General features: G+C 46.0%; 3 protein-coding genes and 1 pseudogene across 4 annotated transcripts; 1 reads left to right on the top strand and 3 right to left on the bottom strand.

The window, feature by feature from the left end:
• Positions 1 to 18764: 18764 nt before the first annotated feature.
• Positions 18765 to 22986, bottom strand: LOC123166447 (probable protein phosphatase 2C 54). 2 transcript variants are annotated; one of them, XM_044584250.1, is made up of 4 exons: positions 22617 to 22986; positions 20893 to 21093; positions 20175 to 20386; positions 18765 to 19624 (listed from the first exon to the last, which is right to left on the bottom strand). In XM_044584250.1, exons 1-4 carry the CDS (start codon positions 22692 to 22694, stop codon positions 19054 to 19056), a joined length of 1062 nt encoding a protein of 353 aa, XP_044440185.1. In that variant the 5' UTR covers positions 22695 to 22986; the 3' UTR covers positions 18765 to 19053. The 2 variants fall into 2 exon arrangements, with proteins under 2 accessions (XP_044440185.1, XP_044440186.1); XM_044584251.1 differs by having other exon boundaries at positions 22613 to 22986.
• A 2295-nt stretch (positions 22987 to 25281) lies between these two features.
• On the bottom strand, positions 25282 to 38653 carry LOC123170883 (uncharacterized). The gene is made up of 8 exons (XM_044588607.1): positions 38340 to 38653; positions 34361 to 34535; positions 34208 to 34274; positions 30235 to 30303; positions 29699 to 29841; positions 29559 to 29609; positions 28810 to 28834; positions 25282 to 25502 (listed from the first exon to the last, which is right to left on the bottom strand). Exons 1-8 carry the CDS (start codon positions 38429 to 38431, stop codon positions 25282 to 25284), a joined length of 843 nt encoding a protein of 280 aa, XP_044444542.1. The 5' UTR covers positions 38432 to 38653.
• A 13466-nt stretch (positions 38654 to 52119) lies between these two features.
• Positions 52120 to 54937, bottom strand: LOC123168299 (uncharacterized). The gene is made up of 7 exons (XM_044586170.1): positions 54755 to 54937; positions 54119 to 54478; positions 53470 to 53644; positions 53149 to 53377; positions 52720 to 52862; positions 52562 to 52630; positions 52120 to 52466 (listed from the first exon to the last, which is right to left on the bottom strand). The coding sequence occupies exons 1-7, from the start codon at positions 54811 to 54813 to the stop codon at positions 52350 to 52352; spliced, it is 1152 nt and encodes a 383-aa protein (XP_044442105.1). The 5' UTR covers positions 54814 to 54937; the 3' UTR covers positions 52120 to 52349.
• Positions 54938 to 54945: 8 nt separating this feature from the next.
• Positions 54946 to 56383, top strand: LOC123168298 (uncharacterized; annotated as a pseudogene).
• Positions 56384 to 71809: the final 15426 nt, after the last annotated feature.

The following is a 71809-nucleotide window of genomic DNA, read 5'->3' on the forward strand; positions in this document are numbered from 1 at the left end:
GACAACTTCACCGCCGAAGCGTAGGATCGTCGTCGATCATCCATATCCATTCCGCATGTAGCTGCTTTCTGAATTTTGATCATTCAGCGACTGTGGGCGGTTGCAGGTACATCAACATCGTGAAGAAGCACGGGCTGGAGATCTCGCAGCCGGGGCTGGACGCCACCAAGGGGCACAAGGCGTACGACGTCTCCGTCAAGAGAAACTCCGGCGACATGCACAAGTAAGCAAGCAGTTGCTGATTATGCAGGCATGCAGGAATGACCATGCAGACAATTAATCTTTTAGGTGCAAGTTTTGATGCACTATATATGATGATTAGCTGATCAGGCATGCTTGAATGACACAGGACTGCAGGGGGGAAGCAGTGCCCCGATGTGCACCAGCGGCCGTGCAGCGGGTAATTGATCATCATCAACACAAGTTCTTCGCCCTGTGTCATGTGTAAGGAATTTTAAGCTAAGATGAAGAAGCATGTATGCATGGGCAGGTTCATGGAGGTGATGGCGCCAGTCTTCTCCAGGGATGCTTGGAGGTGCGTGTGGCATATGATCCAGGTTAATTTTGAGAACAGAGCGTAGCTTAGTGGGCTGGCGCCCACCAAGATTCGAGTCTCGGCTCAAGGGCTTGATGCTCATGGAGTTTTCTTCTATAAAAAAATTACCAACAGGTCTAGCCCAGGTATTATTATTATAGTTATTTTTATTTTATTTTGTAGAATGATCTGGTTCATGGATGGGGTCTTGACTTCAACTTCTGGAGATGTGTCGATGTACGTAGTTACTTGATCATAGATGCACACAGCATTTTCATGGATTCACTGAAGAACGCTTAAATTATCAAGAAAATCGCTTTGAAAAACTGTGCACACCTGACATGGCTCACTATTTGTTGTTTGTTTTCGGTTTTGAACTGGCAGGACCCTGAAGAGCAATTCGGCATCGTTGACGCACAATATGTTGTCCATCATGGAGTGCCCACACTCAGAGATCAGGTAACATAACTTCATCAAGTGATTGCCCACATGATTCAAACTCGTGTCAGCCGAGAGACATGATCGCGCTCTTGCCATTAGGCCAGGAACCCATCCACGTGTTTTGATTCGGGGTCCCCATTAGTTGCATCCCCATTTTCCGCAAGAAAGACAATTTTTTCGACAAAGGGTGAATTTGTTTGGCTCAAAATGGAGAATAAAGAGAATACAAACGCAATGAGCATCAAGAGGCCGCAAGAAACATATTATGTATGGTTGAAGCTTAAAGCATGTATATTGGAAAGATTTAGCAAAATATATTGAATTTTTACTGCATAGGAAGGATTGTACTGTCGTGTCATCTTGATTGAGCACCGATAATTAAAAGGTGCTAACATAATATTTATCAAGCACAAAGTCATACATCATAAATTGTTTAAGCAACTTACTACACCACAACCACTTAAAGCATGAACATGTTACATATGAAGCATATCTTGCGTGCGTGGCATGCTCTCAGATACTCTCTTTTAATTTTTCTGTGTTACTCCCTCGATTGGCATGCAGGGTAATGGAGAAAAGCAAGGAAGCAGGGCTAAGGTATGCAAATATGTACATTTCATCTTTTTATACAAATATTGACATTGCATAGTACTAATTGATTAAGGTAACACAATATATTTCATGAGAATATTAATTGCTGTTATTCTTGATGCGTCTAGGTGAAAGACCGGCAATACGAGGAGATGCACGCCTTTGACTCAAGAATGGACAATGCCGACAAGGAGCTGGCCAACTCTACCGCTAGATCATCATCCCAACCCTAAATTAGTTTCCGTATTTAGTTAGTTACACAATGAGTACTGCACAATCAGATAATATAATTGACCAGACACTAAGGAAATACTTCTGGTTTTGTTAATGATCGACTTTATTGTCCAACGGACCGAGGGGGTGGGTGAGATGACATGATTTTATTTACTTTTTTCATTTTTCATTATTGTATTCGTTGTTGTGTATTTGCTTTTTATTTGACTTTGTATTATTGGACACTGATGAGTGATTTATTTTATTTTTGACAGCATACAGTTTCTAGTGGTTATAACATATGACAGGTAGAATTTTCTTCGCGCATTGGCATCCTTGTGCTGCCTTAACACTTGTCGTGGTGATTTCCTGAATCTAGTATGGGCCAGTTCTTTTGGTGGCTTAAAAAATAAGACGCCTCCTCCCTAGCTTTTGTCATAAGCCGCCTTCCTTATTCATTGGAGCTTCTAAACTAGTTATGGGATTACTAATCTAGAAGCCTCCATAAATTTTGGGAGCGGCTTATTTTTTAAGTTGGGAAGAGGCAGCTTATTTTTTAAGCCGCCCAAAAGAACTGGCTCTATATCTAAGTAGCTAGCCCCACTACAAGGAATTCTCTGGCTCCTCCTTGAGCCACATCACCCAAATTATTTTAGCCTTTAGATATACTAGATTAATCAACAATATCCATCTGATCTACACACTGAGAGCTGCTGTACCCACCATATGTAGTAATTGCTGGCATGCAGTAACTGCTGCTTATGAGAGTTTTAATCAAGGAAAAAACTTGACGCATGCATGCATCTCATAGCTTCATACTCGAGTCCTCTATATGAAAGAAAAGTGAGTCGTGCATACATATTTTATTTTGTTTTCATCCAACTTTAAAAATATAGATAGAGATATGTATTTATTTATAAAATACATATAAACAATTTATCTTACTATAGGAGAAATTGTAAAGACAGTAGATATATGATTACTTCAGTGTGATTTTTATTTCATACAAAATCCCTCCGCAATGCGCGGGGCATCGTCTAGTTAATCTAATTTGAGAGTGCTTATTAACTTGAGCGGACTTCGGATGCCTCGACTCCATAGAACTTGCCTAAGGTAATAGCGTTCAAACACCAACTGAGCTAGACTCTAAAATTCGCAATTAACTCGTTATAGAAGTGAGCAGCAGCACATGGATCTAAATAGGTACCAACTTGTCCAGTAAGCATCTCAAAGATCTAAATAGCATTAGGAGATGTGTACGTACACAGATACAAGCCATCGCCTCCTGTCCCAAGCTTAGGGTTTCTCTGCCTTCTGTCTGCGTGCCGCCGGTCCGCCTCGTCTTCGGTGGCCCTTAGGGCATGGGAACAAGGCCATGGGGATGCGATGGATCCCGTCCTTGTCGGTGGAAGGGCTCCTTTTTAGATGTTACTTTGAGTTTTGTGAAGGTTTGCGTCTTACTCAAGAAGGCGAGACGGCGGCGACTTCTTGAAAATGGAATAAGGTTCTCCTCATCTAGCACCTGTTTCGATGGTGCGTCTAGTATCGTCGGTGGGCGTGTGGAGGTGTGTCTCTGGAAGATCTGTCTTTGGTGAATCTGCTCGGATCTGTTTGTTGTTCTTCTATGTTCGTGTGCCTTTAGGTTAAATCCTTCCGATCTACTTTTTATCGGCGGCGGTTGTTATTCTGGTGCACTGGTCTACTACAACAAGTTTTGCTCGGCTCCGATGTGAGTGGGACGATGACAGCGACACGTCTTCGGCTTGCTTCAGTGCTTGTAGTCGTTGCTAGGTGGTCTATAAATCTGGATGTAAATTTTATTATTTCCGGTGTTCGTTGTACTGTCATGATTGAAGATGAATATGTAATGGACAATAACCCATAACCAGGGCCATGTAGAAGAAATGCGCGAAGCGGGAGGGTGGAGGGTAAGCACTCCATGGTGGCGCACATCTTGGTTGCTCTCTAGAGCTTATTTCGTCAACTTGTTCGCTTGCAAGGTTGACGAGTAAGTGTGATGACCTACATAAGAAAGACACAAGCGAAAGAATATGTGTGTGCATGGTAAATGTACACATCATCCATCATGATGTGTATGTGCACGTGAGAGTTATCACAAGATAAACAGTGCTCAAAGAAATTTGAGGCACGATAGAGAAATGTGTCATAAATCATGAAATAATAGTTGTTGTGTATAACACAATGAGGAGACATATTGAGCATGCAAGTATATGCCACATCACTAGCATTTTTATTCATGGGATGCATATAGTGCACACAATCATGGGAAACATGCAATGATTGCATAGGATGTATCAAAATCTCCAAATATGTATGAGAAAACTATGGGGGTCTCCTCAAATGCAATAACAAAACCATACATAGAGAAGATGGACAACATCCAAAATAATGCATGTCCGAAGCATGTTGGTCATGGCATGGCATATGTGAACAATTGCGCAAATTATGTAAAGGAAGCATGGTAATATCATCACAAGACAAGCAAATGACAATAATGACAAACTTTTCATCCATGCCGAATTCACAAGTTAGATTTAATGGTCATGGCATAGTCACTACAAAATGAGCTCAGAGATTTGACATGGGCAATCTCCTTCATAGCATATAACAAAGATTTAGGAGATGCAAACATGATATGACCTATGAAATTCTCACAAGATGTCATATGCAATATGGCATCACAACTAATAGGCTCCACGTGACTCATCAAACTCATCGTTGGTCAAATCAAAGCATGTAGAAGGCATAATAGCATGTGACATGGCAACAGGAGTATCAATATTATGCAAGCAATCCATGTCCGCTAGTGGGACAAGCTCATCACCTTCACCCATGTTACCTTTCCCCTTCCACTCATGTGGTGCAAGTGAGGTGGCAAAGACCAACTCGTGGTCAACATCATCATCTTGATGCAACCATGTGGGGGTGCATCATATTTCATCATGGCCATCGTCTTATCCAAAGGAGGGATGAAGTCGTCGAGAATCGGGCGTCATTATATATAGGACCTTGCACCAAATGAGTAGAAAAAATAGGGGTAGAGGTTAAGTTGTTAGAAATCAAAATGGCCTCATAAGACCTATCAACTTCATCTCTAAACTCTTGTGGTGGCGCACTCACTCCCTCAAAGTAGATGCACTCAAAATCACATACGGTTGAGTCACTCATCTCACTCAAGGCTTATTATGCTTTCCCTTTTATTTTGAGAAATAAAAAGAACAATGTAATCACAATCCCCTTGCTATGCATGGCTAGATAGTTATATAAATTTTCAAGAAATAATGATTGGGGAAAATATAGCAAGTGGGAAACCAAACAATTGTGCACAAACTAAACAAACCAGAGATCCTCATGAAAGCAACCAAAGAGATATACAAATATCAAGAATATATCTAGTGACCACTCTCGAGATGATACGGAATATTAAAATGTCGTGCAAATAGTCCTGAAACATCTCGGAACAAATTACAATATATATAAGTTAAACTAACATGTCATAACTTCCGCACACACACAAAAACTAGCATGTCATCAGATTTCAAACAAAATTTACTTTACACCTGAGAAATACTAAGAAAGACAAAATCTACTGAAAAAAATCTGAAATAAAACGAAAAGGAGAAGTCATGTTTTCATGCTAGGCCGTATATGCATTTTGTTTTGTAGTCAGTGACATATGGGCCTTAAAAATTGATGGGCCAGTGACACCAGATTGCTCTGATCGGGTCTCGTCCCTGCCACTCTGGTCGCCGAGAGCAACTAGTTAACAAGCACTCCTTCGGGAGCCCTCGCAACGATCAGCGCCAGCCATTCGCCATGTGTCGCGCTCTGGACGTTTCCTTCAGATTTTGTTTTTTATTTTATTTTTCCGCACACATTTTTAGCTTTTTAAACGGTTTTTTTGGGGGTTTTCGACGTTTTGGTTTTCCCCGGGACTTCCTTAGCTTTTCGACAAAAAAAATTTATATGAAAAAACGCGTTTTCTTTTTTTCCTTTCGTGAAAAGTCACGATTTTTCTTCCGCGAGAGGCACGATTGTGCTTTAGCGAGAGTCACGACCGTGCCTTTCGTACACAAAAAAACGTGTTTTCTGTTTTTTTTTTCTTTCACGAGAGTCACGGTTTTACTTCCGCAAGAGGCACGGTTGTGCTTTCGCGAGAGTCATGGCCGTGCCTCTCGGAAAGGGAAAAACAAAACACGTTTTCTGTTTTTTTTTCTTTCGCGAGAGTCACGGTTTTGCTTCCGCGAGAGTCACGGCCGTGCCTCTCGAAAAGGGAAAAAATACGCGTTTTCTGTTTTTTTTCTTTCGCCAGAGTCACGGTTTTGCTTTCGCCAGAGGCACGGTTGTGCTTTCGCGAGAGTTACGGGCGTGCCTCTTTTAGAAAGGAAAAAAAACGCGTTTTCTGTTTTTTTTTCCTTCCACAAGAGTCACGGTTTTGCTTCCACAAGAGGCACGGTTGTGATTTCGCGAGAGGCACGGGTGTGCCTCTTTCAGAAAGGAAAAAAACTTCGTCAAAACCTATCAACATGGGATCTAGTTTTGAAGATCTCGACGCGAGGAATTCAATGATGAAAATGGTTTGAGATTTGGACGCATGGTTTAGCAGATAAAACGTTTTGAATAAACGGATCTACGAAAAAAGGAAAAACTTCTATGTTACGACAAGTGGCGCGCTATATGTGCGTCATTTGTAATGACCTGGGAAGGAGGAGTGTTTTTGCAACGAGTACTCCTGATTTCGCTGGTCGCCCCCCTCCTCCTCGATCCCATCGTTCTCGCTCCTCTAGACCTCTCACCGAATTCCCACTCCGCGAGAATCCCTCACTCACCAAACAAAATCGACAATGCATATTGGTTGTTTCCGAGATGGGTCCAGAAACTAGTAGGCGGAGGTGTTATCGTTGATCTGAGCAGCGCGAGCTTGAGGCCGGCGGGAAGGGGAGGCGAAGGCGGCGGCGGTTCTTGCTCCAGCGGGCAGGGGAGGGGGCGGCGGCGGTTCAATCACGCGGCGGCGCCAGATCTGGCTGATTCCAACCCGGCGGCCTCCCAATCCACAATCGTTTCCTGCAAGCACGGACCATCAGGCCATTGACGCTGCCGCATGTGCCGGGGCTGTGGGAGAGGGAAGAACTCGTGGAGATCCTGATTCGCATTCCGCCGGACGAGCCGGCGGACCTCATCCGCGTCTCCCTCGTCTGCAAGGCTTGGTGCCGCCTCCTCTCCGGCCACGTCTTCCGCGGCCGCTACCGCACCTTGCACAAAACACCTCCAGTCCTGGGCTTCCTACAAAGCTGGGACGACAACGTCGAGCGCTTCGTCCCGACCACAAAATTCCGCCCCCGCAATCCCAATCGTCGGGACAGCTTCGTGCTCGACTGCCGCCATGGCCGCGTTCTTCTTGGGTGTGAGTGGGACAGGGAAGATGAGGAGGAGGAGGAAGAGAAGGAGGTGGAGGATGTCACCTCGAAGATGATCGTTTGGGAACCTGTGTCTGGGAGTCGAACGGAGCTGCACAACATCTTCGGCCCTGATATGGACTGCACAAACTACTCGGCCACGGTGCTCTGTGCAGCGAATGGGTGCAACCACACTGCCTGCAACTTGGGCCCATTTTTCGTCGTCGTAGCTTTTGTCAGCCTTCGTGATAAGAGGCTCGTGTTGGCGTCTGTATGTGTATACTCATCGAAGACCCGGGAGTGGACCTCGCCGGCCTCTATTCATATCGGCGGAGTTGGAACACTTGGAGCCTACATCGTCGCAAGGCCTGCTGTTATCGTTGGACAAGCGCTCCACTTCCTCCTTCGTCGAGATGAGGGCATTTGCATTCTCAAGTATGACTTGGTTAGGCATCGCCTATCAGTCATTGATCCACCAGGGTTGTGTGAAAAAAAATAGCGCGCTATAGCGCCGCTAATAGCATGCTATAGCATATAGGAAATTGTCTCGCTAAATAAATCAATGTACAATGCCTCGCTAATAGCACGCTATAGCGCGCTATAGCATGCTAATAGCATATTTTCAGAGGGCATGCTATTTTCTATAGCGCGCTATTTTTTTCATTGGTACGTTGACGTGGAACCCTCTCGTCATTTTGCCGGACGACGGTGGGCTGGGTGTCGTCCACCTAGACCAGCATGGGCTATGCCTCATTTGGTCGATGGAGGTGAGTCGTGATGGAGTAGTGTCATGGATTCAGGTCAGAGAAATGGACCTCAAGACACTTGTCCCCATTGGCAGTCCCAGGACCTCATATTCATTAAAGTTGGTTGGTTGTGTGGAGGGCACCGATATCATCCTTGCGATCACATATCTTGGTGCATTCCGAATTGATCTCAAGTCCCTGAGGTTGAGAAAGTTGTCGAGTAAGCCAAATAGGGGCACAATTGAGCGGGAAATATTTGAGAACCTCTTTCTCTACATGAGCTTCAACAATCCACCAGGTATATAGTGTTTAATTTAACCATTTATATTATGGTTTCGATGATGTGTTCAATTCACCAACATATGTTAAGTTTCCCTTAAGAAAATCGTAAAGTTGCGCAATGAAATTCTCATCCCAGTGACTCATTCTTCAAAACTGTTTGCTTCGTTTAGCGGTGGCAAGTGCTGTGGCGGTGGCTGAAGCAAGTGAAGCAGGGCGCCATGTGTCTTGAAGAGGGGCGACGCAGCTGTTTTCTTTAACAACGCGTCATTCAGTGAAGTGTTTTTGTTATTTGGTCATCACTAAAAAGTTTATAGTAATAAAGTGAGCCTATCATATTAAGTTTAGAGGATTCTCCTAACACTATGAGCCTATTATACCACGGCAGTTTGAATCACGTGCCAGCCATTGAAAAATGGAAGTTCAGTTTTAATATTTTGGTGTTGGTTTTCATTTTGAGTCTTATCCTATGTTTGACATGGGAGTCGTAGCTGTGGTATCTTTTTAAGCGTCAGTTTTAAGTTGGTTACCAGCAACCAGCATGGATGCTTGCTCTTCTATGTGTGACTTATTAGACTCTACTTTCAGTAACTAATGGAAGATATGCTCTTCCTTCAGCCATTTTGTTAGCATATCAGACTGGTCTCTGCAACTTCCTTTGCCAGGCAAAATGCTTCCAATGTTGCTATATCAAATAGCTACTGGAACCAGCAGGGTGTGCGTTGATGCTAGTTCGATTTTGCTGGAACATAAACTATGTTACAGTTATATACTACACCCTCTGTAAACAAAAGACGTTTTAGGCCACGTACTATAGTACTAGTAGACACAAAAATGTTAAGTACCGGTTTACATGGTACTCCCTCCGTAAAGAAATATAAGAGTGTTTAGATCACTAAAGTATTACTCTCTCTGTTCACTTTTATAAGACCGGGAAGACATTTCAGACAACGTACAAAACAACCCATTTTGAGTTGTCTGAAATGACTTACAAAAGTGAACGGAGGGAGTAGTGATCTAAAAACGCTCTTATAGTTCTTTACAGAAGGAGTACTATGTTGATGTCCCTACAAAAAGAAAAGAAAAAGGGTGCCGTTTTGGGGTAGAAGTTTCAATAATTTCGTAGCCCAGACACAAAGCAGAGTGCTTGGCCAGGAAAACTGCAGCATTTCCGGCCATGCTCCTCAGCCATACAAGAGCCTCTACACAAATCCATGTAATTTATATTTCTTTGATCGCAATGTCATCAATATGTTAGTACTACATCAGCTATGTCTCTTCCCCTCTTCATCAGGGCAAAAATGAGAAATGAAAACTAAACAAATCACATCTTGGGTCTTGGTCTTGCCATTGCAGCAGCAGCATCCTGCCTCATCATGATCGTCTAAAGAAGAAGGTGGAAGAAAAAGAATGGAGAATCCAGGAGGAAATCTTCTCAGTGGTGCCTGGCGTTATGGCCCCTGGGGCCATAGTAGTCCACATGGATCTCAGGCATCCTGTGCCCCCCTCCCCTGTCTTTCTCTTTAGAGATGGCCTCCTCCACTTCTTCCCCTGATAATGGCTCAACACCATCAGCCTTGATCACCACCCCTTTCTCTTCATCACCTGTTGATGGCTGAGCATCATCAGCCTTGATCACCACCCCTTTCTCCACATATTTCTGTAACCGATACAAGAAATTTAGGCGAGGTTAGAGAACCGATCATCGCACAAAAACACATCAAAACACCGGAGACGAAAATCACAATCACTTACATTGAGCACAGGGTTGCCGAGCGCCGCCTTGCTCCCTGCGTCCAGCCTGATGCCCTAGGCCGTCGCCACCATCAGGAGCAGAAGCACGGCGGCCGCAGCCATCGGCGGGCATCCCTTCGCCATCTTGCGCGTCCAGTATCTCTGTAAGGACCTTGAAAGAGTTGAGCTGGGAGACGAACGCTATTTCAAGTCTTCAAACTCAGCTCAGGTGGAATGGAACAGCAGTGGGTCAGTCTCAGTGAGGAGCTGTGGACTCTGTTGTCTGAAGAATCATTTGACCCTGAGAAGACCATATATACTAGACACTTACACAGCAGACACACAGCTTTGGTCAAGGGCACCGGCCCGGGCCCACCCGGTGATTGGTGTACTCATGTCTGCAGCCAAGGGTCTAACCTGATTACCTGAAGTACCAATGCAGGAATGTAGCCATTGTTTATGCAGTCCTCTGCTACACTTTGAACAAGTATGTCTGCCCCAACCATGGAGCCAAGAAGTGGGCTAAGTATTGTGATGCATACATGGCAGGTCCAGGGATCTGGCAAGTGACTAGTAGCTCTGAGAACACATATTGTGTTAACTTGAACAACCATACCTGTGACTGTAGGAGGTGGGACATGACAGATGTGCCTTGCAGTCATTACATTGCTGCAATGCAGAAAGTGAAGCTACATCCTGAAGACTTTGTCAATGCTTTCTTCAAAAAGCCCATGTACTGTGAAACATACAAGCATATAATTTTCCCAGTTCCAGGTCCTGCCCACTGGCCTCATACACCTGGAGATGACATATCTCCACCAGTGTTCAAAGAAAAGAAGGGCAAAAAGCAAACTGCCAGAAGGAAAGGTGTATTTGAGGTGCCAGCAAAAAAGGACACCTCAAGAATTGGTACTGTCACATGTAGCAATTGCAAGAAGCAGGGTCATAGGTTCAACAATTGTGGTGATCCTTTGAAGCCTAAGTTTCAGATGAGGATGAACAAGCACCAGGTCATTTGAGGCCATGTTTCATTTCAGATCATTGTCTCATTTCATTGTTAAATTTCTTACAATGTTTCTTAATTGTGTAGGAAAATAAGCAAATTACTCTCAAGCTGGTTCTTCTATGGCTACAAATGCTCAGAGGCCTCCAAGAGTACCTGCTGCTACTGCACCTGAACCAAGACCAGCTACAGCAAGAGCTACAACTTCTGCACCTTCACTAGCTCCAGTTGCTACTTCTAGGGGGGAAAAAGGGCTGCTTCAACTATTACAGCAGCAATTGCACAAGGAGCACCAGCTAAGAGGAGCAGGCCTAAAACTTCTTCTGCTGCTAACACTTCTTCTCCTGCTAAGAACACCAGATCATCTACAGCTTCTCTTGCTAAGAACACCAGATCTTCAAGTGCCCAGAGAAGAACTTTCATTGCACCAAGGCAATCAAATTCAACTGTTGTCCAGGAGGGGTCAAAGAGGATCAGGAAGCCAAGTGGGAGGCTGAAAGACTATTTTTATGCAAGTGGTAACTAGCTCTTGGATTTGAGTAACTTGAGTTCATTTGGTATGGTTCTGTTTGTGTCAGTGAACAAATATGGATGGATTTGGATCTACTATGGTCTGTAATGACTATACTTTATTTTGTTTCAGAGATATTCGGTCAGTTGACCTACCATGGTTTGTAATAACTACTATGTCGTGTGTTCATTCAGACAGTCATTCCTGTGTTGATTCAGTCAGTACATTTCAGTCAGTGTATCTTCTGTCAGTTAATTCAGTTAGTACATTTCATATCCACTACATAATTTCATTGAGAGTAGCATAAATACATAGATACATTGGTTCAGAGTAGCATCAAACACCAGTTATTACATAGAATAGAGTAGATCTTACATAGTACACCAGATCTTACATAGAACACCAACATAGAAAGATAGATAGGTAGGTATATAGATGGATGAGATGAGATTGACATATCAGTCATAGCACTCGAAGAAACGGACCCACTTGGCCCTAGTTGCTGGATGAGGAGCCATGACTGCCCTCATCCTTGCCCACCTAATGATCTCCATGAATGACCTTCCCCTGCCACCAGTGAAAACCAGCTCTAGTTCTTCATCATTGCACTTCTCCAGTACCTTATCGGAGAGTCGGCGGTTGAACTCCTCTTGCTGCTCATCCTGGGCTGCCTCTAGTGCCCTCTGCCTGCGCCTCCTCCTCCTCCTCTGTGCTGCTGCTGCTGTCCTAACCTCCACAGCCTCCCCCTCTTCCTCTGTGACATCTCCCATGTCAGGATCCATCTGTAGGGTTTCTTTTGGGTGGCGGCTGGTGGAGTCACTGGGAAAGGGTGGGGGTGGGGAGGGGTTTATATTGACAGATGGATGGGGTTGGGTTTAGTAGGCCTAGGGTTGCATTTGGTCAGAGACTAGTGGGCCACTAAGCCCAATTACCCACAGAAATAATATATGTAGGCTAACAAATAACATATAAAAGATATAAGATCAAGTTGAACACTTAATAGCATACAAGATCCATCTCCACAACTTAGTAGCATAAGAGATCCATTTCCACAACTTAATAGCATACGAGATCCATTACAACACTTAATAGCATAGGTGATCCATTACAAATTAACAACATAGGAAATAAGGTTCTTACACTAGGTTAAACTTCACATTCCCCCAAAATGTACATCCATAATCACTTGCAGTCATGCCAGGCCACATCCTTATATAAAGGCCTTTGGATGTACTTACTTCACCAACATATCACAGCAAGTTCAAGACTCAAGGATGGCCTTGATTTGCTCTAACTTCTCCTTGCTGCCATACCCTTCTTTCAGCAGCTCAGCAACAACAAGCTCAAGCTTTGCCTTCTCCTTCTTAAAAACATCTCTGTCAACTTCAACATCCTTCATAGCCTTCCTGGTGTTCTTGATGATATCAGCTTGGCTCTGCAAAATGCACCTCTGCTCTTTTGCAAGTTTGAGCTTTTCCATCTGCACCTCCAACATAGCTTTCTCCTCTAGCTCCTTCTTTTTCTTCTCAAGTTCTTCCTCCTCCACTTGTTTCTGGTACACCTGCTTGTCCATCCTACCATCCTGCCAATCAAACATCTTGGATACATCATCAACAAGCTTGGTGTACTCAATGCAAAGCTTGCCATTTTCAGTCCTAAGCTTGGCCAACTCCCTTTCATGTTCACTCTTAAGCCTGGCCAACTCCTTCTCAAACTTCTCCTTGTCCTGTACCCTTCCAAAGTTCTGCTCATGGAACATCTCCCATAGCTTGCACAAACATCTCTGAAGAACAGTTGGCCAAGGCCCATCAACCCACTCTACAACACCACAATTCACACCATTTTCCTGCATTTATAAATGTGATAAGTTATTACAAATGGACTAGGAGCTTATTTCAATTCCATGATTAACTTGTATAGACTTGATATTTTCTAACAATGCATAACATAAATGAGATATGATAAGTTATTACAATGCCATGATTAAGTTTCCAAAGTAACAAAAATACATATGTGACTGTCATATCAAACAAAGTGCTGCATCATATCAAACATCAGTGAACATACATAGCAGAAAAGTTTATTGGCATCTAACCTGGACTGGGCAGCCATAGAAACGCCTTCCTATTACAGGCCCTTCAAAAGCAACACGCTTAATAGGCCTCATTTGGTGCAGAATGCACTTGGGATGAGCAAGCTCACGTTGGTCACAGAAAAGGGGCTCCACAGTGGTGTTTGGTTCCTCCTGCAACCAAAATAACCAACAAGCACTAGTTTCAATCTCCACTCAACACCAGAATCAACTTGCACGGTTCATTAAACATGAACACTAAAAAAATCCCCAACTCAGCATGAACCCTAACACTGTACAGAGATGAACCCTAGCTTACATCAATCCTACAATCAAACCCCAGACTCACTTTTGAACAAGAATCCTACAACAGCAACACTACACTTAGCAAGATCCATGGCGGTAGCCTAGGCCTACTAGCACCTAACCCTAACCCTAGGTGGCAAAGAACTTACCATAAGTCCCATGTCCATGCTGACGACCTCGCACTCCTCCTCCGAGCTCGTTTCCTCGTCGTTCCAGGTAGGCATGGCGGCAAGGAGGTCGACGGCGACCGACCTCAAAGACGGCGAGTGGCGGCGAGCTCGTACTGGAGCAGGGGAGTGGGAGCAGGGGAGAGAGCGAGCAGGGGAGTGAGCGAGCAGCGAGTGGGAGCAGGGTGGGGTATTTACCCTGGTTCGGACCGGACCGGACCGCACGGGCTAACAACCGTCAACGGCCGCGCCGTGAGCGCGCGTGGCCAGGTGGCCTGACATGTGGGTCCAGACGGTCAGAAAAACGGTTAAATCGCTAGTCACGGGCGTTTTGGGTTTTTGAAACAGCGAACCACGCGGCTGGTAGGTTTATGAGAAAAATTAAAAGTTGATAGTTTTTTTGAAACCCTAGCCGGTAAACTGGTAGTTTTTTGCTATTTACTCCCCCTGGAGCCATAGTAATCCACATGAATATCAGGCATCCTATGACCTGCCCTCTCTTTCTCTTCAGAGATGGCCTCCTCCACCTCTTCCCCTGATGATTGCTCAGCATCATCAGCCTTGATCACCACCCCTTTGTCCACTGGCGGAGCTACGTGGTGTGCTGCAGGTGCCAGCATGGCCCCCCCAGCCCATGAATATTTTGTGAAGAAACACTATTTAGGATGACACAAATTAAGATAAATACAGTATTTGGTCTCTTCACACAATTATATTTGGCTATTTGCCCCCTCAGTAATATCTCGCTAGCTCCGCCACTGCCTTTGTCCACAGATTTCTGTAACCGATCCAAGAAAGCACGCAAGGTTAGAGAACCGATCCCCGCACAACTACACATCGAAACACCGGAGACGACAGTCGCAATCACTTACATTGAGCACTGCGTTGCCGAGCGCCGCCTTGCTCCCTGCGTCCAGCCTGATGCCCTGGGCCGTCGCCACCATCAGGAGCAGAACCATGGCAGCTGCAGCCATTGGCAGGCAGGTCTTGGCCATCTTGTACTCCAGTATATGTGTAAGGATTTTGAAAGGGTCGAGCTGAGGACAGTACCGCCTCAAGTCTTCAAACTCAGCTCGGATGGAACGGAACAGCTGTGGACTCCGTTGTTGTCTGAAGAACCATTTGACCCTGGACACAAAACTTTTCTTAACGACACAAGCCCGGGCCCACCCGTTGATTGGTGTACTCATGTCTAGCCAAGGGTCTATCCTGATTACCTGAAGTACCAATGCAGGAATGTAGCCATTGTTTATGCAGTCCTCTGCTACACTTTGAACAAGTATGTCTGCCCCAACCATGGAGCCGTGTTTATTAGGACGCTGGACCCCTGGATTAGGCGCGTAACGCCATGGGATGGGAAGGATGGAATTAAGAATTCTGTCAAGTGCACCTCAAAGCAAGTAATAGTGGACACATCTGCTCCTGAAAGTTGCCTGCATGTCCTGGAGATGCACCGGGGCGCGTATATTTGCTGGCGCGTCCCTTCAGAAAAGTGTGGGAGAAACCATTTGAAGTTGGGCTGTTTAATTTTTTTCACGAATACGCCAAGATTGCGTATCTTTTCATTGATAGAAGGAATTGGAACGAGTATAAACAAGGATACAACACATGGCACGAATGCAAGGAGTCGGGAACATAATGCCCGAAGCGGAGGGACAAGAGATGCTCGTCCCGATCAGAGGAAACTACATAGCTAGACCCACAAAGCCCCGAACAAGAGAGGCGGACCGACTAAGTACGACGTCCAACATCGCCAAAACCAACACCGGAGGCACCGCGAGCTTTTATCTGCTTTGAAGATGAAGACAAGTATGAGCATGAAGATGAGAGGTATGTGTGGGCGTCTGCATACTCGTCGGTGATCCAGGTTGGAGTATTTGAAACCCGCATCATGGGAAGGCCTAGCGTCCTCGTCGGACAAGCGCTCTACATCCTCTTTGATCACCGTGAACTAGTGCGTCGTATTAATACTAATTATAGTGTTTTCAAATACGACTTGGGTAGGCATTGCCTATCAGTTATTGATCTGCCAGTGTCGCGTGACTCCAACCCTCTCCTCATTTCGCCGGCCGATGGTGGGCTGGGGGCCATCCACCTAGACTCGCACGGGCTATGCCTCGTGTGGGGTCGATGGAGGTGAGTCCTGATGGAGCAGTGTCATGGATCCAACTCAGAGAAACGGGCCTCAAGATGCTTCCTCCTCCTGATCGCAATCCCAGCTGGAAATCAAAGTCACCAAAGTTGGTTGGATTTGTGGAGGAGTTGTCGACTGATCTTGGTGTGTTCACACTGATCTCAAGTCCCTGAGGTTGAAGGAGTTGTCGACTAAGAAGTACACACGCACTTACGAATGGCGATTGTTGGAGAACATCTTTTTCTACATGAGCTTCAACAATCCACCAGGTATGTCTAATTAATTTAACCCTTTATGACTGGTTTCTATGATGTGACGATTGATTCACCAACATATGTTAATTTTTCCGTAAGAAATTCCCTTACATTGCACCAAGAAATTCCCATCCTACTGAGTACTGACCCGTTCTCTTTGCTCCATTTAACGGTGGCTGGTGTTGTGGACGAGGACAACCCAAGGCCAAATAAAGTATGATGTGTTGATGCGGCAGTTTAAATCTCGAGCAAGCCGTTGAAGCATGGAAGTTCAGTTTAATCTGTAGGTGTTGGTTTTCATCCCAAGTCTTATCCTTGATGTTTGATATGGGAGTCTTAGCTATGGTAAATTCTTAAGCGTCAATTTTATGTTGGTTACCCAGCATGCATGCTTGCTCTTATTTGCGTGGCTTATCATACTGTACTTTCAGTAGTAACCGGTGGAAGATATGGTCACAAAATTGTCAAGCTTTCGTTCATTAAGTCATTTTTTTGGCTTGCCAGTCTGCTCCCTGCTACTTCCTTTCCCAGGCAAAATGCTTCGTGATTTTGGATATGAAATACCTACTGTGATCCAGGCTTGTGAGTGCTTACGCCAAGTTCAATTTTGCTGCAGCTAAGCTATTTTACATGCACGGTTTTCAACCCTTGAAATAAAAATGCAGTTGCATTGCGGTTATAATACCATTGCTAATTTGCTACTACTCATGGTACCATTTCGATGTCCCTGCAAACAGAAAAGAAAAAAGGGCGCCATTTTTGTGTAGTAGTTTCAATAATGTCGTAGCCCAGGCACAAAGCAGAGTACTTTGGCGAGAAGAACTGCAGCATTTCCGGCCATGCTCCACTAGTCAGTAATTTATACTCCACTAGTTTTTTCATCATATGTTGTCAACAAGTTAGTAGTACATCAGCTATGTCTCTTCCCCTCTTCATCAGGGCAAAAATGAGAAATAAAAATAAAGGAATCACATCTTGGGTCATGGTCTTGCCATAGCAGCAGCACCATCCTGCCTCATCATGATCATCTAAGGAAGAAGGTGGAAGAAAAAGAATGGAGAATCCAGGAAGAAATCTGCTCAGTGGTGCCTGGCGTTATGGCCCCTGGGGCCATAGTAGTCCACATGGATCTCAGGCATCCTGTGCCCCCCTGCCCTCTCTTTATCTTCAGAGATGGCCTCCTCCACTTCATCACCTGAAAATGGCTCAGCACCATCAGCCTTGATCATCACCCCTTTCGGCTCAGCACCATCAGCCTTGATCATCACCCCTTTCTCCATGGATTTCTGTAACCGATACAAGAAAGCGCACGAGATTAGAGAACCGTTCCGCACAAACAGAAGCGTCGATCATTGCGCAAAGACACATCGGATCACCGGAGACGACAGTCGCAATCACTTACATTGAGCACCGGGTTGCCGAGGGCCGCCTTGCTCCCGGCGTCCAGCCTGATGCCCTGGGCCGTCGCCACCATCAGGAGCAGAACCATGGCAGCTGCAGCCACTGGCAAGCAAACCTTCTCCATCTTGTACGTCCTGTGCTAGGATCTTCAGAAATAGTTGAGCTGGAGACACTACTGCTTCGACTCTTCAAACTCAGCTGAGATGGAATTGAACAGCAGTGGCTCAGTCTCAGTGGGGAGCTGTCAGCTGTGGACTCTGTTGTTGTCTGAAGAACCATTTGACCCTGGAGAACATATATACACAGACACAAAACTTTTCTCAACGACACCGGCCCGGGCCCGCCCAGTGATTGGTGTAGTCATGTCTGCGGCCAAGGGTCTAACCTGAAGTACCAATGCAGGAATGTAGCCATTGTTTATGCAGTCCTCTGCTACACTTTGGACAAGTATGTCTGCCCCAACCATGGAGCCATGTTTATTAGGACGCCGGACCCCTGGATTAGGCGCGTAACGCCATGGGGATGATGGGATTAAGAATGCTGCCAAGTGCACCTCAAGCAAGTGATAATGGACATCTGCCCCTGGAAAGTTGCCTGCATGTCTCCCAGGAAATGCGTAATATATTTGCTCGCGCGCGCGTCCCTCCAGAAAATTGTCCGGAAACCATTTGAATTGGGGTCGTTTAATTGCATTCAGAAAAGTGTCCGGAAACCATTTGAATTGGGGTTGTTTAATTGCATGCAGAGAAGTTGGACTGGTTTTTACGTACGTGCAGTTTGGCGTTGTTGCTCTGTTCTCCATGCCCTCACCACTTATCAGGCAATATTTTGCTCCTTTGTGTTCAGCCCCATACTCTTTTTATGTACTATGTTTTGACACCTGGTAATTGACGATTCATGAGACAAGAGATACAGAAAAGACCGTGGATTCGACGACAGGATTCACGGCGATGGAGTTGCATGACCGAATTTCAGTTGCCCCCACAATCTTATTTACAGATGAAAACACGGAAATGTATGATACAGGCAAGGCACACAGCCTCTTCTCCAGGACATGCCTAGTCTCCAGCAGCTAAGAAATGCTCACAACTGTGAGCCCACATGTTCGTTGGCTTAATTACCAACAAGAATAACAGCCACTCAACAACAATGGGGTAACATAACAACAGTGAGGCACCGACACGACTACATACAATTAGAGCTCAGCAAGCACCGGCACGGCGCCCAACCGCGGCGCGAGAAGAACGCTGTCATTGGCTTCCCAGGAGTATCCTGAGGCTGTTGAGCCCGTCGGCCGAAATGCTCCGCGCCACCCTGCGTGGCTGATTCACTCTGATCTGAGGCGGCGCCACCAGGTGGAATGAGACCAGCACTGCTGTTAAATTGTCTGTGGCTCCGCGCCTTATCGCCTCCTCGACAATCTCCCTGCAGCAGCGCCTCACGTCGTTGTGCTCCTGGAGGCGCCGCCGGGCGAAGTCCACGGCGTTCTGGTTCGAGAAGACGTCCCACAGCCCGTCGCTGCCGATCACCAGGAACTCGTCGTCCTTGGTCAGCGTGGTCAGCTTGATCTCCGGCTCCGCGCTCAGGGGGCCTCCCCCGGGCCTGCTGGCCTCCTTCATTCCCTCGAGGTGCCAGTCGCCGAGGGCTCTGGTGACTCCCAGCAGACCGTTCAGGTAGCCGTCGTCCACGTAGCCACCGAGTGACTCTACCCGCAGCTTTTCGCTCAGGCTGCAGGGCCTGTGATCCATCGACATCTCCATTGCGATGCCACACCGCGAAAGTACTGCTCTGCAATCACCCGCATTCGCGACCAGAAGGGACCTGCAGCAGACATAATAACGATTAGTATTGGTCAATAGGAATGTCGATCAGTGCAGTGAAATTTACAGGTATGGAAAACCAGCAAAAGCTTTGACATCGAAAGAAGGATGACCTTAATGTTGGAGAAATCTTTGCAATATTATGCCTTTAGAACTATTTCCAGGGATAAAGAAAGATGCATTTATATAAGTCATATGCTTGGGATGAAGACTCAAAGTATGCAGAATCTCTCTAATTTATCATAGTTGCAGTTTGCAGAACACTCAAGGCAAACCATGCAGCTAAAAAACAGTATAAAGTTCAAACTTCAAGAATATCATGAATGCCATTTTACGATGCATTATCACTGTATGTTCATATATATATGTCCCTTGTGTTCCATCCCATATCATACATGCTGAACAATGAGAGTTTCTAAGCAAAGGAAGTGTATTGTAACATATGGTTTTAATGACCAGCTCAATCAAACATGTTATATAGAAAGGAGAACCTCCCACAGTTGTATGTGCCAGAAAAGTGAGTTTCAAAAAAAAATGTGCCAGAAAAGTACCTTCCAAAAATCATTGCCGTAAGTGCCGTTGTGCCGGACGACAGAGTTCGCTGGTGAGAGCATTTATCCGCAAACTGACTATCAATCTGCACAAAGGATCTGCTCACTACTTTCTCAAGCTCCAGAGGAAAATCAGCATCTTCCACAATGACCCTTGGCAGATTATCGCGAACGAAATGGGCAGCATCTTTTCCACCATGCCCATCAAAGACCTAGAAAACGAGAAGTGCAAAAACTTATACAGGAACACAATGTCTCGTGATTCATATAAACAGAGAACAACTAAAATGATCACCACATGTCATTACACTTCTATACTGTTAAATAAAAACTGTACTTTAAGAACCACAGTACAACAATTACACTCAGAGAACCACAGTGTGTACTGCATTCTGTACAAGAACAATGAAGAGAACTTTATTGGATGATGGCATGACAGAATGTAGATCAAGGTTCAAGGATCAAGCATAGGATTGACTGTGGATAGTTCTTGAAGATACAGAGGATCCGTCCGTACATACTTTATACAAGTTTCCTGGTACGCAAATACAACTCGAGATTTTCTACTATTGGGTACATGGATCAAATCTGCAATAATTTTATCCTTTTCATGTGGGAAATTGCGGTCTAGCTATAATTGTAGTAGTTGTAAATTTGAATAGAGTTGATTTCTGTGTCAAAATGAGCAAAAAGCGAAAAAGGGAAAGCATGTACATACCCCATAAAAGGAAACAACTTCTTTATCCACTGTTGGATAACCAAAGTTTTTAGCTAGATCGGCAATACACACATGGGTATCTTCCATGTACTGGCGACTTCCAATATCTGACCAACCGCCTGATCTAACATTTGGAAGGAAATTTCCAAAGTTACTCTGCTTGAAATCAGCAGTTGTGGTGTTCTCACAAACGCTCTCCATCTGTATGTTCAAAAACGCATTAGTATAACTAAGAATGTAAGTAAAGTAGGCGCACTCTATAACTGAGAGCAGAAACAATAGGAAAGAATTCTGATGAAAAAGATGAAGCACCACTTTGCATAATGATGGCAAGCTATGGCAGTAGTAAGCAACACTGATATAGTGCAGGCACTCCAAAGTATGCAATCAACATGGATCATTGCAAGAACAACATGTCCTTCAGTTAGCACAGCATTAGGGCCATGTTTGTTTCGCTTCAGCATTAGGGTCATGTTTGTTTCACTTCAGCCTTAACTAAGAATTTTGTGAAAAATAATATTTAACAAAATTACTACATGTGATGATCAGGTATTTTGACCATAACTGCCATTAGCCAATTTGGGGAGACAGTCCTATTATTACTAGCATTGGCTATAACTTGTAAGTGTCATATTGCGTTGTCCCTACCATGTCTAGTTTAGTACCACTATTCTCTGAAGTTTGAATAGTGACTGGGAAATATGAATAAGCTGCATTGATTAGTAAAGCATCTAGTTCATATGCTAATGTTCAACTTAGTAACATATACAAATGTAACCTTCAACGAACTGTTTATTTCTACTAATCATTAGTGACCCAGAAATGTTAACACGAGACCATCAGACTGGATAATGACTACTCAAGAGAGTGTGATGCACAATGTAAAATCCATATAACTGTCTGCTGATTAAATAAACAAAGCCATATATACATAGATAAATAACCTGAAATTAGATGGTTCAGCACTACCATTACACAAACTAATGATGGCAACCCATGGCAGCAGTAAGCAACACTCACAACACAGCCAGGTCGATCGCTGACATAGCGCAGGCACTTCAAAGTAAGCAATCAATCAACATGGATCATTGTAAGAACAACATGTCCTTCACTTAGCACAGCATTAGGGCCATATCTGTTTCACTTCAGCCTTAGAGAGGAAAAAAATCTTGCAGGTACTACTAAGTACTCCAATGCACATGGAGTACTAATTACTCATGTTTGCTTGGTACTACTACAATGGTCTGAAATTAGTACCTCCCTGACTGACACCCTGTGGCAGTAAATCTCATCATCACGATGATCTAGCAAATGATTGGGCACAGCGTGGACACCCAGTACAGCTACAGTCTTACAGAGTAGTAGCAATAGTACTACCGACGGAGAAATGCGATGGACGGACAAACAACAACCTGTCACTTGTCACCGGAAATCTCCTACCCAACGCAGGGAGCTTGACACTCTGTCCTGTTGAACGATTCAAAGAGACTTTCTTCCAGATTTTAAGAAACGGAAGCACCAAACGCGTGCGCGCAAAGCCAACACACAGCCTGGTTCCGGCTGCTTCCAGCTCAATCCGTACCCTTGGAACACAGCTCAGGACAGAAACCATGGAATTTGCCGAACACCATGAGATTCATCTAGGCTAGCAAAGAAGCGCCCTCCCGAAATCGAATCTTACACTGCAGAGAGAGTCAGAGAGACAGAGAGAGGGCGGTACCCACATGAGGCGAGGTGAGCTCGGCGGGCTTCTGCGCTCCGGCGTCTGCAGAATCGGGCCTCTCGGCGTCGTCCACGCGCATGCCGGCCCCGGACAGGCGTTTTCTTGGCAGAACTGGCGCTCTGCTGGAGTGCTGGTGGGAAGATCGGGCACGAGGGAAAAGCAGAGAGAGAGGGGAAGAATAATACGGGCGGGTAGGAGCAGAGTAGGAGGGGGAGGGGGCAGGGGAAGAGGAATCCGAGGAGGAGAGCAACAGGGAAAGAAAGGAGATGCTTTGGGAATATCTGTGGCGAAAGAAATGGCTCCGGGTCGGGGCAGGAAGGGAAAGGTGGGGAAGAAGCTTGAGGTGGTGGTTGTTTGTTGGAGCTCGATTTTTTTATGCGGGCAGAGAGAGAGAGAGTGTGTGTGTGGAGAACAGAGCGGCGGGGAGAGAGAGTGTGGGGGAGGAGGAAGAGAGAGGCACGTGGTGCACCAGCGTCACAAGTGATGTTGATTGGGCTTCAGCCGAGTAAATAGCATAAAACTACTACTTTACAGGCTATGGTTCCAAAAAACTACCGAATATTTTTTTCGCTGATAACTACCAAGTCAGTGGACGGCTGTTTCAAAAAACTCTAATTGTCCAGTGCTTTATTATTGATCGTGATTATGACAGTTAGGGCCCGCATGTAAGAAAACTGATTGTTTGACCGTTTGTTTGACCGTTAAATGACATCTAGGGCCCATATGTCAGTGTCCCTGCAAACTTAAAAAAGCAATCAGGTCCTCCAAACAAATTGAAAAAAGCCATCGGGTCCCTCCCGTGCTCAAGATCCACAGGAGCGCACCCGCCGCTGTGCTCGACGGGGAAGCTCCCTCCCGTCGCGGCGGAGCTCCCTTCCAGCGCCGTCGCAGCCGTCGTGCGTCCTCTCCCTCTCCCTCTTTCCAGGGCACGGCGGCCATGGAGTCCGAAGGCGGCGGGCAGAGTCCCAGCCCCTGGGCGCGGCGGCCGGAGTCCCAGCCCCTGGCCATGGCGCGTGGTTGGCGGCGGCCCGTGCTCCTGGGTGCCGGCTGCTCCTCGCGCGGCGCTCCTTCCCTAGCTTGGCGTGTGGCGTGGCCGGCCTCCGCGCAGAGACGGTCGCCATGGCCGCGCGGAAGGGGGCAGCGTGGGCAGCAGCGAGGGCCGGCAGCCATGGCCGCGTGAAGGAGGTGGCCATGGCCGCGCGAAGGAGGTGGAGCCGCGGGGCTGCGGGGAGGGAGGAGAAGAAGGAAGGAGAAGAGCAGGAGGAAGAGACACTGACGTGTGGGGCCCACACGTCAGGTAACGGTCAAACTGACGGTGAGTTTAGGTGCGGGTCCGACCTGTCATAATCATGATCAATAGGCGACGATTTGGGTTTTTTGAAACAGCCGACCCCTCGTTTGGTAGTTATCTGAGAAAAATTAAAAACCAGTAGTTTTTTGGAACCATAGCCTGTAAAGTAGTAGTTTTATGCTATTTACTCGGCTTCAGCCATTTGTTTGATGCATTTGTTGATTTTCAATCAAACAAATAGTATCGTGCGAGGTGAGAACAAACTTGGCCGCACTTGGATCCAACTCGTCGACTTTGAGTACAACATCTTTTGCTCCTTGCATGCTTCCTTGATCTAAAACTTCCTTTCCTCAAGCTCAAACTTCTTCATTTGGACTTCCATGAGCAAGCCAAAACTCTTGGCCTTCTTTTCCTCCCTGAGCTCGTCGTGCTTGGCGCATGCCTCCTCCTTCTTCGCCATGATGTTGTCCGACATCTTGGCTGCCACCCTTTCTCGCTTCTCCTTGTCGGTCTCCCATTTCCTCCCCCTCGCTTCGATATTTGGATCAACATCATCGTCATTGGTTTTGGTGTTGGTGGTCTTGGTGATGGGCAATACTTGACCGCTTGCTTTGCCCATTCAATTTGAACCAAAAATTCTTCAACGTGAATGGCTTGCCCTCGGTCTTATGGTACAAGGTTGAAACATAAAGCAAATCAATATAATGACCAAGACGTAGAGCAACACAAAGCGAAACTTAAGAGATCAAGAAGTGACGTGCCACTTGGCCACCGGTTTTGCATATCTGTATACACGTCGCAATACTTATTGGCCTCATGTTGAATGATGTATCATAGAAGGCCTAGCGACTTTGGATTGTGGCCATGGATCACTCTTTGTTATAGGGGGCGTAGGGATTTTTCTCATGATAGAAATCATGCACACTTTGTCAAAAAGTCGGGCCCTTTTGCTCTGTGCCTTGAAACAAAATAACACTCGTGCCCAACCGTACCTCGCTCAACAATTCATCCTCTTCTGTTCGAGTACGGCGAACCTCTCTTCCTCTTTGTGTTCGCATAGGACACGTCTGGCTTCGATTGCCGGGTGTCCATTGGCATCTCTTGCTCTGACTGCGGCGAGTAGTCGTCCTCGTGGTCGGCGCCGTTGTGGATGTTCATCATAGCCTCGTTGGTGCCTGCCATCGAGCTTGGGAGAGGAATTCCTCCGAACAGTGGCCAAACACTATCGGACAAGGGCTCCTCGGACGAAAATCACGACCGGACAAGTGTCGGTGACTCCGTGAACACGAGTCAGTGTTGAGGACGACGACACATGGTGGATGGTGGCCGGAGGTAGCCGAGTGCTGCTGCAGCTGCTACATGTCGAACTGACCATTTAGATGGCAATCGTAGTAGTACGTACATTAGCTCGTACTGGCACCATGGCGGTCCACTTTGCAGGAGGAGCTCCAACTACTTTCAGCGCCTTCTTCTTTGCCCTCACCTTCACACGCTGCAATTGCCCTTCTGCGGATGCAGCCTTCCTCACGGTCTTTGTTGGGCCTGGAGAGAACTCAAAGCTCTCCATGGCCTCATGTTGATCTATCATGGCAGCAACTGAACGGCAGAACATGCCAGAAGAGGCGGAGACAGCGGCAGTCAGGCAAGAGCATGGGGGACGGGCATGGGAAAGAGTACCAGATTGTGCAATTGTGCGGGCTTCGGGTAGGGATTTGGGTGGGTCTGGGTGTCGGAGTCCGATGTAGCAGATGTGAGGACTCCCCCAGAGCTCATCAATCCTGGTCTTGGATTTTGAACATCTAGACCAGGCTGATCCAATTTGGTGATCAAAGTTGGATGCCTAAAAGTGTCCAGACAGTTCGGTTCGGACATTTGCTAGGATTTTGGCGATCCACGTTGGAAATGCCCTAACAAGATATGGCTAGTCACGCAACCCCTTGTTGAGGTGCTAACATGTTACCCTACCAATCAATGAACCTCAAGTACAAGAGGGGGAGATTTGATCAAGAAACAAGCAACACAAATGTGCGGAAGGGTTTCGTTAGATAACCATTTATCAAGATAATTTTACAACTCATACCTTGATTGTGTACTGAAACTAAAAACAATATATGTAACACCCAGTAATACATGAAAGTGGCATGTAGAATATTAGTTTGTTTGGTTAAACTCGGGATAATTGGTGCTACTAAACAATAGCGTTACCAAATTTTCTCAAGTTTAGCCCAAAAATATTCTCAAGTTGCATTAATTATGGCATATAAATTGTGTAATAAATAAAATATTATCTTAGATTTTAATGGATAAATTATCTAATAATATCTACAGTAGTTAACATCATATGTTGAAGATTGTATGAAAGGGTATATGGTACATCACACCATGAGTTTTAGAAATTAAAAATGTTTAATAAATAGGGCAATTTTAGAATATCTAATTCACCTTGCATTAATTATGGCATATAAATCATGTAATAAATAAAATATTATCTTAGATTTTTAATGGAATAAATTATCTAATAATATCTACAGTAGTTAACATCATATGTTGTAGATTGTATGAAAGGGTATATGGTACATCACACCATGAGTTTTAGAAATTAAAAATGTTTAATAAATAGGGCAATTTTAGAATATCTAATTCACCTTGCATTAATTATGGCATATAAATCATGTAATAAATAAAATATTATCTTAGATTTTTAATGGAATAAATTATCTAATAATATCTACAGTAGTTAACATCATATGTTGTAGATTGTATGAAAGGGTATATGGTACATCACACCATGAGTTTTAGAAATTAAAAATGTTTAATAAATAGGGCAATTTTAGAATATCTAATTCACCTTGCATTAATTATGGCATATAAATCATGTAATAAATAAAATATTATCTTAGATTTTAATGGAATAAATTATCTAATAATATCTACAGTAGTTAACATCATATGTTGTAGATTGTATGAAAGGGTATATGGTACATCACACCATGAGTTTTAGAAATTAAAAATGTTTAATAAATAGGGCAATTTTAGAATATCTAATTCACCTTGCATTAATTATGGCATATAAATCATGTAATAAATAAAATATTATCTTAGATTTTAATGGAATAAATTATCTAATAATATCTACAGTAGTTAACATCATATGTTGTAGATTGTATAAAAGGGTATATGGTACATCACACCATGAGTTTTAGAAATTAAAAATGTTTAATAAATAGGGCAATTTTAGAATATCTAATTCACCTTGCATTAATTATGGCATATAAATCATGTAATAAATAAAATATTATCTTAGATTTTTAATGGAATAAATTATCTAATAATATCTACAGTAGTTAACATCATATGTTGTAGATTGTATGAAAGGGTATATGGTACATCACACCATGAGTTTTAGAAATTAAAAATGTTTAATAAATAGGGCAATTTTAGAATATCTAATTCACCTTGCATTAATTATGGCATATAAATCATGTAATAAATAAAATATTATCTTAGATTTTTAATGGAATAAATTATCTAATAATATCTACAGTAGTTAACATCATATGTTGTAGATTGTATGAAAGGGTATATGGTACATCACACCATGAGTTTTAGAAATTAAAAATGTTTAATAAATAGGGCAATTTTAGAATATCTAATTCACCTTGCATTAATTATGGCATATAAATCATGTAATAAATAAAATATTATCTTAGATTTTAATGGAATAAATTATCTAATAATATCTACAGTAGTTAACATCATATGTTGTAGATTGTATGAAAGGGTATATGGTACATCACACCATGAGTTTTAGAAATTAAAAATGTTTAATAAATAGGGCAATTTTAGAATATCTAATTCACCTTGAACCACTAAAATGATAGGGTATGACCACCCAAATATAACAATGATAATGGTCCTTTGATTGTTGTTTAATAAAATCTTATTTTATCAAATAATAATCCACGTAAGATATTGAAACAGAGAATAGCTAGAGATAAGTGGCAGTAGGGAATAAATTTATGTTTAATATAAAGGGAGAACATGTTGGTGACCTCAAGTTTGACGAGGAATGCCTGAAAAATATTATACCAAGATGACAAAGGTGACTCTGGGTGAAGAGAATCTTGATATAGCAGCAATGGATTTTCCAGAATTTGGGAACTGCAACATGTTCTGAGTGGAATGATAAATAGAGGTGAGTGATCAGCGGTTAAAAACCCATCCATGGGTGCTCTTTCGGGATGCAATGCCTATATTGGATAATGGGAAGCCCCTTCTTGGGTCATTTCTTCCACGCGCTTTCATGATCTGTGTGAGGACGAAATCTACTCTCACACACCACTTTATGATGAGGATGAGGTGCTAATACCGCCAGCTCGACATGGAGTCCTATTTATTAGGTATAGGTGACTAATGAAGAAGAGGCGTTCCTGAATTCCCTCAGCTCGCACTGTAAAGAATTTGATAGGACGGAAAAGGAAGAGTTTATTTCCCCGAGGTGAGTGACCTTTATAGTCTAAGCTTGTTTTCGCTCTGTTTTTTGGGTCAATCCAGTTGCCATCACTAATGTTGTGGATCACTCATTGTCTGCTTCAACAATTCTGCAGGAAAAGAAGACAAAGCAAAGAAGCAAGCGAAAATGAATGAGGTGTGTTATGAGCAGCAAGGGCCTAGGGACCGGTGACAAAGCATTTGGAGTGCCGAAGCTACCTGGATGGGAGCCTCTCTGGTCGACGTACTTCGGCATGCGATTGAGTACCTTATCCCCACTTTAATCCTTCTAGGTGTGATTTGTTGGTTGTGGTACGAACGCATATGTTTACCTAACTCTTCGGGTTTGGGGGTTCAAGCTAGCAAGTGTGCGGCCGTGATGACATTGGTAGTGACTGGTTTTTGCATTTACCTTTTGTTGTAGCGAACTCTGGTTTCTGCTCAATGAAATCAGGGTGCAAACCACTTTCCGCAAAAAAAAAAGGAAAAACGAACTTACAATGCATCAACTTTGGAAAGCAGAAAGAACGAGAACCTAGTCAGGTAAAGCTTGTTAGTTGTTAAAAATAGGTCCATCTCAAACAAACAAAAAATTCTCTCAATGACACTGTAAGTGCGTTTTCCTGTCGGTGTATAAGGAAATAACAAGCTACCTGAGTATGGATCTTGGGGAGAGTGAACATTAAAATGTTTCTGATGACAATTTATATATTTACAAGTGGGTTGTCATGTTTGCACCATCTTGAACAGCAGCGTATGCACAGACAACAAACCTTGCGCCTTGCTGGTTCCAATTTATTTCTCCCTCCCTCCCTAGCCATTAGTATTTCTACATAATTACTATCTTCCAAATTAGTACGAGGCAAATAAGTAGGTGGAGTCGCATCCAGCCGCTTCAGTCCTCCATTGCATCCTGCTGGTTCGGTAATGGTGTTGCATGCTGAGAACCTTGTCTTCTTTTTGGCTGAAAAAATGTTTCGGCACGCGGATCATCTTTGAAGCGCCTTCTCATTTGCTCCAAAAAACTTGGATCATCTAGGCATTAGAGTGAATGAATCCACAAGCAGGGAATAATCAGTCAAGTAACGAACCATGCTAGTAGAATGACACTATCCGCAAAAGGCATACTATACTATATATTACCGCGTATATATGCTTTACCCGAGCCTCCTCTTTAGCTTGCAGCCTAGCTTCCTCCTCCTCGGCGTCCAACTGTAAAAAGAAGGGTGATGCATCTAAGAAACAGTTAAGCAATAAAATATCAGACAAACTCAGACACACCATAAAATAAATCATCATACATTCTCATCAGAGCCGCTATATTGTATAGTAGTGTCACCGCCATACGGCAAATATGGATCTAAGTGACCACCAGAGAATTCATCAGCATCATTAGGGTGCTTCAGGTTTACCCTTTTGTTATACGTACAACCACGGCAGTGACCTTCATTCAGTAAAGAAGACAGGAGATAAATCATTTAACTACCAAATAGCCAACCAGGAACAAACACATAACAGTAACTGAATAGCTGAAACGTAAAGAGACGTGTACAATAAGTCACTACTATACATGGCTTTGCATGAACCACTTTGCAGAGTTTTAAGTAGCCTTAGCGAGTTTTGGGGGCACTCGGCAAATAAGATAATTCCAATAGTTACTATACATGGCTGTGCATGAACCAGCTTGAGATATTAAAATTGTAAGTATAATGAATAGATGAAGGGAAACATAACAAAGGGCAATCAAACGGCAATATGAGGCACATTTACATGTAACATACAATTTCAAGTTGGCACGGCCCCAGCAAAATGTATCTAAGGTAAGAGTATAAAATACCATTATCATTCGGTTTAAGCATGTAGAAACAGCTGAGCACAAACTCCGTATCACTAGTGCAGAACCGGCCTTTATCACCGGTTCGTAAGGGCCTTTAGTGCCGGTTCTGCAACCGGCACTATGGAGTGGAGACTAAAGCCCCCCCCCTTTAGTACCGGTTTGGCACGAACCGGCGCCAACGTGCCACCACGTGGCACGAGCCAGGCCCGGGTGCGTGTAGGACATTAGTACCGGTTGGTAACACCAACCGGTACTAAATTTTTGGGTGTGTTTTGGTTTTAATTTTTATTTTTCCTTTAGTTTTGTGTTTTCAATTTAATTTAGTGATTGTTTTACATTATAATGAGTTGTTAAATCATTAGGTGAAAGTACCGCAGATTAGTTTCGACTGGATGCATGTGGATCCTAGCTAAGTGATCAAATATATGCCATATCCATATTACCTAGATCATGATCTAGGTAATATGGATGGATATGGCATATACTTGATCACTTAGTGATCTAAGTAATATGGATATGGCATATACTTGATCACTTAGCTAGGATCCATCCAGTTGAAACTAATATGCGGTTTCTTTCATAAATGATATAATAACTCATCATCATCATCATCATCATCATCATCATCATCATCATCATCATCATCATCATCATATTATAAGCGTTCATAACACCACAAAAGCAAATCACTCTTTGAGATTAAGTTCAGGACGAAGAACACGGACACGCATGAGAGGACAACAAGTACTAAGAGCATGATAACTAGCTAAATCACTCCTGCTGCTCTCTCTCTCTCTCTCTCTCAGGTAAAATAGCATAGAACATGTATAGCTCTCCTGATTCATCATATTGGAGCATGCAGATGAACCTGTCTCCTAATCGTGGGATGCGCTTCTGATTGCTGCCCCTTAGTACTTCTCTGCGATCGTTAACAATTTTGCTCCAATCTTTCATTATTAAGCATTCATCGCTTTCAGAAATCCTGAATGCACTCATGTGCACTGTAGGATATCTTGGCCGTAAGCTAACAATTGACATGCGACCTTTAGTCTCGATCCACTGAGGCACAACTGTCATCGGGAGTCCCTGTTGAAGAACATCGTATAGTAATTAATATACTTAGTAATGAAATTTTAGCTTGAAAAATAATGTATGCAAAAGATGCACTGAGGACTAATAGTAAAAATCTTACTATCTTTCCTAAATACATGTGACCATAGTTCAATACGATCACTATTGGTCGCACGTTTTGAGTACTAAGATTTTCAAATTCAGGAAAATGATTTCTTTTAACAGCATCAAGATCCTCAAGCCATGAAACATAATGACTTATCTCCTCGCAGTTTAGTTCAGCTCCGGGACAGTAGTAGGTCCTGTCTACCAAGCGCCGGACATGTTTGCTTGAATGGAAATAAGCTGTCAATAGAAATTAGTTGTGAACTATTTTTGAATAAACAATATCAAAGACATAAATATGGTTGAGAAACTCACATAATGGTAGAACTGGAGGCGTCTGCACATCGACCCAGATGTCTCTATTACCTTCAATATCATCTTCCGGACGAATATCAAAGATGATAACCATATCAGGCTCAAATGCATAAGCCTTGCATAGTGCTTGCCAAGTTTTGCATTCGAAATAGGTGTACGTGTCTGCATTGTATAATTTGACGTTGAAAGTATAACCATGCTCGGTCTTCAGGTAAACTCTCTTTACCTTCATAGTTTCCATAGCACTGAAACCTATCTTATCCAAGACAAAAATTCTTGCATGGCAGGGGATGCGCTAGTAGAATAGTGAAAATTTAAAATTATAAGTTAAAGCAAATGAAGCATATATAAGTCATGCTTAATTACGAAAAAAGACTTGTCGTTGTGACTTACTGTATCCACTTCGAAGGTCTCATCCAGCTTGATGCTGAAGCGCCTATCATCAACAAGGAAATTTCTGTCGCACAGGCCGCGCTGGTCTTCACAGAATTCGCACTTAATGAAATCTTTTTCGTCGTCAGACGACATTTCCTATGTTCATATAGGTGAAACATTAAACACTTACTAGTTCTATTAATTCAACCAATTCAACTAATTCAACTACTTCTATTAGTTCAACTAGTTCTATTAATTCAACTAATTCAACTAAGCATTTAATAAAAATAAACGTCTTCTATTAATTTTCTTACTAAAATAAAGTAGCTAGTTCCATATAGTAATATTTTAATTAGATCATCAAATCTCAGATATCTAAAATTTCTTACTAAAAATAAACTAGTTCTATTAATTCAACTAAGAATTTACTAAAAATAAACTAGTTCTATTAATTTTCTTACTAAAATATATAAAGTAGCTATATATATAGTAATATTTTAATTAATTCATCAAATCTCATATACCTAAATTTTCTTACTAAAAATAAACTAATTCTACTAATTCAACTAAGCATTTACTAAAAATAAACTAGTTATATTAATTCAACTAGTTTAAATAAACTCATATACCTAAATTTTCTTACTAAAAATAAACTTGTTCTATTAATTTTCATACTAAAAATAAACTAGTTATATTAATTCAACTAGTTCAAATCTCATATATATACCTAATTAATATCTAGCTAATTCTCTAAAATTGACATTAATATTTAACATATTTTCCATATAATTCATCTAACATTAACATTCTAACATTCTTATCTACGTAATTATCTAACATTAATCTAAACAACAGAAAACAGAAAATAAGTAAAAACAATATGTGTGTGTGTGTGTGTATGTGTGTGTGTGTGTACGAGCGGGGGGCGGCGGCATACGGGCGGCGCCGCGAGACGGCGATGCGACGGGGACGGCGCGACGATGAGCGGCAGGCCGAGGGCGACGGCGCGATTGAGACGGCGACGTGGTACGGAGCGGCGGCGACGGGCGGCGGGGGCGACGGTGGTGACGGCGCCGACGGGCGGTGACGGCGACGATGGGCGGTGAGGGCGACGGCGGTGACGGCAACGACGGGCGGCGGGGGCGAGGGCGCGCGGCGGGGGCGGCGAGGGCGGCGGCGATGTCGCGCGAAGTAGTTGGAGAAGAAGTGGTGGTCGATGAAACTGGATTTTTCGTAAGTGCCATATATATAGGAGGGGCCTTTAGTACCGGTTGAAGCCACCAACCGGTACTAAAGGCCAATTTTCGCCAGGCCAAGGGGCGGGAAACTGCCCCTTTAGTACCGGTTCGTGGCTCCAACCGGTACTAAAGGCCCCCCTTCAGTACCGGTTGGAGCCACGACCCGGTACTAAAGGTGTGCGCTGGCGCAGGAGCGGTGCGGGCAAGTTTAGTCCCACCTCGCTAGCCGAGGGGCGCCCGCACCAGTTTAAAAGCCCCGGCGCGGCTGCCGTCTCGAACTCCTATCTATAGCAGGCTTCTGGGCCTAACTCTGGCGCGCTGCCCGTTGAGCCTGCTGGCCCTTCTGGGCCTGTATTTGCAAACCCTAGGGTTGGCAGGCCCAGCTAAGCAACGTGCAGATGAGCATTGCGCCTCTCCTTCATCGTCTCTGCACTCAGGGCTTATAAACCGCTCCTAGTGCCTCTCTCTTCGCGAGGTGGGACTAAAAAACAGCTTACTAAGAAACTATAGTACCGGTTCATGGCACGAACCGGTACTAAAGGTGCCCGTGGGGCCCCAGCCTGACCACAGCCTGACGCAGCATCATTAGTACCGGTTCGTGACACGAACCGGTACAAAAGGTTGCTCACGAACCGGTACTAATGATCTCCGCCCGCCTAGCCGTTGGAACCGGCACTAATAGACACATTAGTGCCGGCTCAAAATCAAACCGGCACTAATGTGCTTCACATTTGACCCTTTTTCTACTAGTGTATACTGTCCTCCGATACGTCGTGTGACTTCGGCCAAGAACAGATTGCCGGTGCCACTGTGAAATTCATCATCTCCTTTAGTCCTTGCGGTGAAATTTAGATGATAGTACCACTTACAGTTATGGGGTCTGCCCTCACAAATTGATCGGATGCACATAATATCTTTGAGTTCATACGCAAGGTTCTAAAACAGGAAGCATGAGTGCATAAGTATTGTTACATGAGTAGACAATAAAGGGAGTGAGAGTGCACGGGAGAAAGAGAGCAAACCCCCAAAAGATTGTGGTCTTCATTATATTTGTCCAGTAGAGCTTGAACCAATAGGCGTGTATGATTAATCCTTTCCGGATCTACTGATGACTTTGAAAGCTTCTTCCTTGTGCCATCAGGCCAGTAAAGAGCATGTCGTACAGCTTTCTCCATCAAGGAAAGGTCAGCTAGGCACCTAATTTAGACCAAGCATTCTATTTGATTCAACGCTAAATACATCTATTTGAGCGACATTTAATATTGGACGGAGGGATTAGATTGTATTGGAGTACTTTTGAAAAATGGGAACTACAAAGTGACACAAATTATTCTGTCAATGATACAGGTCAGACATAAGCAGGACATAAGGTTAGGGTCAATTAGTTTTGAATAGGCATCAAACAGCTACCATGTCTCTTGAGTTAGTTCATGGTATTTCGTGGTAGTAATCATGGTAGCAGTGATCAATAAACACTACACTAAACTGAACTTTTTACATGCCTGGAAGTCTAAGTTCTCAATGCATTGTCTATATATATGGGGTTCCTTTTAAAGACACCATGTTCATCCACATCATCCAATTTGTATTTTCTGAATGGAAAATATCAACGGCCAAAACCTTACACCAAAGAAGTGTCGCTCTGTTTCCATATTAATAATGCTGAAGTACATGTTTCCATATATTTTCCTTCTATAGCATGGTCTTATGTTGATGGTGCTTTCTCTACACCAAGCATACATGTCATGCAACAACGTCACCCAGGCAGGAGTTGTTCATACTTTTGTGCTACTTTCAAAAGTTCTAACTTCTGTGGGGGGTAATTAATTAACTTATTGTTAAGATGCTACATACATGTGCATGCCCTTGTTTATCTTCTAAATTACATGATATCTATTAGAAGCCCATCTGATTCTCCCATAATATATTGACCGAGGAATAAGAAAAAAAAAGTATTAGGTACCCTGATTAATATAGTTGTCTTACACTCTTCGTAATCAGTTAAGTTGTCATGCATCATATTGTATTTATCATTTTCATCCTTTACTAATATATGATTATGCCTATGTCTACACTGACTGCAGTCTCCCTGCAAAGAAAATGTTAATTTTTGTTGAAAAATGTATGCTTGTGTTGTTCTCCGTGACACATCTCTCAATCAGTTTTTAAGTGATAGGAAGGAACACAAGATCAATCCTCGCTCAAAAAAACATGCCTAGAACTGACAAGGGAAATAAATTCTCAAGTGTCGAAGGTAACTATGGATCGGAGGTACATTGGCCATCTTCAATGCAAGAATGCTTATGCAAACTCTTAAAGAGAACAATACAAGTGTCCACGTAAGGATAATACCTCAAATGCAAACTACTATTCTAGGGGTGCTTACAAAACTGAAAGGCACTACGAATAAATGCTGGGCATTGGGTTAGGAATAAGGGTATGGTTGGATGGCGACCAAAATCAGCCATACCAACTGTCGGATCATAGCCAAAATTTTGGCTCTTGTTTAGATGGTTGCCAATATTTTGGCATTCCCTCTAGCCAACTCTAGTTCACTTTCTTGCCAACATTGGCCAAAACATGGGCAACCGAAACCTTAACAAAAAAATTGGCTAGCCAAATTTTGCTAAGTCTGGCTGGGGCTCAAACCCAATCCCAAACAAGCTAAATGATTGGGATTTTGACCCTAACACTCAGCTTTAAGTGCCTCATTTGGAGATGGGTTATACCGAAAAAGGCTTTCGTCCCGCTTTATATATAAAGCAATGACCAACAACAAACCGGTACAAACGGACGCCACCACAACACACGCACACACCCAAGGCAAGATACATAGGTGCTGAGCGCAGCGACACCACCCCAAGCACTACAAGAGAAGTCGGGGCCTCGACCGTGAACACGCCACCGCGAAGAGGTGAAGCCGTATACGACGAACCGTGGGCTTCAAGGCGGCGCCTTCAGGAAGGAAACGACACCGGAGCGCCGACACCGCCCGACCCGAGGGTCAAAGTTTCCCCTGGAGCAACACGACGGGCAATGATGGCCGTGACGACGCCTTTAATAAGGGAACGAGTTTCGCCGCCGCCGGTCTGTCCGAAGAAAGAACAGGTTTTCACCCCGGCCAAAATTCACCGCCACCGGACGCCACACCCCGGCGACCATGGCGCCCACACGACCATGGTCAACGGGCAGCACCAAGCCACGGGCTCTGCCCATGAGCACCGCGACACCACCATCAGGGCCGCCGCCCCGGCATCCAAGACCTCGACGCCACCTCACCTGCCACCCATCGCTACCCCAACCAAAGAGATGAGCGGAAAGGCCCCACCTTTAGCACTCCTGAGCTGCCCCCAGAGCCGAGACCCACTAGGCCGGCCAAAACTGGCCTCCATCGGCTCGTCCTGCCGCCGGGCGCGAGATGAGCTCGGTCCTGCTGCCGGGCGCGAGACGAGTCGGTCCCGCAGCCGGGCGCGAGACGAGTCCGGTCCTGCTGCCGGGCGCGAGACGAGTCGGTCGTGCTGCGGGGTGCGAGACGAGTCCGGTCCTGCTGCCGGGGCGAGACAAGTTCGGTCCTGCTGCCGGGCGCGAGACGAGCGATGGACCGCAACCGGGGAGGGCCAACCCTTTGAAGAAGGTAGTGCCCGAACGAAGAGGAGAGGAATCGAAGGTCAACGGGGGCGCTCACCGACAGGCCGACGCTGAAGAAGTCCGGCCGTCGCCGTGAAACGTCCCCGACCACCGCCGTGAGTCACCAGCAAGCCGTGGCAGCCCACATCCACGCCGGGGCCCCGAGGAATTGCTCTGAGCCCCCCGCTGACGGCCATGGGCCAGATCCGAGGAGCAGGCCGGCAACCACCGCTGCCTTCTCCCGAAGCCGCTACCATGACGAGCCCTGGCTCCCGCCGTGCGCCACCAGCCGGGTCCCCGGCGATAGATCCGGCCGGATCTGGCCGGAAACCGGCTCGCCCGCTACGTCCTGCACTGCTGCCGCGCCAGCTCCACCGCCACCATGAGAGCGCCCACCACTGCGAGGCCCTCCACGCCACCACCATGAACCAGCAGCCCCGCCGCCGGACCATGTAGCCACGCCGCCGCGCCCCCCATAGAGCAGCGCCGCCGCCCGAGCAAGGCGCCCCGCGCCGCCGCCGCCCGAGCAGGGAGAGACGAGACCCCGCCGCCGCCAACACCAAACGGGCTTCGCCCGCCGGTGCGAACTGGCGGCGGCGAGGGAGGACGGCGAAGGGAGGGGGGCCGGCCGGCGGCGCACTAGGGTTTCCCCCCGGTCGCCCGCAGGGACGACACGGGAGGAGGAGGAGGAGCTGGATATGTAGTCGGATATGGGTTATGGTGTGCTTGAAGTTGAGAGTGGCAAAGTTACTTGTAGTAGGATCTATGAAACAATAAATTCATCTGTTGCCTGTTGGTCACTTCCAACACACTAAAAATAGAAGCCCTCGCATTTCTGAAGGCCACTGCTAGTTTAAGAAAAAACAGTACTCATCTTTTGTTATCAGATCTCCAACTTAGTACGCTTGCACCTCAGAGTAGTGACCAGTGAAAGGAACTTATTATTCTGGCTATTACGATTGTTTACCTGAAGAAACAGAGCTATGGGGCCGAGCCTGACAAAAAGTTAACGAATTGCGCAAGTTTTTTTTTTTAAATTACAAGTCATGTGATTTTTTGTACTCTGTTAACTTTTAGTATACAAAGCTAAGCTAGAACTCACTCACAAGACACAACTACAGATACTAAATGTTTTCTTAACCTCAACAGATCCCCACAAAAGGAATTTAACCAACTTGTCAGCTTAGTCTACTTTGGGGGCAATTGTCCTTTTCCTGATTCGTGTTCTCGGAACCCTGATAATTTTTTTCTGGCCTACTCACAGAAGCATATGGCTATTCGATTTATTTTTTAATATTATGAACTGCAAATGTAAAGAGACAGAATAGGAGAAATACACTGATGGAGATCTAGAGCGAAGTAGGGAAACTTTACACTGTCTTATCCCGCAGGTCATCAAGATGGCGAACAATAGCATCATCAGCCTCCTGTAAGCTCTGAAATGGCCCACCAATAGGAGGATACATATGAACAGATCCCTCACGGTCAGTTCTGAGGATAAATGTCTTGGCCCAACCACAAGGTCTCCGAGACGTAATGAGTGGCCCAGGACCCGGAGACCAGCGGCCTCCAATCTTATCATGAGATACTGCATCCACCTGCAGAGAGGAAGACGATTCCACCAAAATGTTGCAGTGTCGTCGAGAGCCTCCTTCAACGGTGAGACATCTGCTGCCTCTCGCGGCATCTGCCCATCGTCGTGAGCTGCCGACGGCTCCGGGCTCCTGAAGTGGAACAGACAGAAATACAGGATCATTGGGTAGAGCACCAGTTTATGTCGACTTATACGAGATGAATAACCCGGAGGAGGGGCGAGCAATCGGCCAGAAATCTGAATGAAACTACGCAATGATCTAGGAGTATGTGTTACGAGAACCCTCCCTTTGCAATTGCGACCCGCAAGCAGCCAAATTATCCCCATCTATTCTATGCTCGATCGCGACTGGACCAGGAACAGAAAACGGGTGGTAAATCGTGACATGGAGGGAGGTGTGGCAGTGGCCATACCGTGTAGCCAGCAGGCCGCCGCGGCGTTCCATCGGGGCGGCGAGGCGCACTTCCGCGTCCACGTCCTGGCGGTTGGCCATGGAGGTTCGGTTGGCTTGGTGGGGGTGGAAGAGGTACCGGCACTAGGATCTGGGTATTTTCTTTACCAAAAGGGCTCCTGCGTTGCGACAGGAGAAAAAAAATCATAATCTTCAATGGGCATGATTACATTTTGTTACATCACCAAGATACACTATCACTCATAATTTCATGAAATCATGAACATTTTTTTAAACTCATGAACATATTTGAAATCATGAACACATTTCAAATTCATGAACACTTTTACAAATTTTCAAACATTTCCTAGAATCAAGAACATATTTCGAATTCATGAACACTTTAGAATTTGTTTTCAAAATGTCGAACATTTATTGAATAAGTAAACATTTTTAATTAAAATGCAAACATTATTTGAATCCACAAACGTTTTATGATTTATTAAATATATTGTTTTTGCAGAATTCTCATTATTTTTTAAAAAATTGGAATTTTTTTGAAGTCCCAAATTATTTAAAGTAGAAAAAACAAAAAACAAAATATAAAAAACTGGCTGCCCAGAATGGACCGGCCAAAACGGGCGCGCTGCGTCTTCTGCCAGCGCGCGGAGCGCAATATAGGAAGTTTGTACTGCTGGGTTGGCCCACGCGGGAGATTTCCGTGTGTGAAACATTTTTTTATCACTTGTAAATGACATTGGTGGGTAATGTTTTGGAACTTTGGGGCAATTTTCGTTACGTACCGCAAGAAGTAATAACCCCTTTATTATTAGGTATAGATTCGTTTGGCCGAGAAGAGGAGATCGGGGGATTTTTTTAACAATTTGATAAAATGCCACACTTTTCCTCCTGCTTTGACTCAATGGCACACCTTTCTTTTTATTGGATGCGCTGATGTGGCGTTGACAACTGGGCCGACCAGAGGGTAACGCAGCGGCATCGAGCGGAGGTCCAAGCCACCGGTGTCTGACTGCTGGGGCGCTTGAAGGGGCGGCACCTTTTCTCTTCGGCCGGCGAGGGAGCGGTTGTAGCACGGTAAGATGGGGTAGACAGGCGGAGTGCCGGGGAGCCATGCTTCGATGCGACATTGGTGGGACAGGCGGTGCGCTGGGGAAGAGGCACGGCGAGGAGAGCGAGGCGGCGGCGCTGTTCTGTCTTGGAGGTTCTGGTCGCTGTCTCTCTAGTGAGGTTCGATCGAACCAGTAACCGGGTCAAAGCGATCGAAGGGTAAAATCGTCCTACAAATTTTTACGTGCGGGCCTAAACCTAAAAGTTGAACGAAAAATCCAGTTTGTGCCATTTTATTTAGCCATGAATCAAAAGTATGCCATTTTATACAATAAAAACAAAGATGTGTCATTGTGTCAAAGTAGGAGGAAAAGCACAAGAACTGGTATCTCATATTTACTAGTAGAATGCCCGTGCGTTGCCACGGGCCGACAAATGATCTATCACAAGCCCTTCAAATACAATTGTTCAGTCATTGCATTATTACTTCACTATGTCGTCACCCCACTCCAAATCCACCTAGTGTTCCCTTCAAGTCTATCAAATTATTGAGTTCCATCATCCCTAACAAATGCACCAACCGATGAATACATGCCGTTTGGCTTCATATCTACATTGCCACCCAGCCCAAATTCGCATATGTTTTCTCCAAGTTCGCCAAATTTTCATAGGCATTTCCATCATCTCTAACTTTGAATGTCTTCCAGCATTCGTGAGCCTGTCCCTCCTAAAAGTTCTGACAAATTGAACAATTTTTCCATACAATTTAGAAAATGTTATACATAAAAAACCATCCCAAATTTCTCTCATTTTTCTTTTTTAAGCATTGCATGAGAGTTGACAGTTCCACTCGTATGAACCCTCCTACGCCAGGATTAAAATCACTCGTACAAAGGAAAATAGCTAGAATAGTATCATATGCACATAATGATCAAGGTGTAGCACTTGTGTTGTCGAATTAGCTGTTATAAAAACAATTTGTTTTGGCTTTTGTCCACTACAAATCCCATGAACAAAGTTCTTCTCACTTGAATTGACGACTCATGCGGCATATTTCTATTCTATTATGCAAATTATTGCATGTATCGTCGTCCCTCTATCTGGCTACTACGAAACCACTTCATGACAGAGCATCCAGTCTCTGCTCTCTGCACTCCCCTTTTTCTCTCACATGCTCGTGTTCCCTGCCCTTTCCATTGACACCACAACTTTCACCAAGTAGGCGATCCCTGCTCTCTGCAAACAAGACTTTCCTGGATAACATACCAACGCGATAATGCTTCCCTCGTCGGCCGATAGTTGAAGATACAATGGAATGACAAAGTGTGGATAAAGAAATCCAGAAAAGCAAGGTATGGGTATTTACATTCTCTTTCCAATAGGGAGCATATTAAAAAAAAGTTAGCATAGCTAATACCGTTGCTCACATCTAACTCTCTGTGTCAGCTTAAATTCTGGATATCACAAATAGCTCGGGGTGGCGTTCATGATGGTCTCAATATGTCAGATAGTTGGCAATTGCCTGAACCATTTCAGCCTTCTAAATCTCTCACGGTCCACACAGGAGGAGCGTTTCCCAATGACTGAAGAAAACATGGAAAAGTGAACAGCACAAGTGCATAAATTTCTTTAATTACAAACCTTGAAATTGAAGGCCACTACTATTTCAACCGAAGGGAAATTTCCAATGATCTAATTTCATAATATTGGTCCAAACAAAGCTTTTTACCATCCTCAATATGTGTTTAACTCCTTGTTGAGAAAATATGTACGTTGGCATCCCCTAACAGATTACTTTTAAGATGAAAAATCAATAATATTTCAAAATATTCCTTTCACCATGCTAAATCCCTTCCTATTCTCAAGTTTTCACCGCCGCATAGGCAATAAACACACATCTTGCGAACAGTTAATTATCAAGTAGAAACAGAAATAGAATTCCCGAAACAACCACAATCATGTCAATCCTAAAAAAAAATAGAATATTGTTACTATCTTGCTATTACTAAGCTTGCGGTTGCACTTGAGAAAACGGTGGCAATAAGGGCCGAGGAAACAGTTACTTAAAACAAATTATACACTTATGTATACGGAAAGAGAAACCAGACTTGTCAATATGATGTTGGAGTCAAACTGGGTTTCTTCTCTCTAGTAATTTCTTCCTGGAAAGATGATAAAGTAACTCATGTCTGCTAAAATACAAACATGTGGATCAATAGATAATAAAATGACAATGAAAGTTATACCAAACTCGCAAAAGAGATGTTAACCTCAGAACCTTTACTGGATGGTTGGTGCACGGGGCAGCATGACAGAACCGGGAAGTGAGCTGGGAGCGGACGGTCGATCTGGCTGTTCATTGCGTCGTGCTATAGTCTTTTTGTCCAAATATTTACATGTTTAATTGAATCGACACCTGCCAAAGTAAGCACGAATAAATGGAAGGAGTATCAGACGCGATTCGGTTTTAAGTGCTAAGAAATAAAAATTAACGTGGGAGGCAGCAGCGGCGGCAGAAAAAAGCAAAGCCCCAGGCAGCCTGTGGGGCACCGAAGCACTGTAGCTACAGTGTTGCTACACTACCCAAAGGAAGTGCATCTCACACCCCAGGCAAAGACCCGGGCTGCCTGGGGCCTGTCTCCGCCATTGGTGGGAGGGGTGGTGGGAGGTGAGACGAAGATAAACCGGACGAAAATTAACCAGACAAAAAAAACTGTGGAGAAATTTCATCGGCAAATCAGCGAAGAGTTACTTGACATCATAGTTGAATGTCCATGCATTACAACAAAATATATATATTACTATGATGACCAAAGGCGTAAGAAAAACGAAAATCAAGCATAACCAAATAATTCCTCAACTATTGCCAAAAAAATCTCGCAACATAGAAATGAAAGAAATCGCAGCATGATTATTATGAACTTAGTTGCTGAACACATGGATGATTTAACTTTTTGTCGTTGGTATGGTAAGTAAGTATAATGTTGTAAAATTTATTACCTCATGAGATCAACATATTCGAAGACATCAGGCAACTCCAGTTATATGAAATTTAGACAACCCTAAATGACATACAACTGTGCAATGTTCACATTGCTCGACCAATTTGAGATCAATCTTAACTGAAGCCTGCCTTTGACTAATTCTCTACAAACAGAAAAACATCGAGAGAAATCAGTGCAACTTCTCTGAAACAAACTACACAAAAATAGACACAACAACATCACCTCGCTCGTTTGACACCCCCCCCCCCCCCCCCCCCCCCGGCCTGGGAAGCTACCCTCCTATCTTGTGATCCACAGGAAAAGAACAAAATCAAAATCATATATTATCTCACAAAAATGCACCTAACTGAATATGAAGCAAAGATGAAAAGATCCATCACACCCATACTATTCGATCCGGGATAATGAGTTCAAAAGATTGCCGTCGTTGTAGACCATCCATTGGCACAAGCACATGACATAGTATGCTATCCCATCCTTGATGCAAGTATCGCTTTCAGTAATTCACTCTTGATTGGTGGTTGCATCACCGGCGTCGCTCTGCTCACAATTCAAGTCGCCCTCGTTGTTGCCGACCGGCCTCGTAGATCTCATCTAGGTTCTCCTCCCCGCCATCGCAGAGGGAAATAGTTGAGTGGCACTCTCGGTTCTCATGACGCTGCTGTCGTCGTTCTACCAGCACATTGCACCACCGGCTTGTTGCTCACCGCTGGAGCACATCATGGTGGCTTCTCTAACGTATTATTGGCTATGGTTGTGGCTCTGGCCCAGCTGATAAGGCCACACGCCGCTGCCCTTGATGGTGCATCTCTTGCCATCGTTGTCCCTGCCCGTGCATTGCGAGAGATCTAAACAATACTAATACATGTTCACAAACCTGAAAAAACATCATCCTATTTGTAAAATCCTTCCAAATTGGTAGGGTTGTTTTTGTAAAATATCACAATTTACCTCAGACGCGTCAGATGTCGATCATATGGTCAGAAATGACATATTGCATCACCAACTCCATCTTTTATTGATAATAAATGAAAATAATAGCTATGGTGTTGATGATATAGCGCCGACTCTGCACGATCTAAAGATCCATAAAAAATTCTGCGCAGAAAATCATAAATAGGAAAAAGGTCAGATTATAAGTATATATCTGAACCTTAAAGAGATGTCTGACTCTTTTAGTAATCAGAGTTATAATGCTTCTAGATAGAAGTTTGTACATTTGTTTTATCCACAAAAAATATGGACCACCATCAAGAACATTTTTTCACGTGGGCGATGAGCTTGCTCGAACCTGCAAAAAAGGAATGGCCGTATGCATCACTCTGATGCAGAGGCCGGGGAGCCCCCCTTTTTGAAAAAAAAAACTTTGAGGTTGCTCGAACCTACATAACCATTTGACAAAAAACAGCTTATCTGCTTACTAATCCCTAGATGAACTCTAGACATAAACAAACTCTGTATAGTAAGCAATTAGATGCAGAGCCTTTTTAACAGTAGGCCAGGTGATGAAAGGCAAGGATGAATATTATCTGGTGCAGACTCCATCGCACGAGGCTTCAAGAACGTTGTGGTCAACCACTTTTTTTGCCGTGGAAGGCAGCAGCTTCCCCGCCGGAGGCAGGAGGCCAGCACTTCCTCGTCGGATCTCATAGGGACGGGTATCGATGGAGTGCTTCTTTGCTGGATTTCTCATGAAAGGGCCTCCTCCTCGTCGGAGCAGGGGAGGACGCCCTTGCATCAGCCTCGTCGGCGGGAGCGGCGTGATAAACAACGCACGTCTCTCCAAAATTAATGACGAAGCGAACGAGAAGGCGCTGGGTGCAAGGGCGTGCTCATAAACGTTGGCAACTATGAGGTGATTGAGTCTCCCTCGTTATCAACTTCAAGCACGTTATCAACACGATCTACCGAGAGCGAACGAGAGACGAAGACATTCCGGCGAACCCCAATTCCGGCCACCACGCACACCCATGCATGTGCTGGAGCGATTGGATAAGAGGAAGGTAACCAGCATGTGGAAGGGAAGACGCATGGAATTCCTTCCGAAGATTGCCGATCATGGCCTGATTGCTGGAGAAGTCGACTTCCATGCCGCTCACTGCAAAAACATCAATCAGGAGAAAGCAAAATCATTGTCTTTTGTGATTAACATCAATGATTTAATAATTAATTTGATTGTTTTCACTTGTATGCTATGCACTCACGCGAGTCACTTCCATCCGAGCCTGAGAAGAATTCATCTATTCCATTTCAACTTCAGTAGCATGACACCGTCTTCAGCTGGGAGGAGCATACACAAGGGAATTAGGGATGAATGGAAGTCATGCACAGGATCAAGCGGCGCATACAACCATGCATATACCAAAGTCTTGATCTAATTGATATAATAATCAGGTGCTTCTTTCCTATTTTAATACCTTTGGCTCTCGTCATTGAGGCGCACGCAGCAGCACAGATGCATCCACATCGGTGCGCCCAGCTCGCCTAGCAACACCCGCAGCCGTGTTCGCCTTGGCTCCGGCAACATGTGCACCCGCGCCACAAGCCCACCATCGCCTAAGTGCGTGCTTGCCTTGGCCCTCGGTGCGCGACGACGGCTCCTGGCGGGCTATGGAAGCGGCGGCGAACAACCGCTTACAGCGCGGCAACCAACGGAAACGGCTGCGGCTCCGCACAGCTTGTCTCCAGCGCATTCGCGCATGTTCGTGGCTCGGCATCTTGCCGCCGGGCGGTTACAGGCTCTCAAATCCGACCAAGGGATCTACGCCGCGGCCGCCATCTAGCACGGCGGGGATGTCGTCATCGTCTCGTCCTGGTGCTTGGTCTTGTCGAGCGCCCAGGTGTATGCGTCGTTGACGATGCGGAGGTCTGGATCGAAGAGGATCCGATCTGAGGCCTCTCATTCAGTCATCTTCCTTCCCGATCAATGTCCATCTCTCTAAGGAGAATGGGAGCTGGGAAAGGAAAGAGAACGTGAGAGAGGAAGGGGATTGGCATCCATGCATGGGTTTTCTGTCTCTCAGTTAATTTCCTTCCTTTCGAGTGCGTGCAGGAGAAGGAAGGATGTTTTTTCCGTTGCATGGGGGATCGAGGGGAGGTGTAGGGATGTCTTCGCTCCGTCGGACTAAGTAGAAGAATTGAGCGATTTAAGGTAAGGTTAATTAATTTTGATTTGATTTTTAGATATTGACCGTGATTGATTCTTTCACATAAATGCATTACTAAATAATTTGTGCCAGCATGGAAAGTTCTGACCCGTTTAGATTTTTTTTCGTTGTGTGAGAGGGTGACGTGAAACTAAACTGGTGGGGTGGGGGAAGGGGACGAAGAAAAACCAGCGAAAATAAACCGTGGATACTATTCACCAACTCAGACATTAGGAGTAGAGATCGGGACTTCGGTTTCCACTGGGACCGAGCAATGGTACACACACGGGCATCTCATTTACGGGGTCAACGCAGAGGCTGAGGTGGGCTTTTTTGATTGGGTGTAAATCAGGGTGAGGGGCCCACCCAACTGAAATTGGGGGGGGGGGGGGGAGCAATTTTAATTATTTTTTGGGGTAGCAATTTTAATTAGTTGGAAAGAGTCTGTAATAGCCTATAAGCTGTAATAGTCCGTGCATGTACTATTTTTGGACTGGGCATGTCTTCCATGTCTTGATGGTGGCTATCAGCCCTTGCGAGCCCCCAATCCACCTGCTTCCCGTAGTGTTCCCCGAGTTCGTCCTAGATTTCGGAACATGGCTGTCGTCAGTCGAGCAAAAGCTGATGATGAGTCTGGTAAACCGCAAAGGCGACTGGCCATCTCTTCTCATAACGTTCCTACTACTATTTTCTTCCCAGGGCAACGAGAATGTTAACATCACTGGTTGTGACGAAGATCTCACAGTTGAAATCGTCGTCTGCGAGGAGGACGAATATGACATGAATGATATTCTCTCACAAAGCAGACACCGTGACGGTTCTATATACAGTGGTGTGGACTTACTTTGGTGGAAGAGAGAGTATCGTATTGCGGACCGTAATGAGACCCGGCTAGAGGCAATGGCATTGTCAGATGCGGCGAATTGCATCGTCCATGATGGAACTTGCATGACTCATGATGCTTTTAGCATGCTGCAATTTTACTCGGTGGACCCGGCTGAAATACGCGTGGACAGTGGCTTATGGGTACATAGCGATGCGGGATGATATCGATCCATTGCTTAATTATGTAGTAAATATTAGCAGGGATGATCCCATCATTGTGGAGCAGGGTTCTCTCATACACATGACTGGCCCTGAGCGAGGGATAGATATGGCGGATAGTGATCTAATTGAATATGACACAAGGACAGGTGAAGAAGAAATAGATGACCTACAATTGATCGATGGTGCATCAATCATAGGCTCTGAAGGCAAATGGGATAAGCCATTCACATTTCCCATCTCTAGCGATGGTGGTGCCGTCGACATAATTTTATCCTCGACGTTAAATCCACGCTAAGCTAAAACGTCAATCAAATCCTCGACGTTAGCGACTAGATAGGTCATGGGCGGGCTGAAAATTCCAACCTCTCCCAGTTTGTCCGAGATCAGATCGTAAACCGAGTTTCGATCGTACAAGATTGCGAGTTTCCGAATTCAATCTAACGTCTCGCTCACGAGAGTCTTTTCGCTTTCAGCCATGCCCCGATCGAATGTAGGATCCAATGGGAACTTCTCCGAGGTCCGATCTGACATGGCCTCGGGCTCTTCCTCGCCCAGGCTAGATGCTTGGTACGTAGTGGCAGTGCCCGGCTCCAGACTCAAGGTCGGATCCAAGGTAGGTATCGCACCGTCATTCTGGGCCTGGATTAATTCCAAGGTCTGGGCGGGTGTGTTAGTACGATCCTCGATCTAGTCTGACACCAGCTTGAAAACGCAAGTTCACCACAAGAATCCGTGATGTATTCCAGATTTTCAAGTCTAATGATCCGGCCTCGAGCGAATTTCTCGACATGGTCGAGGTGACCAGTCGAATCTGCATGGAGGATAATGCTACCGAAGACAAAAAACTGTAGTGGAAAAAAGGCCAAGCCACAGCCGATGCCATCATCGATCTAGAAACGCCATTGGGTCGCTTCGACTATGCAGAGAGACTTGCATGGGCCACCAATTTTGGAGTTAAATCCGGAAGATCTCGGGTAGGGGGTCCCGATCTGATAGCCTTGACATGATGGTAACAAGAGACACCTTGTTTACCTAGGTTTCGGGCTCTCTCGAAGAGAAAATATCTTACACCTGCTTTGATTGTATTGTTGTGGATGAGATGCAAAGTACAGGTGATCTACCGCGAGATCGTATGTGAATATGTTCGTCCGTCGACGTCCCTAACACCTCGGTTTATATAGATACTAGGGGTGCCTAGGGTTACACATAAGTCGGTTGCATCTAGGAGCAAACGTGCCAGAGACTATCTCTAAACCTTGGAGTATGCGCCACGTCTTCGAGTCGTTCCTTCTTTGTGTTCTTGGGCTAGACAAACGAGGCCCACCAGTTGATGAGTTTAGGGGGGCCCTCGGTCCAGCACAAAGGATTGGTAACCGACATGCCGAACACCCCCTAATCCAGGACTCCGTTAGTTGGACAAAGGGTATATGAATTTCATCTCATCTGAATATAATTTGCCATGGTCATTTGCAATGAGCAATGATACTGAAAGAAAATTGCAAAACAGAGTTCTCTCACTGTTACTTTGAGTGCATTTTTCTCTTGGTGTGTTTTAAGGAAATAACAAGCTTACCTTTTAGAAAACAGGCACAAGGAGCGCCCGACTTTGAATTAATAAATCCAACATAGGCAAATGTTAAGGGAGTCTTACATTATTACATCAACCGGCCCTTACTGGCCAGATGAGCAAATTGGCGATCACAAAACAAGGCACTACTAGTTCGAACGAGCTAACATACAGAAAAGTATCTTCATGAAGAGGCACTTCTATGGAATGCAAGAAGTCGTTTGATCTTGCACAAAACTTTAGAAGCAGCATCACCGTCCTCCCTCTTCCCCGGAGGACTGCTAAAAATAAAGAACCGTTTAAAAATGTAGTTTCTTTTTGCGAAATATTTAAAAATAGTTAACATGGTGAGATGGAAACATTCCTTCAGTAGTCATTATATTACAAGTAGTCCAAAGTGCCCAAGCTAAAGCACTAAATGTACGCCAGGCCAAACGGCGGCCTCAGGCAGGCAACACAGAGAAGCATTAGAGCTTCAGTCATCGATTGTGGGTTCCAAGTGTCACCAAAACATTCTCTGACATAGCTCCATAGGAACTTGGCGAGGGCTCATTGGAATAGGATGTGATAGACATCTTCTGAAGATCCACACAAAACACAATAAACCATTCCCAGACCGTGCCATTTTTGTAGATTAAGTGCCGAAGGAAGACGGTCCAAAGAGGCACTTTCGTAGCCCACAAGGCTTTGGCAAAACACACTACAGGGCCCTGGGCTAATTTAACGTGTAAATATTTAATTGTGAAGTTTCCCGAAGTCTTCAGGTCCCATCTGATCGAATCTTTATTCGTGGAAAGCGAGCCATCCAGGAGAAGACGCAGGCGAAAGAGAGTGCAAAAACCCAATGTTGGCATTGCCTGTGGTAAACACCTTGCTACAAGGACCAAGGTTTTGGTTACCAAATGAGGCGTTTTTACCGAGGGGGACTGATAAACGCGGTTACCACGGTTACCGAGAAATACCGAGAATATTTCGAACAAATTTTATAGTTGAATTTTGAATTCAAATAAGTGAATGAACGAACATTGGAACCACAGAGACCTCTCAAAACAGGAACTAGGTTGCTACCAACACGCCAGAACCAACTCTCATGGCATCAATTAGATCCTACGTACCTTACTATAAATTGAGTGTTTAAATTCAAAAAATTCAAAAAACTGGTATTTTTTGCTTGGTACGGGGATTTACCGAGGGGCACGGAAATACGCGGTAACCATGGGAAATCTTGAAATTTTGACCGGTAACTAAAACCTTGACAAGTACCTCATGATCCGACGCAAAAACAGAAAGTGACGGGAATTTGGCGCAAAGTGGCTTGCCCGAAATCCATGTTGACACCCAGAATTTAGTGTCACGGCCATTCCCTACAGAGAATCTCACGCTAGATTGAAGATCTCTTTGCACTCCCCGCAAAAAAAAAGATCTCTTTGCACTTCTCAATCCCATTTCAGATTTTTTGAATGGTCCCATTCCAGATTTGAGAACCCTTGGTTCTACAGGTAAAGAAAGATCCATTGGGAAAGTATTTAGCTTTAAAGATACACTAGTAGAAAAAGAGGCTTCCATACGCTCCCATTAGTCCCCAAAATAATCGAACCGCGACCAAAGGGGTCTTTAGTCGCGGTTCGGGAGGAGACCCGCGACCAACTATCTGGGCCCAGCGCGCTCGGTCGACAGCTAGCGGACGGGAGGGGCTTTAGTCCCGGTTGGCCTGGCCAACCGGGACTAAAGGTCCTCAAGCTGGCCCGAAGGCCTTTAGTTGCGGTTGGCCAGACCAACCGGGACTAAAGGTTAGTCCTTTAGTCGCGGTTGGCCAGACCAACCGGTACTAAAGGGCCCATCAAACTGTACCCCCCCCCCTCCCGACCGCCTTTTCAGTTTTAGAAAAACCAAAAGAAAATGATGGAAATGTCAAAAAAAATAAAATAAAATAAGTTTCTCATGTGATATGTGGTCTAGTTGTTGGGAAAATTAACAAATATGAATTTCGACTTTATTTGCAAATCTCTCTGGAATTTCTTAAAATGGGCATAACTTTTGCATACGAACTCGGATGAAAAAGTTTTTTATATGAAAAATCATCTACTCGAAAAGTTACATCCGAATTTAACAAGGGAACCCCGTTAAACATTTTCAAAATCCTCAAAAACCTAACAGAAAAAAAGATACTAAATAATGGTCAAACTAATTATTTCAGTTTTTTTAGATCTGGAGAGGCAAAAAAATTCAAACAATGGTCAAACTAATTATTCTAGAATATTAGTGTTACTAAATAATTATTTCAGTTTTTTTTAAATTTTGGTCAAATCTGGTCAAACAGTGGTCAAACAGTGGTCAAACAGTGGTCAAACAATGGTCAAACTAATTATTCCAGAAATATTAGTGTTACTAAATAATTATTGTTTTTTAAAACAATAGTTTCAAACTCAAACAGTGAAATGTGTCACTTCATGCTCAAGCTAAATTCCTGAGGGTTAATAGAATTGACATCCTACTATTGTCAGGAAAACAACAAGTGCAAACTTGGAAACGAGGGAGAATAGAACCCGGAAGTTAAGCGTGCTCAGGCTGGAGTAGTGAGAGGATGGGTGACCGTCCGGGAAGTTAGATGATTTGGAATGATGAGGGGTGATTAGAAATTAGAGGATAAATTGAGCAGTGATGAGGGGTGGTGATTAGAGATTAGAGGTTAAAATAATTCAGAAATTTGAAAATAAAAAAAAAAATTCGCAAAGAAACCAGGTTTAGGGGGATTAAAACCCTAAACCTGCGGAGGAGGACTTTAGTCCCGGTTAGCCACGAGAACCGGGACTAAAGGTCCTCCGCCCCGACGGACCCCTGACGCCCACGTGGACGGGCCTTTAGTCGCGGTTCGTAAGAGGCGTGACTAAAGGGGGGGGGGTCTTTAGTCGCGCATATTTAGTCCCGGTTGCACAGCCGGGACTAAAGGCCTTTGCGAACCGGGACGAAAGGCCCATTTTCTACCAGTGATACAGGCCCAAAGGCCGTCGTCATTCTGCGCAATCTCCCAAATCCACTTAGTGACTAGGACTATGTTGATCTTTGTCAAAATGGAAATCCCTAAACCTCCCTGGTATTTAGGTCTACAAAAGGTTAGCCCATCTAACCATGTGGTATTTACGTTTCTTAGCATCCACTTCCCAGAAAAACGAGCTCTCACTTTGTCAAATTTCATGTGCGCTTCTTCCCCTAAGATAAAGAGACCCATCACAAATGTGGGGATGGCGGAGAGACAGGTGTTGGTGAGCGTAAGTCTAGCAGCAGAGGACACATAAGTTTCCCCTGCCAAGCTACCTAAGTAAGGAATTGGGGATATTGAATGTTTAATATATTTACAGGTGGGTTTTCATGTTTGCACAATCTTAAACAACAGCGTAGTATGCACAACAATACCTTGGAGCCTAGCTGGTACCAATGTATTTCTCCCTCCTTCCTTGGCCATTAGAATTTCTACAGAATTCCTATCTTCCAAATTAGTATGAGACAAATAAAAAGGTGGAGTCACATCTGGCCGCTTCAGTCTTCAACTGTACCCTGCTGGTTCGCTAATGGTGTTGCATGCTGAGGATCTTGTTTTTTTGGGGGCTGAAAAAAGCTTCGGCACGCGGATCATCTTTGAAGCGCCTTCTCATTTTCTCCAAAAAAGTTGGATCATCAAGGCACTAAAGTGAATTCACAACAAGCAGGGAATAATCAGTCAATTAACAAACCATGCTACTAGAGTAACACTATCCACAAAAGATATACTGTATATTACCGCGTATATACGCTTTACCCTAGCCTCCTCCTTAGCTTGCAGCATAGCTTCCTTCTCCTCAGCGTCCAACTATAAAAAGAGGGGAAATGTATGTAATAAGTAGTTAAGCAATAAAATGTTGGACTTACTCACACACACCCATAAATAGATCATCGTACATTCTCATCAGAGCTGCTATCTTGTATATTAGTGTCACCACCGTACGGCAAATATGGATCCAAGTGACCACCAGAGTATTCATCAGCATCATTAGGGTGCTTCAAGTTAACCCTTTTGTTATTCGTACAACCGCGGCAGTGACCTTCATTCAATAAATAAAGGAGACAGAGGAGACAAGTCATTTAACTACCACATAGAAATAGCCCAGACAGAACTACATGAGAATAACTGAATAACTGAAATGTAAAAAAATGTGTGCAATAACCAATAAGTCACTATACATGGCTGTGCAGCTTGAGATATTAAATTTGTTAGGTATAATGTATGGATGAAGGAAAACATAACAAAGGGGCAACCGAACATTGTAATATGAAACATATTTACAATTACATAGTTATTAGCATACAAGGTGAGAGAGTATATAATACCATTATCATTAGGTTTAAACATGTAGAAACAGCTGAGCACAAAATCTTTATATGGTCCTCCCATACGTGTGATTTCTGCAAAGAATAGATTGTCGGTGCCACTGTGCAATTCATCATCTCCTTTATTCCTTGTAGTGAAATTGAGATGATAGTACCAATCATACTTATGGGGGCTGCCCTCACAAACTGACTGGATGCACGCAATATCTTTGAGTTCATATGCGAGATTCTAAAACAGGAAGCATGAGTCGTATCAGTAACTGTTAGATGACAAGATAACAAAGAGAGTGAGGATGTCGGCGGGAGGGAGACAGAGCAAACCCCCAAAAGATTGTGGTCCTCGTTATATTTGTCCAGTAGAGCTTGAACCAATAGGCGAGTATGCTTAAGCCTTTCCGGTTCTAATAACGACTTTGAAAGCTTCTTCCTTGTACCATCAGGCCGGTAAAGAGCCCGCCTTGTAACTCTCTCCGTCCAGGACATCCCATATAAGCACCTAGTTAAGATCAAAGCATGCTATTTGATAAGTAGATTGTATTACACTTCCTGAAAAATGGAGAATGCAAAGTGATTTGAAGTACTCTGTCAAAACGTGTCTAGGCCAGCCAGACATACTGTTAGGTGAATTAGTTGTAAATAGGCATCAAACAACTGCCAGGTCTCTTGAGTTAGGTCATGGTAGTTTGTGGCAGTGGTAGTAATAATGGTATTACCAGTGATCAACAAAATCTAAACTACACTGGACTATTTGCAAGCTTAGAAGTCTAAGTCCAACCTGTCAGCTTTCCGACAGTCTAGTTTGGGTAATTGTCCTTTCGCTGATTCGTGCTCTAGAAATTGTGATAATCTTTTGTGGCCAACTCACAGAAGCATATGGATATTTGGTTTTTTTAACACAATTACAAGTGTGAACGCACAGAATAGGAGACATCAAGTGATGGTAATCTAGAGCAGAGCAGGGAAACTTTACACGTTCTTATCCCGCAGGTCATCGAGATGGCGACCGATAGCATCATCAGCTTCCTGTACGCTCTGGAATGGCCCACCAATAGGAGGATATATGTGGACTGATCCCCGGAGATCAGTTCTGATGATAAATGTCTTGGCCCAATTATAAGGTCTCCGGGACGTGATGGCCGGTGTCCCAGGACTAGGAGACAAACGCCCAGGTGGTGGTGGCGAGAGCCCGACGCCTCTCTCATCAGCAGCTACTGTCTCCACCTGCGGGCAGGAAGAGGAAGTGGCACTGACAGATGATTCCCCCAATGTTGCAGTGTCGAGAGCCTCCTTCAAGAACGAGATGTCTTGTGCTGCCGTCGGCTCTAGGCTCCTGAAGTAGAAAAAAACAGAGCACCAGTTTATCTCAACTTATACGAGATAATAATTCGCATTATCGTGAGGCGCTATAGAACAATACTGTATATATATAGCTATAAGCTGGTAAAACTAGAAATTCGCCCGAAGTAGGGCCGAGCAATCGACCTGAGATCCGACTGAAATTACGGAGTGATCTATGTAGACGAGAAGAGAACCCTCCCTCTGCAACCCCGCAAGCAACCAATTTAATTTATATATCCCCATCCAAGTTCGATCGCGACGGTCTTACCGGGGTTCCGTCGGGGCGGCGAGGCGCACTTCCTCGTCGACGTTTCGGCGGGTGGCCATGGAGGTTGGCCTGGCGGGGTGGAAGAGGTACTCACGCGTACTAGGGTCTGGATCGATATTGCTCGTTGGCCGAGGGGAGGCGATCGGAGGATTTTCTTGTAACGAAAAAGTGCAAGAAGTGATATTCCCGGTATGTATCGGGACTCCGTTTCCGAGTTCTTTTCCAAGTTCTCCTCCGACGCCCTAACGTCGCCACCGCTCCAGCCCTCATCTCGCTCGCGACCTCCCCTCTCTTCCATGTTCATGGCTCGCTGGTGGCCATCAGCCCTTGCGCGGGGAGTTTCCCCGCTAGTGGCGGCCTTCAATCCACCTACTGCCCGTAGTCTTCCCCGATTTCCTCGTGGATCTCGGAACATGGCCGCCGTCAGTCGAGCACAAGCCGATGATGAATCTGGTAAACCACACAGGCGACTGCCCATCTCTTCTGGTAAGGCTATTACTGTTTCCAAGGGCAACGAGAATGATAAGATCACCGGTTGTGACGACGAAGATCGGAGCAGCGTAGCCAAGGATCTCACGGTTGAAATCGTCGTCAGCGAGGAGGACGGATACGCCGTGAATGATGTGCTCGCACAAAGCAGACACCGTGATGGTTCTATATACAGGGGTGTGGATTCACTTTGGTGGAAGAGAGAGTATCGTATTGCGGACCGTACAGAGACGCGGCTCGAGGCAATGACACTGTCAAATCCCACAAATTGCATAATCCACGATGGAACTTGCATAACTCATGATGCTTTTAGCATGCTGCAATTTTACTCGGTGGAGTTGGCTGAAGTTCCCGTGGATGGTGGTTTAGTAGAGCTGTACGGATACATAGCGGTGCGGGATGATATTGATCCATTGCTTAATTATGTCGTCAATATGCAGGGATGATCCCATCGTTGTGGAGGAGGGTTCTCTCATCCACATGACTGGCCCTAAGCGAGGGATAGATATCGCGGATAGTGTTCTAATTGAATATGACATGAGGATCAAGGCTGGTGAAGAAGAAAAGGATGACATACAATTGATTGATGGTGCATCAATCATAGGCCACGAAGGCAAATGGGATCAGCCATTCACATTTCGCATTCCTGGTGATGGTGGTGCGGTTGACATAATTTTATCATGTCTTTTATATGCAGTTGAGGCGACTGTAGAGGTTCTTATATCGGAAGTTCAAAGCAGTTTTAATTTGTCTATCGAATGTTTAAGTAGTGGGTTTGGTGAGGAAATCCGGCTCTTCGATGGTGCGGTTGCTGAATCACGTGGCTTAAAGAGGTCTGTGGTTGCTGTATTGAAAAATTCTTCGATAGATTTGGAGTTCAAGGTTGCTGCACTGTCATCCCGTTCCGACCACCAACATTGTTGTTCTTTCAAGGCTAAAACGCATGGGCATGATAATCAAGAAATAAAGAATGATTTTGCGGTAATCTCGGTGAAGGTGACTTGGTCGACGTTGCCTGCTAGCTTATCTGACTAAGGTTTGTCCGGCTGTACTTCTGTGTCTGTGATTAGTGGGCCAACAGATTAAGAACTTCGACAGTCTTAGGCCGTGGGCTTGTGACAAACTTGGAGTGTAATCAGACTATCGTAGCAAGTCATTAATTACAGTTTTGTCATTTCCTTATCCTTTTTGCATTGGTGATATTCCATCAATGTTACATTAGTGTTCCCATCAACTCCAACCATGTTTTGACATGTAAGCAAACCCACTAAATAAATATCTTTGTTCAATATCCGTGTGTTAGAAAGTGCATGCGTGGTTACTGTAATCTGGTTAGCCGGCAAACTCATGCCGTCTATTAAGTCTTATTTCTTGGAGGATTAGCTTAGTTATACGGAAATCCTATCTGGCGACCGTTCGCTGGGAGAGGGGGTGGCAAATGAACCCCTTCTGATATCAGTTTTAGTTATGAGGCTAGATAAAACGGTGGCAGTTTTAAAAGAAAAATTAGCTTCTCTAATAGAAACTGCTATGTCGCTCTGAAGAAACTGCCACATCTTCACAACTAAAAATTTCAGAGAAATCGTTTGCAAATGTCACACCATCTTGACGAACATTCGCCAGCTAAGGGGGTCCTAGTGGTATGCTTTGTTTAGTAGAAGTGCTTCTGCTTGCTATACAAATATTAAACTAGCGAGGTTAAATCATCCAGTGCAAAATTTACTCAATGGACCCTATATGATTGCATCATTGTTCTTTATTTATTTTTAGCCCACGCTCCTTTGTATGAATGGTTGCACACACATTAATGTAACATATATTCGTTTTTAACCCAACCCAATAAGGAGGAAAATGACACCTTTAGAACGAACACTAGATACTTGTAGGAATGTTATTTTCAGCAGTATGTACTTAGGTCGAGTGGTAGTAATGTGCTCAGCATTACGACTGTTAATTCATATCCTTCAAATAACACATTATGTAGTTGCACCTACAATTTAGTATTAATGAATTTCAAATTCTCAACATGCAGCTTATTTTTCTCGGGTTATATACCCTACTGTATGGAACTCATAATTCAATTTTGCCTTGGCAGATCTAAGATGTGGCAACTGGCACTACTAGGAAAAGGCCTACTAGTGGCGCACCAGTTTTGCCTACTAATGGCTTAATCTCGGGTCAATATGCTTAATCTCAAATCAAATCGCACTAAGTGGTCAAACTTCCCGAAAGGTCACCCATCCTCACACTACTCCAGCCCGAGCACGTTTAACTTCACAGTTCTATCCAACCCCAGCACCACCTCACTTAACAGGCACTTGTTGATATATTTACCATATCAATCCTATTAAACCTTGTTGATGTCTAGGACTTTGTTCATGTTCAAGAGTATGATGAAATTTTGAAAAATATTTCAAACTTCCCGGTCATATTACGTATCTTTTTTGAAAAAAAATTCCAACAAAAAAATTCAACACCAATTGTTTTTTCTGTTACTAGTGGCGCACTTAGCAAACGGTGCGCCACTAGTAAGTTTGAAATTTTTTGAATTTTTTTGCCTCTAGATCTTGAAAGCCCTCTTGGACTGAAAGGCACGGATAGACGCTTGTCTCCTCTCGCTCTCGCGAACGCCCCGCTCCTAGGGTTCCCTCGTCGCCACCGGCGGCTCCCCCGTGCGGTGCCGTCGCCGCTAGCCGGAGCCCGCTCCCCTACCCCTCCCATCCCTCCCTTCCCTTCCCCGTACCCCCGCGTCGCCTCCCCGAGCAGGGCGACCGGGGGCCCCTTCGCCGCTCCTCTCCAGCGCTCCTCCCCCGCCCCTGCCTCCTCCCGCCGCCGGGCCTCGGCCGCGTGGTGCTGGCAGCGGCGGGCCTGCCCTTCCCCGCACGCAGCTCCCTCCTACTCAGACGGTGGTGGCCTGCGGCGGTGCTCCTCGGCCGGCATCGGTGTGGCCCATCGGTGGTGGTGCCGCGGGCCCGGTGGCTCTCGACGCGGTGGTGCGGCCGTTGGCCGTGGGGCGGCGCGGTGGCGCTGTGGCTGGCGGCGCCCGCCCAGCCCAGATCTAGGCCCATCTAGGTTGGGGCGGGCCGGTGGCTTGGTGCTCGGCGGCGATGTTCCTTGGTGGTGGCGTGGTGGCGGCGGTCTCGGGCGGTGAGGACATCGTTGGCCGGCGCGCTGCAGCATGGCGACAGGACTGTCCGGGTCCACGTGGGCCCGGCCGGGCCATCGAGGCCTGGCAAGTCCTCGTCGCCGCGTCTGGGCGGCTCCGCTGCGGCGGTGGGGGCTGTCCCCTCCTTCCGGTCAAGTTGTGCTCGCTCCCGTGGGTGGTGTCTTCTCTTCCTCTCCAAGCCTCGTGTTGACAGCTCTAGTGAAGCGGGGAGGGTTGTCCAGTAATCGTGGTGGCACAAGCTGGTGGGTGGCCGAGGAGGTGGTGCATTTCAAAATGCCTGAGGTGGTGGTGGTTGTGGATCGGGAGAAATCCCTGCCGGCCTTGCCGGCACCGATGCGATGACGCCTGCGGGCGCCGTAGGACCTTCCTGAGGGGCATCGGGTATACCCCTTCCCCACTATCCCCCACGTATCGGGGGAAACCCTAGAACTTGTTTGGGCAACAGTGGCGGCATCGTCGCATTCCCTCTTGAAGGTGTTGCTTGGGGCGCGACGCTTCGGGATGCTTGGAGCGTGGTGGTACTTCTTCGGAGGGTGCAGCGGTTGCCGGACTTCCTTCTTCATTGATTTGCCGGTGTCGGCATTTATTTCTCTTTCTTCTTCTTCTTTTTTTTGGGCTTATCTGTGCTGTGGCCCCAGCGAGTTGGATGTATCGGGGTATAAAGCGGGGGCAAACCCTTTTTCTTAAATCCTTGTGTTACGACCGACATATTATTAGGGACTTAGCCCAGTGGGTTGTGTCCCAAGTTATCTTATCGTTATTAGGGGCTTAGCCCAATTATCTTATCGTTATTAGGATCGTTTGCTTAGGAGTCAAGTAAACCTCTCTATATAAGGAGAGGAGATGTATCAATCTAATCAAGCAAGAAGCAATCATTATTTGCTCAGCTTCCCGAAGGGAGCCGGGAGACCTAACCCTAGCTGCCTCTTGCGCCGCCACATCTCCTTCATCGCGCCACGGCGCCTCGCCGCCGGCATCCGCGATCGAATTTCCGGCAACCCTCCTCCTTCCCGTACAACCTACGCCCTAGACCAGGTAGGATCATAGCTCCTACCAATTTGGTATCAGGTAGCTCGGTTCTGATCAATGTTTGCACCACCACCCAACCCGCCGCTGCCCGTCACCACCGCGCCGCTGGCTCTCCCCACCGCGCCGCTAGACTCCGCCGCCGGCGCTTCCACCGGCCAGACGCCGCCGCTTCCACCGCGCCGCCCATCGCCGTCTACTCGCCGGCAGAGATGATCGGGATCCTCAACGACCTCGTCACAGCCGTCCAGGGCATACGCCCCTACCTGGCCGGGCTCTACGGGCAGCCGCCGCCCTTGCAGCCGGCCGCCGCGATCGGGCCAGTCGCCCTGCCCTGGTACGCGGCCACCACGGCGCCGATCGGGCCTCTACACCACCACTGGCCCGGTTAGCCGCCGCCCGCCGTCGCCCCCCACTGGCCGCCATGGCCGGCTCTGGCGATCGCCGCGCCCCCGATGCCTCCCGGGTCCGGGCAGCCGCACCCCCAGCTGCCGGCCCCACCACCGCCCGCTGCTGCGCCTCAATGGCCACAGTGGCCAGCCCCGGCCCTCGCGGTGCACCCCACGTCACCCGGGTCCGTGCCGCCGCAGCCGCAGCTGTCGGCCCTGCCACTGCCCAGCACGGGGCCCGGGTTGCCCTCGTAGGGAGGCGTACCGATCCAGCAAGTGTGCTTCCCGCCGTCGCCGTCCCCAATACCGGCCTGGCTGACTGGATCATCGCTGCCACCCGTCTACACGTCGGCTGGAGACCCGCCGACACCCACTCTGCAGTTCGGCGATCCCTCCGGCTCGGCGGGGCACTCCACGGGCCGCGGCCATACTGACCGGGCGCCCCAATCATCGCTGCTTCACACCTCCGAGCTGCGACGAGCCCTACACTCCCGGCCACGTCTGCCCGCGACTCTTCTACCTGGAGGTTGTAGACTACATTGAGGAGGACGCCGTCATCGCCGACCTGGCCGCCCCAGCTGTCGTGAAGGTTTTTGACGCTGGTTGATCAACTCGAGAAGTTCAGCAAGCGCTTCCCCACCTTACAGCTCGATGACGAGCTGTTTGTGCAGGCGGGGAGAAGTGTTATGACCGGCATATTATTAGGGGCTTAGCCCAGTGGGTTGTGACCCAAGTTATCTTATCGTTATTAGGGGCTTAGCCAAATTATCTTATCGTTATTAGGATAGTTTGCTTAAGAGTTAAGTAAACCTCTCTATATAAGAAGAGGAGATGTATCAATCTAATTAAGCAAGAAGCAATCATTATTTGCTCGGCTTTTCGAAGGAAGCCGGGAGACCTAACCCTAGCCGCCTCTTGCGCCGCCGCCGCCTCTCTTTCATCGTGCCACGGCGCCCCGCCGCCGGCAACCGCGATCGCATCTCCGTCAACCCTCCTCCCTCCCGTACAACCTACGCCCTAGACCAGGTAGGATCCTAACTCCTACCACCTCGTCCCTGTGGAAATGGCAATGGCAGATATATCTTTTGTCGACCTGACAACAACAACGGTCCTTGCCGCTTTCTTTTTTCCCCTTTAGAAGTATTAGTATGTGGCCATGCAGTTTTTATGTTGTCCACAACCTAAGATCCTCATCCTTGTCCTGGGTCGCTTTTTATTTTGTCCATCTGCGATGGTTTTGGGCCCCTTTAAACAGACTGGAACTATATCGTGTAGCTGAGTGCACTCATTTAATATTTAGTTTAGTTTTGATAAAATCTGTATACATGCTATTAAAGACTTCAAAATTAGAAATTTGTGCACGCAAATAAGGATCTATACTACTTGTTTGATATATTTTTCTGGGGTTCTTTTGTTTGATTTCATTGGCCCAAAGTAAGGATGTATGAAATCTTGCTGTGCGTGCCCCTATTTGTTGGCGTGAAAGTTGATTCGGCCATGACACCGTTGTCCGAGTCGTGATCAAGATTTTGGAACCCAAGCGAGCCTTTTTTCCCGAGGGGCACCGAAATTCACGGTTCCCACGGTAACCAAGAAATACCGGAAAAAATTCGGACGAAATTTAAAATCAAATTTTAAATTCAAATATTGCGAAGTTGATGTAGATATACTTTTAACTCTTTGAAATCATAACTTTCCTTCTAGCGTTGTGGCTGTTCACACGCACCCACCGATGCCGTTGGTCAGAGATGTCGAGTTCGACTCCTGCCGCTCCCAGAATTTCAGAACTCTGTTAGTTTTATACTTTTCTGAAAAAGAAAGAAGAACTGTGGAAGGAAAGACTCGAACCCGCGACTCGCATCTCCACAAAGCATGCCTTTGCCACTACGCCATTGCAAACAATCTTGCTACAAGAGAGATGCTGCCTATTTAACAGCACGGTGATCGTTTGAATTCAAATTTTTTAAAAACTCGATTTTTTTGCTCGGTATGAGTGTTTTCCGTGGGGTAGCGGTAAACACGGTAACCGCTCGGGATCACGAAATTTCGAGCGGTACCCAAAACAGTGGTCGTGATGCTTGTAGCCTTATGTGATAACATTAGTTCATGATTGTTACGCTAGTGTAAAAAGAGCAAATCATTATTATACTAGTGGAACAACAATCCGCTAATGTATGCCAGACGTTAGGGTTAATGGTCCAATTTCGTGTGCTAAAATCAGAAACGCTCACATACTCGGTATTCTGCCTTTTTCTTCTTCAAATATTTATTCAGTTTTACCTGCGCCATTAAGCAGATTCTTGATCTCAGTGAGATGCTTGTTGTGTACTTTGGTGGTCCTTACGGAAAAATCAGATCGCAAAGGGAGCTGCAAGGCCTGGAGAAGCACAGAAAAATCAAATCGCAAAGGGAGCTGCAAGGCCTCGAGAAGCTCGCGTAAGCAACCATTTAGGAGTGTGGAGCAGACAAGTAGATTCGGAGATTGTCTGGCAGTTTCTTAGCATCCTTGTCTTGTTTTGTTATTTTCATTCTCTTGCTCCTTCTCTTGTTCTTTATTCCACACTCCCTGATTAATCACAATTTTTCTGGAAGCTTGATTAGAGTATGCTTTGTGTTACATCCAACAACAACTAATAAAGTTTACGAGCAAAGTATCTTGCAGTCGGTAGACCACAAATTTATATCATGGTTTTGTTGTGGTAAATCTGGGTCATGTGTAGGAAATGATGTTAAACCAACACAAATGGAAGGTAACTGCAGACATGTATAGAGTATAGACAACTGGTAGGAGAATGTGGCATATTCCTAGTGTGAAATCATATTTTTTGTATAATTGTTGACCAAAGTTGAATAGTAGATATGGCACACGCGTCATGGTTTAGATGAGGTAAACTATGCAACACAAGAATATATATATATATGGGTCTGTCTAGGACACATCTAGATGTGACATAAATAGAACAAAAAAAAATAGACCACAAACGGAGTGAAAATCAGCTTAGATCTGATTTTCACTCCGTTGGTGGTCTATTTTTTTTGTTCTATTTTTTTGTTTCTTGTTGCTGCATTATATATTGGTGGGAGGTTAGATGTGACATCCTTAAAAAACATCTAGATGTGAATTAGACAAACTGTATATAATATGATACTCTTTCTTCATATTTCTTCCTGCTAGTTTTATTTGAAATTTTGAGGCATGTATATATGGCTAAGTATACAAAGGGAAGCGTTGGGAGGGTGGGGCCCAACTCGCCCCAACATCTCTTTTTGCCTATAATGTTTCTCCAACTTAACATAAGTTGTGGGTGCTTATCCTTTACCACACATGTCTATATATATGTGAGAGGAACAATTTATTGTACGTACATTAACAAGGTAAATATACCAGGAGTCTTAAAACTTGTAAAATACATTATTGCAGTCATTAAACTTGCACAGGTGTACAAATACGGTCACACTTTCTTGCCTCCAGGGTGGCTAGGGCTCACTGTCAGTGGCTGAGATGTGGTGTACATGCTGATTCTTGCAGAAATATCCTTGGATTTTTTAACTTCGGACAAAAGCCCGATGGGTCCCACCTGTCAGTGTAAGTGTATATAAAATACAGCGAAAAATTGGGACCGGTACGAGGACTACTAATGTATATTTAGGATTAAAGTACCCATTAAAGATTTTTTTTCAAGGGAAAGTACCCATTAAAAACTGGTTTCAAACGGAATAAAAGGAGATCCGGCCTAACCAATAGACAAAACGACAGTTGATACCTTAAATGAGATAAATTTACTTTTCAAACGAGGTGGGCGAATTTTTCCAATCACTTGAAAATTATGTTACATTCATTCTGAGATATATTTTCTTTTATCTAAATTTTCAAATTTAAAATTATTCGAATACAAACATAAAATCCGTTGATTTATCCGAAAGACATTTATGTACATTTATTATGAACTATATTTTCTTTTGTCTAGATTATTAAAATTTAAAATTATTCAAATTCAATTTTTTTGTTGATTTGTCCGAAAAATTTACACACTTTAATTATGACTTATAATTTCTTTTATCTAGATTTTCAAATGAAAAATTATTCAAATTCAATAAAAAATGTTGATTTGTCCAAAAGAGTTTACTAACATTCATTCCAAACTATATTTTCTTTTATCTATATTTAAGTTTATTATTTGAATTCAAACAAAAACGTTTTTCGGAAAGAATTTACGTGCATTCAGTCTGCACTATATTTTCTTTTATCTAGATTTTAAAATTTAGAACTATTCAATTAAAAAAGTTGATTTATCTGAAAAATTGACGTATATTCATTTATTATTTTATCTATATTTTTTAATTTAAATATATTCAATCTCAAACAATAATTCATTGATTTGCCTGAAAGAATTTACAAATTTCGACCATTTCAAGGGTGAGTGAAAATTTTGCTATTTCGGAATTCAAAACCTTTCGCGCTAGTCTAGTACGGTTAGTTTGACCTGTTTGGAAGTCCAAGTCGGTTTGCTAGTCTAAAACCAATCTTTAATGTGTACTTTAATCTTAAAGGATATACATATTAGCAGTCCATACTGGACATCAAGCATCTTCATGTGTGGTGGCAAGGACACCTGAGCTATAGCATTAGGTCGCGCAATCGTACTCTCCTGTCCAAATTTTTTCAGCCGAATTTGTTTACATTTATGGGTGGGACCCAGCGGTCTTCTGTACGAAATTTAGAAAAATCCAAGGGTGTTTCTTCCAACCAAATTTATTGCCTCTGTACACTGACTGGTGGAACCCAGCAGATTTTTTCAAAAAATCTGAGGGTGTTTTTGTAAAAGAACATGACGTACACTATGCCTCAGCTGTATTTCGACACTGACCTACGAGTCCGCATGTGCACGCACGCGCACACACACATACACACCTCTCAAAAGATGATCCGGTGATGACTAGGTGAACAAATCAACAATATTTCACAGGATTTAGTATGCAAGATTCTCACCTCGTTCACCTTCTTAGCTTATCTGCATAGAAGAACTTGCATAACCAGTCTAGACTTGTGGAATAATAGATAATGATAGGGGTTAAAAGATAATGATAAGGGTTTGTATGGTGTTCAGCCCACATGTTGTGATAGGGCACATTGTGCAGCTTATTAACTGTAACAGCTGGAAGACCTGTTGTGGTTTCTTTTCAAATGAAATATTTTTTTTTGAAAGGATCCACCTCTAGGCTGGTTTCATTGATCATAAGCAGGGAGCAGGTGGAAAAATGACAAAGGCAATGATCCGAGGATCAAGGATGTAAGAAGAAGAAAGAAAGAAAGGAAAGTGCCAAAGGCACATCCCTAAACCAACTACTCAGGGCGGGTCCCCGAAGGGGCTCTGCATGTATCGAACACCGCACTGTTGCCAGAGGCTAAGATTGCGCCGGATTGCACTGAGTATCTCCCTTGCATCAGCTTCCTTGTTTTTGAAGGTGCAATTGTTTCTTGCTTGCCAGACTTCCCAGAGAGCTAGCATTGCTAGCGATTTTAGTCCCTTCCTGAATGCTGGCTGTGTTGCTTCTATCATGGCTGTCATCCTCTCTAGTGAGCTGTTGCTGTTGCACCAAGTTGCTGGTTGACATGCTTGGCAGTGCTGCCAAGTTGCCAAGTCGGTGCAGACTGCCTTTGTGAAGCTACATTCCCAGAACAAATGATCTGCACTCTCCAGGTTCCTCCGACAAAGTTGGCAGAAGTAGTTGTTGCTCCATCCTCTGTGCTGGAGTCGATCATTGCACCACAGCCGATCTTCGTGAAGAAGCCAAGCAAAGATTTTGAGCTTTGCCGGTGCCCAAGTGTCCCAGATAATGCTCTTGAACTGGCTAGTCGATGATCCCAAAAACTGCAGTGCGTACGCCGAGCGAGCGCTATACTTGCCAGAGCCTTCAAAGTTCCATCGAATCTGGTCATGGATATCAGCCTGGAGCATGACCTGACGCTGCTGGATCTGTCGATGCAAGGAGACTGCATCGTGGAGCAGTGCACTGGTTTCGCCGTGCGCGAGGTCCGCCATCCATTGGTCATCGGTAATGGCTTGGGCCACCGTTCTGTTTTTTCTTCTCGAGTGCGCGAACAGGGCTGGGTAGCTGAGCTTCAGTGGCGCCGATCCGAGCCAAATGGTCTGCCAGAACTTTGCCGTCTGACCGTTGCCGATGGTCACCGTCGTGGCAGCGCTGAAGAGGGCTTGATCCAGACCATCACAGGGCGTCTCCCCGCCCACCCACAACCTAAGTGGTTGTTGCCAGGATTGCCATAACCAACGCAGGCGGAGCGCCCGGCTGAATTTTTGCAGGTTCAGAACTCCGAGCCTCCCAGTTCGATCGGGGACCAGACTCGGTGCCAGTTTACCTTACAGCTTCCCCCAGAGAGCTCTTGATCTCTTCCCCAAAGGAAACGACGCCTGTTTTTGTCCATTTCCTTTAGCAGCTTTGTTGGAAACTTGAGTGCCGTCAGGGCAAAGGTTGGCAGGGCAGTGAGCACGCACCGGACCAGGACACGGCGGCCAGCGATAGTGAGCATCCGTCCTTTCCAGCCGGCGAGTCTGGCCCTGATGCGGTCCAAGATGAACTGAAGATGGACCAAACGAATCCGACTGATGACGAGGGGAAGCCCCAAGTATCTGATCGGGAACTGAGCTGTTTGCCCGCCAAAGAATTGAAGAACCGTGGTCAGGTCGATATCATCGCAGCTGATCGGCGTGGCCGTTGATTTGTTAGCTAATCTAGTCGTTGTGCTTAGGCTAGTTTTTTTATTTGGGTTCTGCTAATTCTCAGTTGACTGAGAATTAGTGAAGTCTCAGTCGATAGGATTAACCATACGATTCGATTGATCTGTATTTGTCGCTGATGTATTCCTGTTGTTCAAAACCTATTGGGCTTTCTCTATTTGAGCGGCTGGCAGCTGGCTGAGTCCTTCCGCTACGTGGGCTGTGGGCTACGGTTTGTGGTCAGTCTCATTTTTCATTTTCTGTTTATTTATTTTATTTCTTAATAGGTATCCCATGTAAATATTTTGTATTTTCTTTCTTCTTTTTCTGTTATAGGCTTGTGTGTACAGAAAGAAGATACGCGTACTTATCTAGCTTTTTTTCTTCTTTATTATTTATTTTCTATTTTATCTTTTTGTGTATTTGTTTTTATATGTTTTCTTTGTCTGTTTTTTCTTCTATTTCTACTTTTTTCTATTTTTATCATTCATCTTTGGAAGATTTAAGTTTTGTAGAAGATACATTTGACACGCATGAACAATTTTTATTCTCACTTGTTGTTTTTTCTACATGTTTTTTGTTTTAATTTTATTTTGTCGGAGGGGGTGGCAGGAGAGGGGGCAGGCCATTTTGCATGTCCGACACTAGGCATGCAACTGCAAGTGTCACCCCAGACCGCAACCTCATCTCTTCTCACCCAACCGCAACTGGACTTTTTTGTTCTGTCGGAGGGGGCGCTGGTAGAGGGGGCGGGCCAGTTGCAAGCCCGGCAACAGCCACGCAACTGCAATGTCTCACCCGACCGCAACTGCATGTCTTCTATACCGGCCACAACTTGACTTTATGTTCTGTCGAAGGGGCGGCCGGGAGAGGGGGCGGGCCAGTTGCAAGCCCGACAACAGCCCCGCAACTTCATGTCCCCCAACATGGTTGCAACTCAACTTTTGTTTTTTGTAGGGGGCGTCGGGAGAGGGGGCATGCCAAGTGCAAGCCCGACAACAGCCCCGCAACTGCAAGTGTCGCACCAACCCGCAACTACATGTCTCCCACCGTGGTTGCAACTCGACTTTGTTCTGTCGGAGGGGGCGTCGGGAGAGGGGGCGGGCCAGTTGCAAGCCCAACAACAGCCCCGCAACTGCAAGTGTCGAACCCGACCGCAACTGCATGTCCCCCAACATGGTTGCGACTCGACTTTTTGTTTGTTGGAGGGGACGTCCGGAAGAGGGGGCGGGCCAGTTGCAAGCCCGACAACAGCCCCGCAACTGCAAGTGTCGCACCCGACCGCAACTGCATGTTTTCTAACCCGACCGCAACTGGACTTTTTTGTTCTGTCGGAGGGGCGTGCTAGTTGCAAGCCCGACAACAGCCCCGCAACTGCAAGTGTCGCATCCGACCGCAATGTCATGTTTTCTAACCCGACCGCAACTGGGTTTTTTTGTTCTGTCGGAGGGGGCGGGCTAGTTGCAAGCCCGACAACAGCCCCGTAACTGCATGTCCCCATGGTTGCAACTCGACTTTTGTTTTGTTGGAGGGGGCGCTGGCAGAGGGGGCGGGCTAGTTGCAAGCCGGACAACAGCCCTGCAACTTCAAGTACCGCACCCGCCCGCAACCGCATGCCCCCCAACATGGTTGCAACTCGACTTTTGTTTTGTCGGAGGGGGCGCCGGGAGGGGGCGGACTAGTTACAAGCCCGACAACAGCCCCGCAACTGCAAGTGCCGCACCCAACCGCAACTGCATGTCCCCCAACATGGTTGTAACTCGATTTTTGTTTTGTCAGAGTGGGCGCCAGGAGAGTGGCGGGCCAGTTGCAAGCCCAACAACAGTCCCGCAACTGCAAGTGCAGCACCCGACCGCAACTGCATGTCTTTTAACCCGACCGCAACTGGACTTTTTTGTTCTGTCGGAGAGGGCGACGGAAGAGGAGGCGGGCGAGTCAAATGACACGTGTACTCACAGTGACACACATACGTACATCTTTGACAAGATGACACACATAGACATGCTAATCGGTATAGTACACTCTAGAGACCCATATCCATCCATCTCCATGCACATGCATCTATACGTGGGCATAGCTCTTTTCTTTTTGAGCAAAACGTGGGCATATCTACGGGTGGCACCGTACGTCCCTGACCGCCGAAGAAAAAGAAAGAAAAAGGCCCGGTCTAATGACAACAGAAAGAGGTAGCAGCCCAAGTGCTAAGCCCAGAACAAACAAACAAGCAAGTAAAATGAAATAATCCCAAGTGCTTAGCCGAGTCAACCCAGCAAAAATAGAACTAGTTAAAGGGCCTAATTTACATGTGATAACGTCAGCCGACTGAGACTTCGCCAAGTCTCAGTCGACTGATACGTAGACAGACCCTTTTTATTTCCGTTGAAATAATCTTGCTGCATGAGCCGCGGGGTGTGCGTGCCATGCAAGTAGCTAGCACGGGCCGGCTGGACGTGGTCACCACGATCGGCCCGGTAGTCTCGCAGGTGGCTTAGAAGGCACGATCAGCGCTCGTGGGATGGCGCGAGCACGGCGGATCGTGGCGCATAGTTAGGATCGCTACCTGCCTCTCCTTCCTTGTAACGAATAAATAGCAGTGAAAAAAAAGGGAAAAAGTTGCAAGTTTGCACGCAACGCAAAACCTTCGTCTCCTCTGTGATCGTGAGTTGCGAGAGTCCAGATTCCTAACAAGTGGTATTCAGAGCCTCGTTTAGCGATCCCGGCGATCATGTCCGATCACGGAGAACAGCCGGACGCGGCTGCGGCGGCGGCCGCCGCGGCCCTCAACGCAGGCGGGGGCGGTCTGGCGCGCTCGACGACTCCACCACGGGAGCGCAGCCGCGGGCGAAGCCGCGTGAGGCGGGAACGGCAGGTGGTGATCCACCAGGCGGCGGCCACGGAGCGCGCGCCGTTCGTGCCGGGCGCCGGCACCACGTTCCCGACCCTCACCTCGACTAACTACATCGAGTGGTCGCTGGTGATGAAGGTTCACCTGGAGTCCTGGGGGCTCTGGGATGCGATCGAAGGCAACGCGCAACACGTGCGCGACGACAAGTCGGCGCTCGGCGTCCTTCTCCGGGCCATTCCGCCGGAGATGCTCGGCGTTCTCGTCGTCAAGGAGACGGCCAAGGCGGCTTGGGACACGATTAAGGTCATGGATGGGGGCACCGTGCGTGAGGCCACCGCGCAACGACTCCGCGCGGAATTCGAGCAGATCGCCTTCCACGACGGCGAGACCCTCGACGCCTTCGGCATGCGCATCACCAGCCTCGTCAACCAGCTACGCACGCTCGGCGACAACGTCGAGGAGGTACGCGTCGTACAGAAGTTCTTGTGTGTTGTTCCCCCCGATACTCGCAGATCGTTGTCGCGATCGAAACTCTCCTGGACCTGAGTACGATCTCGGTTGAGGAGCTGATCGGGCGGCTCAGGACCGCCGAGGAGCGCTGCGCCGCGCCCGCGCCGAGCCAAGGCGGTGGGCAACTGTACCTCACTGAGCAGCAGTGGGAGGCGCGCAAGCAGGCGCGCGAGAGCGGCCAAGGCTCCGACGGCGGCGGCGGCGGGCAGAACAACCGCCGCGGAAAGAATCAGGGACGGAGGAACGACGCGCGTCCGCCTCAGAATGCCGGCAGCTCTGGCGGGTCCGGCGGTCGCAGCGGCGGCCGTGACATGACGAAAGTCAAGTGCTACAACTGCAACAAGCCGGGGCACTTTTCGCGGGACTGCATCAAGCCCCGGCGCGAGCGCAAGGAGCAGGTCAATCTCGCCGAGGGCGGGATTGAGGAGACCACGCTCCTCCTGGCGAGTCTGAGCGCGCTCACCGCGACCATGGAGGCGGCAGTGGAGCACGTGATGTTGAACGAGGAGCGCTCGCAGGCGCACTCCGCCTCGGATGATGGAGGTTGCGACTCCTCCTGGTTCCTGGACTCCGGTGCCAGCAACCACATGTCTGGGCGGCGGGAGATCTTCTCCGAGCTAGACACTGGCGTGCGCGGCTCCGTCAGGCTTGGCGACGGGTCCGCGGTGCAGATCGAAGGGAGGGGAACGATCCTGTTCCAGTGTCTGAATGGTGAGCACTTGGTACTCTCTGAAGTGTACTATATTCCCCGTCTGTGCAGCAATATCGTGAGCTTGGGCCAATTGGACGAGAACGCCTACGACACGCACATCAGCCAGGGCGTCCTTCAGCTACGAGACCCGGGCGGGCGTCTGCTCGCGCGCGTGCAGCGCAACCGCGGGCGCCTGTACGTGCTGAGCCTCAGCGTGGCTCGTCTGGTCTGCCTCGCTGCACATGGAGGCAAGGATGCGTGGCTCTGGCACGCGCGCTACGGCCACATCGGCTTCCAAGCGCTTCGGTCGCTCGCGCGTGAGGACATGGTTCACGGCCTGCCGCTCGTCGATCAGGTGGATCGGCTCTGCGAGGCGTGTCTTGCCGGCAAGCACCGGCGAGCCCCCTTCCCTCGTCAGGCCCTGAACCGCGCCGAGGACGTACTCGGGCTCGTGCACGCGGATCTGTGCGGGCCGATCACGCCGGCCACGCCGGGAGGGAAACGTTACTTCCTCCTGCTCGTCGATGACAAGAGCCGGTTCATGTGGCTGCGCCTGCTCACGACCAAGGACGAGGCAGAGACGGCGCTCCGGCAGTTCCAGGCGGCGGCAGAACGCGAGTCTGGTCGCCACCTGAAGACCCTGTGCACCAATCGCGGGGGTGAGTTCAATTCCTCGAGCCTCGGCGAATTCTTCGCAGAGCTAGGTGTGCACCGGCAGCTCACCGCCCCCTACACGCCGCAACAAAACGGGGTGGTGGAGCGGCGCAATCAGACGATCGTCGGCATGGCGCGGTGTCTGCTCAAGGCGAAGGGCGTCCCAGCACGCTTCTGGGGGGAGGCCGTGACCACGGCAGTATACCTGCTGAACCGCGCAACAACGAAGAGTGTCTCTGGCATGACACCGTATGAGGCTTGGTGCGGCCGTCGGCCCAACGTGCAGCACCTCCGCACCTTCGGGTGTGTGACTCACGTGAAGGTGACGCGCCCGAACACGAAGAAGCTCGACGATCGCAGCGTGCCTATGGTGTTTCTTGGGTACGAGCCCGGATCGGCTGCGTACCGCGTCTTCCATCCGCGTCAGGCCGCGCCCACGTCTCCCGCGACGTCGTGTTCGACGAAAACACGTCGTGGGATTGGGGCGCCACTTCACCTGTTCGTGATGAGGGGCTTGAGTCCTTCACAGTCGAGCTGGAGCCCGTGGC

Source organism: Triticum aestivum, chromosome 7D, assembly GCF_018294505.1.
Source record: "Triticum aestivum cultivar Chinese Spring chromosome 7D, IWGSC CS RefSeq v2.1, whole genome shotgun sequence".
NCBI classification, from domain to species: Eukaryota; Viridiplantae; Streptophyta; class Magnoliopsida; order Poales; family Poaceae; genus Triticum; species Triticum aestivum.

Bases quoted from the DNA above. Each gene is read 5' to 3' on its own strand.
- LOC123166447 (XM_044584250.1), bottom strand. From the start codon at position 22,694: ATGCGCGTGGACGACGCCGAGAGGCCCGATTCTGCAGACGCCGGAGCG. The intron at 21,094-22,616 runs GTGGGTACCGCC...TTGAACATACAG, and splicing joins CCGAGCTCACCTCGCCTCAT to ATGGAGAGCGTTTGTGAGAA. The intron at 20,387-20,892 runs GTATGTACATGC...CTCGTTTTCTAG, and splicing joins AAGTTGTTTCCTTTTATGGG to GTCTTTGATGGGCATGGTGG.
- LOC123170883 (XM_044588607.1), bottom strand. From the start codon at position 38,431: ATGTATCCTCCTATTGGTGGGCCATTTCAGAGCTTACAGGAGGCTGAT. The intron at 29,842-30,234 runs GTATTTTATACT...TACTGAATGAAG, and splicing joins GCTTAAACCGAATGATAATG to GTCACTGCCGTGGTTGTACG. The intron at 29,610-29,698 runs GTATGATGATTT...TTCTTTTTACAG, and splicing joins ATAGCGGCTCTGATGAGAAT to TTGGACGCCGAGGAGGAGGA.
- LOC123168299 (XM_044586170.1), bottom strand. From the start codon at position 54,813: ATGGCCACCCGCCGAAACGTCGACGAGGAAGTGCGCCTCGCCGCCCCG. The intron at 53,645-54,118 runs GTAAAGTTTCCC...GATCTTAACTAG, and splicing joins GACCTGCGGGATAAGAACGT to GTGCTTATATGGGATGTCCT. The intron at 52,631-52,719 runs GTACGATGATCT...CTCTTTTTATAG, and splicing joins ATAGCAGCTCTGATGAGAAT to TTGGACGCTGAGGAGAAGGA.